This window comes from Pinus tabuliformis, chromosome 2_2 (genome assembly GCF_031772625.1).
Source record: "Pinus tabuliformis cultivar Carrire ecotype Pingquan chromosome 2_2, CPIR1, whole genome shotgun sequence".
NCBI classification, from domain to species: domain Eukaryota; kingdom Viridiplantae; phylum Streptophyta; class Pinopsida; order Pinales; family Pinaceae; genus Pinus; species Pinus tabuliformis.
Window position 1 is genome coordinate 438,896,605 of NC_142300.1, and position 51,444 is coordinate 438,948,048.

At 36.4% G+C, this 51,444-nt stretch overlaps 2 protein-coding genes and 2 pseudogenes across 2 annotated transcripts; 3 read left to right on the forward strand and 1 right to left on the reverse strand.

Annotated features, from left to right (window-relative positions):
• Window positions 1–1,091: 1,091 nt before the first annotated feature.
• Window positions 1,092–4,997, forward strand: LOC149193149 (1-aminocyclopropane-1-carboxylate oxidase homolog; annotated as a pseudogene).
• Window positions 4,998–12,072: 7,075 nt separating this feature from the next.
• Window positions 12,073–13,150, forward strand: LOC149193150 (uncharacterized; annotated as a pseudogene).
• On the forward strand, window positions 13,047–17,573 carry LOC149193151 (flavonol synthase/flavanone 3-hydroxylase-like). The gene is made up of 2 exons (XM_089406550.1): window positions 13,047–13,173; window positions 17,191–17,573. The coding sequence occupies exons 1-2, from the start codon at window positions 13,159–13,161 to the stop codon at window positions 17,419–17,421; spliced, it is 246 nt and encodes an 81-aa protein (XP_089262676.1). The 5' UTR covers window positions 13,047–13,158; the 3' UTR covers window positions 17,422–17,573.
• A 4,303-nt stretch (window positions 17,574–21,876) lies between these two features.
• On the reverse strand, window positions 21,877–47,836 carry LOC149193152 (uncharacterized). The gene is made up of 4 exons (XM_089407226.1): window positions 47,172–47,836; window positions 45,390–47,003; window positions 44,808–45,225; window positions 21,877–22,212 (listed from the first exon to the last, which is right to left on the reverse strand). Exons 1-4 carry the CDS (start codon window positions 47,834–47,836, stop codon window positions 21,877–21,879), a joined length of 3,033 nt encoding a protein of 1,010 aa, XP_089263352.1.
• Between the last annotated feature and the right edge of the window lie 3,608 nt (window positions 47,837–51,444).

Genomic DNA, 51,444 nt, shown 5'->3' on the forward strand with positions numbered 1-51,444 from the left:
TGGAAACTCCAATTTAGACTCTATTCTTTGTTGTTGCTTCAATCTTCTGAACCTGCAAATAAAATTGCTTGTGCACTGATTACAAATCCCTGAGCTCTGATACCATGTAAGATTTTTGAGATACACAGATCTAGATCTGCAAAACAATAAACAAGCTTGCAAGAGAAGGAAGGAAGTGAGCAAGAATTGAGAAAAGAATGAAAATTGATTCTACAATATTAGTTTTAGAATAAATACATAAAAGCAACTAAGTTAAGCTTAGTTGTACATGCAATAACTAAAGCTAACTGTGCTTTATCTTATGTTAATATGTACATGTGCCACATGCAACCAATAAGTTAACTGGAGCTAATTTAGGTGCATGTAGACCAACACAGTTAGTCTAAGTGCATGTACACCAACAGTAGGGTACCGGGGTTTGTGCGAATGAGGTTCTGGAACATCAATATAACACCAGAGTGGCCATGCATGATGACGCATGTCCGTCCACACGCGCGCCATCTTTCTCAAGGATTTCTTATGCGAGTCCTTCGCAGGAGTCACCATGGGGACGGGGGTAGGGTATTCTCGCTGCTGCTTCCGCGGTTTTTTTTGTAGGGTTTGAAGGTGGGAATTTTTTTTCAGCGGGTTTTGTTTCCCTTGGACATAGATTTCTTCTTCGGCTGGGTCTGCTCTTCAGCAGCCTCATTATCTTGCACGATTTCTTCTACAGCGGCTTTTTTTCCCTTGGAGAATGGTTTCTTCTTCTTTGGCGCGGGCTGCTCTGCATCAATTTCATCATCTTTCCCGACTTCTTCAGCGGGTTTCTTTCCCTTGGACGCCGATTTCAGCGGTTTTTTTTCCCTTGGAGAATGGTTTCTTCTTCTTTGGCGCAGGCTGCTCTCCATCAATTTCATCATCTTTCCCGACTTCTTCAGCGGGTTTCTTTTCCTTGGACGCTGATTTCTTCTTCTGCTCGGGCTGGCCTTCAGCAAAGTCATCATGTTTCACGACCACTTCTTCAGCGGGTTTATTTCCGTTGGACACGGACTTCTTCTTCGGCCTCTGCTGCTCTTCAACATAGTCATCATCTTTGGTTCTTTTTGCGGCTACGGCCTTCTTGGGCTTTGAACTTTAGCTCTTCAACATAGTCATCATCTTTGGTTCTTTTTGCGGCTACGGCCTTCTTGGGCTTTGAACTTTCATTATTTAAGTAACAAAGTTCTCGTGAGATTGTTATCAGTCTGTGTAGATATGTCTTCTATGAATGTCCAGCAGCAGGGAAATACTGTGTGGCTCTCGGACGGCCCCTCCGTCGCCAAGTCAGGGAGGCAACAACTCCTCCTCAGTCACTGCAGTTAATAACGACAATCTCTCGGATTTTCTTGAGAACTCACTCGGCATTTCGAGTCTGGTTTTGCCCGAATCCCCTGTGAAGGCAGTGTGAGGGAGTGCGATCTTCCTATCACTGATTTATATTCGGGCGAGGGATGATTTGGTGCGCAGGGTCGTCGACTCTGCTGGGAAGTTCGGGTGCTCTCAGGTGATAAGACATGGCGCTTCTTGCGATGTGGCGGAGAGGACCGACAAGGAATGCGGTGGATTGTTCGAGCCGGCTGTAGAGAAATAGAGAAAAAGGAAGTGATGTCAAGGTAGAGAAAAATAGGCGAAGCTGATGAAGACTTTGTCAGAAATATCTGGCCCCAGGTATGTGGCAACGTCAGGTATGTTTAGTTTGGTTTTTAATGCTGTGCTTCGTTTTTGTTTGTTTTTAATTTAAATTTTTTGTTCTTATTATTTTATTTTAAAATTTCTGCTATTAGTAAGAATCGATTGCCAATCAAAATCAAGGAAGATTCAAAGTGGTTAAGATAATCAGCACAAAGGTCGTTAGAGGATAATTGTACAGGAGACTTGAACTTTGTAGTTTGTAATGGAGACTTGAACTTGAATAAAGAGGTTATTTGAACATTTTCCTAATGTTGGGATATCTTTATTTTACTCTATATCTAAAAATAAAATTTAATGTAAGTTAAACATTTTAACTCAGTAAAAAAAACTAAATAAAAATAATTTTATAAAATAATAATAAAAAAGATCTCGTATGATATTGGTTCAAGTATTGAGAACCTATGATATTTATGTGGAATGTAGTTTATTTAAAGAGAATTAAACCAGTTTAAATTCATTTTAAATTTGGATCTACCAATCTTGATATGCAAGTCTCTTTTAGAGTGAAAATAAATTTGATTTTTTTAATAAATATAGATTTGATTTTTTTAATAAATCTATATTTAAAATAAATTTAAGCTAATATAATTTAAATAAAATTTTCATTACATAGAAAAAGTCAACTACACTTTTATATATAAAACACCAATATCTATTCTGATTTGATATAGACCTGGAGATTGAGAGCATGCCGTGACCTCTTATTTCTTCCTTGACATTGAATGACGATGAGTGCAATGTTTACATTAAATATTAACACAACAGTGATATGATGGAAAACTCACACTTGTAAATTCTCTTTTTACTATCTCATAGTGTAACTCAACGGAAAAAACCTAATGCACGATGAGTGCAGTGTTTACATTAAATATTAACACAGTGATATGATGGAAAACTCAATACTCATTCTGACACTTGTAAATTCTCTTTTTACTATCTCATAGTGTAACTCAATGGAAAAAACCTAATGCTTCAGAACATTATGCCAGAGCATTTATGAAGTTTTATTGTATTTTCAAAAGTATTTGTATTTAGGGATATCTCATGTTCTCATTTCTAGAAGCCTGTCTTTTAAATACATTAAAACAGAATTTGTTTGAAATTTTAAATTGTATATTAAATTTCTTTTCACATTATGCCAGAGCATTTTTGAAGTTTTATTGTATTTTCAAAGATATTTTTATTTAATAATATCTCATGTTCTCATTTATACAAACCTCGCTTCTAAATACTTTAGTGGAGTTTGCGTGAAATCTTAAATTGCATATTAAATTCCTTTTCACATTATGCCAGAGCATTTCTGAAGTTTTATTGTATTTTAAAAAATATTTGTATTTAATGATATCTCATGTTTTCATCTCATTACTAGAAACCTGACTTTAAAAATATTAGGACGGAGTTTTTTTGAAAAATTAAATTGTATATTTTTACATTATCCTAGAGCATTTCTGAAGTTTTATTGTATTTTCAAAAGTATTTGTATTTAGTCATATCTTATATTTTCATTTCTAAAAGCTTTTCTTTTAAGTACATTACGCCAGAGTTGGTTTGAAATCTTAGTGTTACCATGATCTTTGTATTTAGTGATATATTGTACTGAGAAAAAAAAAATATATATATATATATATATATTATCTGTATTTATATTTATTATTTTTTTGGGTGTAAAATCTGTTCAAATTTTTAATCCAGAAACATGAAATGTAGTAGTAAATAATGAGGGCTAGCTTTTTATTTAGGGTTAATATTCATTTTTTAAAACGTTTGGTACAAAATATGTTACAACTTTTAATCCAATCCAAGGTCTACAGAACTAAGTTAATAACTAAAGACAACTATATCTCAAAATTTTCACAATTCTCTCTTGTGGCTTTTATAAAGTCGTCTTTGCAGATATTAACTGTGAATTAAATTTTGAATTTATATTTGATATATTAAATATAGTTATTGACCCAGATTAATCTAAATCTGGGATTAATATGTCTTTGCAAATTGTAAAGCTTAAAAGTACATATCATCCTTTCAAATTGAGTTTAAAATATATATTTATGTTTTTAAATATTTAGTCGCCAAATTCTAGGCATGTCTTTACAAGTCACACACAGATGTAAAACAAACTAAATTGATTAGATGATAGGAAAGGCTCATGGCCAAATTCTGAGCCTGGCTTTAAAAGTCACACACTGATGCAGGTTAGTTCATACAGTGTAAGTATCTAAACACAGAGAGCATGCTTAGTTCATACAGTGTAAGTATCTAAACACACAGAGAGCATGCTGGCTTAGAGACACCAGTAAGTTTTGAATCTCAATTGAGGATAGCACAGATCCATTCTCCAAATATGTTCTGGTTAACAAAAACCAGAGCATTTTGGTGACTATCTGGACACACTGTCCTGGTTATGAGCTGCAAATCCATGGTAATTTATGCTTAATTGTAATATTGATAGTGGTTCAATCCTCACCGGTTTTGAACTCTGGTATCCAGCTGTGCATTGGGAGATTATTCAAGCGCTATGGAGAAAGTTGCAGGCGAGATCCTAGATCATTTACTAGAGGGTTGGTGACTGGGACCGATCATGTTTCATGGCAGATATTGTTAGCGAATAAAGCATCTGTGATATGTTCATCGAATCAGAAAGGGCCTGCAAAATTTAAGTCAGCCCGTCTGAAGCATTCATATCTATTTATTCTAACCTTGCAATCCCAAAACACCTCTGATAGCTTCGAGGTGTACGTGGATCAGAGTTGGGTTCGGGTCTCCTCACGGGCTGGCACTCTCTTGGTCACCCTCGGCTACATAACGAAGCGAATCAATAGTCCTTGAAAAAAATTCAATACTGTTGGGATTGGATTACCATGTTATGAAATTGGAAAAAAATAGATATAGTAGCCACTGATTTTTTGTTTGTTTGTTATACTTGCAGTTTTGGAGTGATGGAGAGTACGAGAGTAGGGTAGGGAGGCCGACTGTGATAAGTGACCAGGCTAGCACTTCCATGGCCCTGATCTACTCACCATCCACAGAGTATCATCTACCCAATGCCAGATTGAATTCTGATAAGAGGCCTCGCTATAGCACTTTCTCCTTCAAGGAATATGCGGCTCTCCTGCAAAAGCAAAGGCTTTTGTTTAATGATCCAGTGGAACGATACAGGATTTTATAATTAAGTCAGTGCCAAAAATTTGGATCAATTTGAATTCAGTCTGATTCGTTATCTTCGTTTTCGTAGTGTTTCTTAATTCAAATCTCGTAAACCACATTCCAATGTTTAAAGAAATTGCTTATCGTTGATTTAATCATGTTTGGTCTTCTTGAATAATTTCTGAGATATTAAAATTTCATTCTCCTTTTTGAATTTAAGTATGGGGGATTTACCCCTGTGAGCATCACCCGATGCAATGAGTGCTAAGTGAACTATTCAAAAATCATGAGAAATTAGTCAGTTACGACTACCTCTCATGGAAATGGTCATACGTTTGAATGACTTACTTAACGCAGTTGAATCCCAAAAATGATATCTAATATAATGCACTGCGTAAATCCCCCATACTTAAATTCAAAAAGAGTCAAGGGATCTCTACTTGAATGGTTCATGAGGCACAATACTTGCTAAGGTTTTGCAAATGGGGTAGCAAGCTAAGTGGGCTTGATTGTGGGGAAAAACTCCACAGTTAAGCACGCTTGAGCCAGAGGAGTTCTGGGATGGGTGACCTCCTGGGAAGTCCTGGTTACCGGGTGCAAGCCCTGGAAGTGATGATTGATGCTATGTGATTCGTTCTCCACATTTCACTAGTTTCAATCCCACTTCTTCACCCCTGTGAGCATCACCCGATGCAATGAGTGCTAAGTGAACTATTCAAAAATCATACTACCTCTCATGGAAATGGTCATACGTTTGAATGACTTAACGCAGTTGAATCCCAAAAATGATATCTAATCTCATTCTCCATTATTTCCTGATCGCGAATACAATGATATCTCGCACCAAATTAGAAGTGTGCGCAATAACGAAACAATTTGGACATGGTATTAAAGTTAAGGCTTTATTCAAAACAACGACAATAGTTCATTGGATTCATGTTAAAGAAAACAATTTGACATGAGCAAGTAAAAATATTATAATAGTTTATGAAATAAGTATAAATTTGAACCAAGCTGTATATATTGCTTTAATATAATATATTGCTTTTTTTTTTCTGAAAAAGAAATAAGTATAAATTTATGTTTGTATCATTAGTAATTAAGTTGGTTAGGTTTATAGTATATGATCAAATTAGTAATTAAGATTTTCAAAATATATGATCAGATTAGTAATTAAGATTTTCAAAATATTTGATCAGATTAGTAATTAAGATTTTCAAAATATAGAATAATTTGTATTTATAGAAATGGAAAGCTTTTAAAATTATATGAAATTATTTATAATAATATTGTTTTGTAAACCTTAAAAGTTAGTTCTATTTCATTTTTACTAGTGATTGGTGTACTTGTTGCACTTGCTCTCTCAATGGTTGGCCAAGTAGCAAAAATGCTGTTGGAAGTAGCAAAAATGTTGTTAGATGTAGCCGTCACCTAGTGGTGTTTGTGAAACAACATGTTTTTTTTGATATCGCAATTTTCATGTATAAATATTTGTTTTTATAGAGATGCTTGTATAAGTGATTTTGAATTAAATGAAATTTCTAATTTCAATAAGATGTGTAAGAAATCATTTTAGGTTTTTTAACACAGAATTTTTAAGGAATCATTTTATCCTTATTTAAGAAAGTTTTATATGACTATAAAAATCTATTTATTTAAAAGTGGTCTATAACATTAATACATATCTTAAAATTAATTTAAGATTTTTATCCGTGTAATTGCAAAAAGGAGAACAATTTATCTTTTATAATAATATATATATATTTTAAATTTGTTCATGTTAATTTAATATTTTGTAAAAAAACATAATATGATCTTAAAAATGGAATTACAAGATTTTTTTTTGTTTATTTATAGTCTTGGAGGTTAATATAATGAAAATAAATTAATCTTTAAATGTATAAGTGAAGAGCTTTATATTTTAAAATTATATATCATAACAAAAATAAATAAATAAAATAATTTTTTCTATAATTGGATCTATATTTATATGTATTTTATTAGTAATAAATTTTTAGAATTTGTTGAAGGAGTGTAGCTCAAGTGGTATGGCACGTTTGTGTTCCCAGCGGTTGTAGGTTAAAATCTCCAAAGACATGATATAATTTGGAATATTGTGTTATGTTGTTTTTCCACAATACTAGTGTCTATGATAGAATCTTAAATCATTGATGCTACAAACCAAGTATCACAAGAAGTTTACTTCGCACAATGTAATATAAACAATAGTAAATCTATTAGTGCACAAAATATACACCTTTTTAAAAAATATGTACAATAACTTGACTTTGTTATATTAATTCAACTGGATAATACAATAGTTTATGGCTCTTGTACCAAGGATAATGGCCCTCAAGCATCCGTTAGTATATAATACAACATAAAGATACAATGATGATCACGCTGATGTAGCGTGCAATCACAACTGCGTTGTCGTATTTTGTACATTGCAGGTCCTTCAGTTCTGTTATTCAACACATGCCTGTATCAATGTACAGATCCTTTAGGCCATTGAACTCAACTCTCCAATTTGCCTCCTTGTTGATAGTCCATCTATAATCAACACATAGGGTCTTCATGTTCACTAATTGCTCCTTCGTCCTTCCAGGCAACAACAATCTGAGACTTTTGACCACTGCTGCTCCTTGGCTCTTTTGGGAATTTTTTTCCCACTGCAGTCTTCTTGTGCTGCTCTAAAGAAGACTAACATAAGGTAGGGAGGGTTGCCACCTATCATCATCGAATGTCGCTTCTACAACAATGAACATGGGCTATACTAAACTGCTCTTGGCTGGCTCAAACCTTGAGCTCCTCATTACTTACCTCCTCTAGCAACCACCTTACTCCATCAAGGTCCTACTCTAGGCTAATTGTTCCACTCTCACGCTGCCCTCCAATAGACCTCAAGTGACCAATACAAGTCCTGTCTTAGGACTTCTCATCCACTAGCATCCAATCTCAACACAAATACATCAACAACACATACTTGCATTCATGAAAGGGTTGGTGCTCCTTATTGCAACTTTGGTCATTGGTTAGGGCTTGCTAGCACGTTGCTACAACACCCTTTTCACACCTACCAAACCTTCTTAACTACTGCGGCCTCCCTCCAAACAATGTTGCTCCAATTCGTTGTTGTCCAAGGCTTGTTTCTAGCCAACAAGCATGAGCTATATTCAGATTGCTAGGTGTGATCATGCTCGGGTGTAAAACGTGAAATTCTTAAAATAAAAACTCAGGTCTGCATCCTACTTGAGTTGCTCCTCAACTATTCGGCCTCCTGTCCAAGGATCTTTAGGGTTGCGACCCACCTGTAACATACAACAAGAGTTGTGCCCTGCTTTTTGGAGAGATATACCACCACAACATGCCCAAAACCCCACCCAAACTACCCTCAACAAATGTGACAACCACTTGTAGCTCCTCGACCCTTCAAGAGACAAATAACCACATACAAAACAATACCAATCACTTTTTCTAGCTTTCTTCTCTAACTCTGCTTCCTTAGAGATGTATTATACATGTTAGGATGCACTTGGATGTGAGGAAATGACCTCACACTCTCCTCAATTTATATCTAACTCATGTGGCTCCATCACCCTCTAAATTGGCACACTTAATACTCAATCCAACCTGACTTGTATGCCAAATTAACCTACAACCACATAGAAAAATTCATATCTCCACTTCTAGAGCTCGGATTTTGATGATTTTTGCTGCCCCTTTCTCCTCTAAGAGTCCTCTACACTTCCATGTGTCAAATCATAGAAATGCCTCGTGGTTCCACACCCACCAACGTGGGTGAAAATCCCACATGTTTGGGTTCCAAGCCCACTATGCCATTTTTGGCACTCCAACCTCCAAACCTTGAACCCTAGGGCTTGGAGTACCTCCCAAGCTAAATATCTTAGTACTCCCTCTTAGCAAGGGAGGTACTTCCAAGACTAGGAAGTAGCTCATCATCATCATTGTTACTGCTCGTAACACTCCCCCAATTTATAGCGCCCGAAATTGTAGTAATCCTTGTAGCGTGGACTCTACCTCTCTCGGAAGTGTCACTGTCACTGGAAGCTCGTTGCTTCTTCTTCTCCTGAAATGTTTTCCACTCTCTCCATGATTCCTTCTTGGCAGTGGTAGAAGCACCCTTTCTCTCCACTGACCACATGCTCTTCTTGCTCTGTAAAGTCTTCCTCTGAACCTGGAAACTCTCTCTAGAACTTGACTCCGTCTAAGCCTCTCGAACCTAGATCTTCTCTTGTATCTGTACCTGCTCCTCTACAACTTGCTTCTCTGGAACTTGTACCTAGTTCTCCTTCTTCTTCCCATGATCTATGGGCTTGTCGGTTAGTCTATATAGACCAGGCTCTCTAACTCCAATCATGCCACTTGCAGAGCTAGAGCCTTTGGGCTTGAGTCTAGCCTTCCCATCTTGGAACAAGACCTCAAACCCCTACTCGATCATTGAGATAGATATCACACTATATTTGAGTCTTGGTACAAATAAGACATCCTAAAATTGCATCACTTGTCTTGAACCCATCTTGAATGGCATGACCCTTGATCTTCTTATCTCTTTTTGACTCTTGTTGACCAACACCATGTGCAACTTTGAGTCCCACTCAGCTAGAGTCTTGAACACCTCTTGTGACTCTGTCATATGTTTCGACGCTCCACTATCCACGTACCATGCAACTTTGTCGATGATACTTCGTGAGAAATGAGAGATCAAAACAAAGTTCTCCTCCTCCAACCTCGTGGAGAAACCATCTGTCTCGACAGAAGTGGCGACACCTGCGACCTACTTCCCTTTCTTCTTCTCATCATATCCCTTCTTCTTCATTGAACATCTTGTCAAAAAATAATCCATCTCGCCACAGTTGAAACACAATCTTGGTTAATGTTGAAGAGTTGAGGAAGGAACACCATTCTTGCCATTATTTGTTATCTAGCCCATATAGGTGGGGTAAGATATGCTTATCTTTTTCAGGACAATGTATTCACACCTATTATGGAATTTTATGCAAGCAGTGGGAATGTATTCACACCTATTATGGAAGTTTAAGCAAGCAGTCAAGAAAAAGAAACATAAAAATCATTTTGCACTGGAGTGTCCCTTAATGATGTTAGGAGTATTTGTGTAGGTGGTATTTTATACATATAAGATGCATACTACTTTCCTTTTGAATGTAATCTAGGTGAGAGATCAATTGCAATTGAACTAAGGGTAGTTTACCTTTTCATGCTCCTAGCCTTTTTGGAGATGGGTGTTTAGGATCTATATTTTATAGTGATTCAAAATTAGTTATTTCATGGTTGGACATGTCCATGGATCATAGGACCTGGAACTTCATGTAGTGGTCACAGGGACTAAAAAAATTATACCATCTTTTTAGCATTTCTCTTGCCTATAAACAATGAGGGAGAACAATAAAGAGGTCAACTGTTTATCCAAATTGGCTTGTGGTAGACCAAATAGATTTGTTTGAAATGAATCCATGACAACATGATAGATTTTTATTCAGTGATGAAGTAATCTTGCAAAGTTCTTGTAACTCTTTTATTAAAGTTCTCTTATATAATACCACATTAAAGTATTAAAAGTCTTGGCATTAAGCCCCAAAACCTTGATAAAAGGATGGTGTTAACATCTTGGATAAATTCTGAGTGAAAATGACTTATATAGGAGACCAAGGACCGCACAACCAACTCAACCAAGGAATCACCTTGCTAGAAATGAACTTGATAGTAGAGTGACGACTGTGTGACTGCATGAATAATTGACCTTGTAATTTTCAGAAGGCAAGAGATCCCAATGAACTAGCTCAGAGAAATCAATTCAAATTGCAAGAGAGTGGTTCAACTTATAAAACCACCTACTAAAAGAATGAGGAAGGTGAAACAAATATCAAGACCCAATAAATCTATATGTATTATATTAGTGACAATAAATAGTTAGTATCATGTGACTTAGTAAGGTAAAGGGATTTTGGGTAGTTAAATCACCACAATCAGTTCATTTCTATCATGTATCAAGCTCTGATGGGAGAGGTTGAGTATACATGTCTTCTTAATATAAACCTCCCCTAGCCCAGTCACAAATGTAATGTCCATCTTCTTAATATATACCTACCCTGGACCAATCACAAATGTAATGTTTCGTAGATCAATATAGCTTATTTGTTCTCTATCATTTCTTAGTGTATGCTTGTGTTTTCTATCTACTCTTGTATTCAGACCTTTAAATTTCAACCACACCACATAACAAGATTTCTCACGCTATAATCTAGATTATAAATCCAAAATATATTTCTTGAAGCAAATTGTCTTCGACTCAACATTACCAAAATAAAGTCTACAACATACAAAAACTTGGAAAGGGAAACAAACAATAAACTACAATTATCCTCACATACATCTTAAATTTTTATCATATACCAAAAAATACTCTATAATTACAAAACTATCATGATACAAATATGATGCCCTAAATCATTTTCACTCCAAATTTCAATTCCTAAACTCAAAACCCACCCTTTGCAATTCCAAAAATATACAACTACCCTAAACCAATCACAAATGTAATATATTACAAATTATTTCTTAATGTGTGCTTGTCTTTCGAGCTTTAAAGTTCAACCATACCCATTTTTGCTCTCAAAAATAAGAAAAGTGCATGCTATACATCATTATAGTACCAAATGTAAAATAAAAAATGCATGCTATATATCATTGTAGTATTTAAAGTTCCTGCCATACACCTACATCTTCTTCGATATTCCCTTGATCCATCTTGTTCTTAATGGATTCATACCTCCTCTACATCCTCAGTTTTTTATACAACTGGGGTTTACTTGCATCTTGGGCCAATGAATAAGAAACTGCGGAAGCAGCAGTGAGAATCCCTGCTCTAAGCAGTAGCAAGAATGGGCAGGATTCTTACTGCTGCTTCCGTGGTCTCTTTTTCGTAAGGTTCGAAGCCGGGCTGCTTCCGCGGTTTCTTTTTCGTAGGGTTCGACGCCAGGATTACTTCTTCAGCGGGTTTCTTTCCCTTGGACACCGATTTCATTTTCGACTCGGGGTAAAGTCATCATCACACCAGACCCTCTTTGCACACACCAGCGTAGCTATATTGATACTGCAAACCCTCGTTAGGGTAGGGTACCCTGGTTTGTGCGAATGAGGGTCTGGAACATCAATATAAAACCAGGGTAGCCATGCATGATGACGCATGTCCGTCCACACGCGCGCCATCTTTCTCAAGGATTTCTTATGCGAGTCCTTCGCACAGGAGTCACCATGGGGACGGGGGTAGGGTATTCTCGCTGCTGCTTCCGCGGTTTCTTTTTCGGGAATTTTTTTTCAGCGGGTTTTGTTTCCCTTGGACATAGATTTCTTCTTCTGCTGGGTCTGCTCTTCAGCAGCCTCATTATCTTGCACGACTTCTTCTACAGCGGCCTTTTTTTCCCTTGGAGAATGGTTTCTTCTTCTCTGGCGCGGGCTGCTCTGCATCCATTTCATCATCTTTCCCGACTTCTTCAGCGGGTTTCTTTCCCTTGGACGCCAATTTCAGCGGTTTTTTCCCCTTGGAGAATGGTTTCTTCTTCTTTGGTGCAGCCTGCTCTCCATCAATTTCATCATCTTTCCCGACTTCTTCACCGGGTTTCTTTCCGTTGGTCACGGACTTCTTCTTCGGCCTTTGCTGCTCTTCGGCATAGTCACCATCTTTGGCTCTTTTTGCGGTTACGGTCTTCTTGGGCTTTGAACTTTCGTTATTTAAGTAACAAAGTTCTCGTGAGATTGTTATCAGTCTGTGTAGATATGTCTTCTATGAATGTCCAGCAGCAGGGAAATACTCTGTGTGGCTCTCGGGTGGCTCCTCCATCGCCAAGTCAGGGAGGCAACTAGTCCTCCTCAGTCACTGCAGTTAATAACGACGCTCCCTCGGATTTTCTTAAGAACTCACTCGGCATTTCGAGTCTGGTTTTGCCTGAAGCCCCTCTGAAGGCAGTGTGAGGGAGTGCGATCTTCCTATCAATGATTTATATACGGGCGAGGGATGATTTGGTGCGCAGGGTCGTCGACTCTGCTGGGAAGTTCGGGTGCTCTCAGATGATAAGACAGGGCGCTTCTTGCGATGTGGCGCAGAGGGGTGACAAGGAATGCGGTGGATTGTTCGAGCCTGCTCTAGAGAAATAGAGAAAAAGGGAGGGCTGTAGAGAAATAGAGAAAAAGGGAGTGATGTCAAGGTAGAGGAAAATAGGCGAACCAGATTGAAGACTTGGTCAGAAATATCTGGCCCCAGTTATGTGGCAACGTCAGGTATGTTTAGTTTGGTTTTTAATGCTGTGCTTCGTTTTTTTGTTTTAAATTAAATGTTTTTGTTATTATTATTTTATTTAAAATTTCTGTTATGAGTAAGAATCGATTACTCCTCAAATCAAGGAAGTTTCAAAGTGGTTAAGATAATCAGCACAAAGGTCGTTAGAGGATAATCAGTATAAAGGTAGGCAGTTTGAGGATAATCAGTATAAAGGTAGGCAGTTTGTATTTGTAATGGAGACTTGAACTTGGGTAAAGAGGTTATTTGAACATTTTCCTAATGTTTAGATATCTTTATTTTAAATTTACTTTAAGAACTATATTTAAATAAAAATAATTTTATAAAATAATAATAATAATAAAATAAAAATTGTTTATAGTATTGACTCATAGTATTGAGAATCTATAGTATTCATGTGGAATGTAGCCTATTTAAAAGGGAATTAAACCAGTCTAGATCCATTTTAAATTTGGATCCACCAATCTTGACATGTAAATCTCTTTTAGAGTAAAAATAGATTTGATCCCTCTTTGTAGATCTAAATTTAAAATGGATCTAGGCTAGTATAGTTTAAGTAAAATTTTCATTACATAGAGAAAGTCAACCACACTGTTATATGTAAAACACCAATATCTATTCTGATTTGATATAGACCTGGAGATTGAGAGCATCCTATTACATCTTATTTTTTCCTGACATTGAATGATGATGAGTGTAGTGTTTACATTAAATATTAACACAGTGATATGATGGAAAACTCAATACTCATTCTGATACTTGTAAATTCTCTTTTTATTATCTCATAGTGTAACTCAATGGAAAAAAACCTAATGCTTCAGAACATTAAATTGCATATTAAATTTTTTTTTTTTTTTTCGCATTATGCCAGAGCATTTCTGAAGTTTTATTGTATTTTCAAAGATATTTGTATTTAGCTCTGTTGTACGGGCCTGCGTTCCCGGGAGCTTTGGAACTGTATGGGAACGTTACCTTTTCAGCAGGAACTTCAATGGGAGCTTTGAAGACTGTTTTTTTTTGGAGTTCTGGTGTTCCCTAGAGGCGGGGAATACAAAACCTGTAGAGAAATATGCTGAACTGCCCACAAAACATGAGCCTATGTTGAAACCTTCGCAGGAAGAAAGGCCAAAGACATGTTTAACACCAATATCATTAATTGAGAAAATGGAGCAATCCCTTGATGGGTTAAGGAAGCCTGTGGCACCTCAACGTAAGTGCGATCTCTGGGATGTCAAGCTGATGAATATTTCTTTTGTTGTTTATGTATATATATCACAAAAGATTGTGTGTGCATATTGTATATGGCAATCAATGCTTAAACATTGGAGTTGTTTTTTCTCGTAAGAATAACTTGAGAAACGTGTCAAGAATAACTAGAGAAACGTGTCAGAGAACTGATAATAAATTTGACATTTTATATATATAAAGGGGAGAGACTTTGGGAGAAAGACACCCAGAGAATATATTTATATATAAGAGAGATTATATGTTATATATTTAAACTGATTTTAATATTTGAGTATTTTGAATCAATATTAATTTTGATAATTATATAATTAAAAAAATATTTTAAATATTTTAATTTTTTTATTATATAATATTACTGCTTCTGATTAGTTGTTTTCTGTAAATTTTGAGGAAACCTCTAGTCGTTCTAGAAAACCTGTACCCAAGTTCCCAATGTTCCTGCCTTCCAGAAACTCATGCAACATAGGTATTTAAAAATATCTTAAAACAAAATTGTTTGAAATTTTAAATTGTATATTAAATCTCTTCACACATTATGCCAAAGCATTTTTGAAATTTTATTGTATTTTCAAAGATATTTTTATTTGATAATATCTCATGTTCTCGTTTCTAAAAACCTCGCTTTTAAATACTTTAGTACAGAATTTGCCTGAAATCTTAAATTGCATATTAAATTCCTTTTCACATTATCTTAAATTGCATATTAAATTCCTTTTCACATTATGCCACGGCATTTCTGAAATGAAATTTTATTGTATTTTAAAAATATTTGTATTTAATGATATCTCATACACCTGACTTTTAAATACATTAGGACGGAGTTTTTCTGAAATATTAAATTCCTTTTCACATTATGCCACAGCATTTCTGAAATTTTATTGTATTCTAAAAAATATTTGTATTTAATGATATCTCATGTTCGCATTACTAGAAACCTGACTTTTAAATACACAAGGACCGAGTTTTTCTGAAATTTTAAATTGCATCATTTTTACATTATGCCATAGCATTCCTGAAGTTTTATTGTATTTTCAAAAGTATTTGTACTTGTATTCTTATTTCTAAAAGCTTTCCTTTTGAGTACATTAGGATAGAGTTGGTTTGAAATCTTGGTGTTACAATGATTTTTGTATTTAGTGATATATTGTGTTGAGAAAATATATATATATATATATTCATATTCACTGATTTTTTTGGGTATTTAGTGATATATTGTGTTGGTTTATATTTACTGATTTTTTTTTGGTGCAAAATCTTTTCAAATTTTTAATTCAAAAACATAAAATGTAATAATAAATAATAAGAACTCATTTTTTTGGGGGTGAATATTCATTTTTTAAACCTTTTGATACAAAATATGCTACAAACTTTTAATCCAATTCAAGGTTTACAGAACTGGGTTAATAACTAATGACAACTATATCTCAAAATTTTCACAATTCTATCTTACGGGTTTTATAAAGTAGTCTTTGCAGATTTGCAACATTTAATCCATCCAAGGTTTACAGAACTGAGTTAATAACTAAGGACAACTATATCTCAAAATTTTCACAATTCTATCTTACAGGTTATATAAAGTAGTCTATGCAGATTTTTAAAATATTTTGAAAATTTAAATGACAAAATGAAATAGCTTCATTTTTGTAACCTAAATTATCCAAATATTTCAAATTCCACAATCAAATTAAACACTTTTATAACGGTGAAAATATTCACTGTGGATAAAATTTTGAATTTGTATTTGATATATTAAATATAGCTATTAACCCAGATTAATCTAAATCTGGGATTAATATGTCTTTGCAAATTGTAAAGCTTAAAGCACTTATCGTCCTTTCAAATTGAGTTTAAAATATATATTTATGTTTTCAAATATTTAGTCGAACGCCAAATTCTAGGCATGTCTTTACAAGTCACACACGAATGTAAAAAAAACTAAATTGATTAGATGATAGGAAAGGCTCTTGGCCAAATTCTAAGCATGGATTTAAAAGTCACACACTGATGCAGGTTAGTTCATACAGTGTAAGTATCTAAACACACAGAGCATGCTTAGTTCATACAATGTAAGTATCTAAACACACAGAGAGAGCATGCTGGCTTAGAGACACCAGTAAGTTTTGAATCTCAATTGAGGATAGCACAGATCCATTCTCCAATATGTTCTGGTTAGCAAAAACCAGAGCATTTTGGTGACTATCTGGACACACTGTCCTCGTTATGAGCTGCAAATCCATGGTAATTTATGCTTAATTGTAATATTGATAATCGTTCAATCCTCACCGGTTTTGAACTCTGGTATCCAGCTGTGCTGTGCATTGGGAGATTATTCGAGCGCTATGGAGAAAGTTGCAGGCGAGATCCTAGATCATTTACTAGAGGGTTGGTGATTGGGACCGATCATGTTTCATGGCAGATATTGTTAGCGAATAAAGCATCTGTGATATGTTCATCGAATCAGAAAGGGCCTGCAAAATTTCAATCAGCCCGTCTGAAGCATTCATATCTATTTATTCTAACATTACAATCCCAAAACATCTCTGATAGCTTCGAGGTGTACGTGGATCAGAGTTGGGTTCGGGTCTCCCCACGGGCTGGCACTCTCTTGGTCACCCTCGGCGACATAACGAAGCGAATCAATAGTCCTTGAAAAAAATTCAATACTGTTGGGATTGGATTACCATGTTATGAAATTGGAAAAAAATAGATATAGTAGCCACTGATTTTTTGTTTGTTTGTTATACTTGCAGTTTTGGAGTGATGGAGAGTACGAGAGTAGGGTAGGGAGGCCGACTGTGATAAGTGACCAGGCTAGCACTTCCATGGCCCTAATCTACTCACCATCCACAGAGAGCATCATCCACCCAATGCCAGATGTCTTGAATTCTGATAAGAGGCCTCGCTATAGCTTTTTCTCCTTCAAGGATTATGCGGCTCTCCTGCAAAAGCAAAGGCTTTTGTTTAATGATCCAGTGGAATGATACAGGATTTTATAATTATGTCAGTGCCAAACATTTTGGATCAATTTGAATTCAGTGTGATTCGTTATCTTCGTTTTCGGAGTGTTTCTTAACTCAAATCTCGTAAACCACATTCCAATGTTTAAAGAAATTGCTTAGCGTTGATTTAGTCATGTTTGCTCTTGAATAATTTCTGAGATATTAAAAGCTCATTCTTCATTATTTCCTGATCGCGAATACAATGATATCTCCCACCAGATTAGAAGTGTGCGCAATAACGAAACAATTTGGACATGGTGTTAAAGTTAAGGCTTTAATTCAAAACAACAACAATAGTTCATTGGATTCATGTTAAAGAAAACAATTTGACATGAGCAAGTAAAAATATCATTATAGGTTATGAAACAAGTATAAATTGATGTTTGTATTTCATTAGTAATTAAGTTTGTTAGGTTTATGGTATATGATCAAATCAGTAATTAAGATTTTGCAAAATATATGATTAGATTAGTAATTAAGATTTTCAAAATATTTGATCAGATTAGTAATTAAGATTTTCAAAATATAGAATAATTTGTATTTATAGAAATGGAAAGTTTTTAAAATTATATATGAAATTATTTATAATAATATCGTTTTGTAAAATTTAAGAGTTAGTTAAATTGGTGAGTTTTTGTTGTTGCTAAGTACCTTACTAATTAGGAGGTCATAGGGTCAATTCCCCTGGATGCCCTTAGGGTTAGGCCTGATTGAGATATCATAGGGTCAATTCTCCGCATGTTTGGTGGGTTAGGCCCTGCTAGTTTGACTAATGAGATTCCATTTAGGGTTTGATCTAACTGGATTTTCTGTGGATGTAGCGGTCACGTAGTGTTTGTGAACTATGAAAAAATATTTTTGTTTTTGCAATTTTTATGTATAAATATTTGTTTTTTTGGACATCATGACTATTGCTTTACAATTGGTTGTGTTTACATTAATTGCTATTTCATTTTTACTAGTGATTGGTGTACTTGTTGCACTTGCTCTCTCAATGGTTGGTCAAGTAGCAAAAATGTTGTGGATGTAGCGGTCACCGTGTTTGTGATGTCCGTGTTTGTGAAACATCACGAAAAAAACATTTTTTTGGCTGTTGCAATTTTTTTTGTATAAATATTTGTTTTTATGGAGATGCTTGTATAAGTGATTTTGACTTAAATAAAATTTATAATTTCAACAAGATGTGTAAGGAATCATTTTAGGTTATTTAACATACTTTATTTACGAAAGTTTTATATGATTATAAAAATCTATTTATTTAAAAGTGGCCTATGACATTAATACATATCTTAAAATTAATTTAAGATTTTTTATCCGTGTAATTGCAAAGAGAACAATTTATCTTTTATAATAATTTTTTTTAAAATTTGTTCATGTTAATTTAATATTTTGTAAAAAAAACATAATATAATCTTAAAAATGAAATTACAAGATAATTTTTTTTGTCTTGAAGCTTAACATGGTGAAAATAAAATAATTTTTAAATGTATAAGTGAAGAGCTTTATATTTTAAAATTATATATCATAACAAAAATAAATAAATAAAATAATTTTTTTTCTTTCTATAATTGGATCTATATTTATATATAATTTTATCAGTAATAAATTCAAAGAATTTGTCGAAGGAGCGTGATATGGCATGTTTGTGTTCCCAGCGGTGGTAGGTTAAAATCTCTAAAGACATTGTATAATTTGGAATATTGTGTTTTGTTGTTTTTCCAAATACAAGTGTGTATGATAGAATCTTAAATCATTGATGCTACAAACCAAGTATCACAAGAAGTCTACTTCGCACAACGTAATATAAACAATAGTAAATCTATTAGTGCACAAAATATACACGTTTTTAAAAAATATGTACAATAGCCCGACTTTGTTATATTAATTCAACTGAGTAATACAATAGTCTATGGCTCTTGTACCAAGGATAATGGCCCTCAAGCATCTACTAGTATAGAATACAACATACAAGATACAATGACGATCACGTTGATGTAGCGTGCAATCACAACTGCTTTGTCGTATTTTGTACATTGCGGGTCTTTCAGTTTTGTTATTCAACACCTCCCTGTTTTAATGCCCTAGATCCTTTAGGCCATTGAACTCAACTCTCCAATTTGCCTTCTTATTGATAGTCCATTTATAATCAACACACAGGGTCTTTCACTAATTGCTCCTTCGTCCTTTAAGGCAACAACACTTTGAGACTTTTGCCCATCGTTGCTCCTCGTCTCTTTTGGGCCTTTTCTTCCCACTATAGTCTTCTTGCGCTGCTCTAAAGAAGACTAACATAGGGCAGGAAGGGTTGCCACCTATCATCATCGAATGTCGCTTCTACAACAATGAACATGGGCTATATCAAACTGCTCTTGGTTGGCTCAAACCTGCAGCTCCTCATTACTTACCTCTTTTAGCAACCACCATACTCCATCAAGGTCCTACTCTAGGCTACATGGTCCACTCTCACGCTGCCCTCCCATAGACCTCAAGTGACTAATACAAGTCCTCTCTTAGGACTTCTCATCCACTAGCATCCAATCTCAACACAAATACATCAACAACACATACTTGCATTCATGAAAGGGTTGGTGCTCCTTATTGCAAGTTTGGTCATTGGTTAGGGCTTGCTAGCACGTTGCTACAACACCCTTTTCATGCCTACCAAACCTTCTCAACTACTGCGACGTCCCTCCAAACAATGTAGCTCTAATTTGTTGTTGTCCAAGGCTTGTTTCTAGCCCACAAGCAAGAGATACAACCCACTTGCTCCAAGGAACTCAAGTCTGTAGCCTACCTGAGTTGTTCCTCAACTAGTCGACCCCCTGTCCAAGGATCTTTAGGGTTGCGGCCCACCTGTAACATACAACAAGAGTTGTGCCTTGCTTCTTGGATACATATACCACCACAACATGCCCAAAGCCCCACCCAAATTGCCCTCAACAAATGTGACAACCACCTATAGCTCCTCGACCCTTCAAAAGACAAATAACCACATACAAAACAATACCAATCACTTTTTCTATCTTTCTTCTCTAACTCGGTGTCCTTAGAGATGTATTATACATGAGAGGATGCACTTGGATGTGAGGAAATGACCTCACACTCTCCTCAATCTATATCTAACTCCTGTGGCTCCATCACCGTCTAATTTGGCACACTTAATACTCAAGCCAACTTGACTTGTATGCCAAATTAACCTACAACCACATATAAAAATTCATATCTCCACTTCTAGAGCTCAAATTTTGATGATTTTTGCTGCCCCTTTCTCTTTTAAGAGTCCTCTAACAACTCCATGTATCATCGAAATGCCTCATGGTTCCACACCCACCAACGTTGGTAAAATCCCCACATGTTTGGGTTCCAAGCCCACAAAGCCATTTGTGGCACTCCAACCTCCAAACCCTGAACCCTAGGGCTTGGAGTACCTCTCAAGCTAAATATCTTAGTACTCCCTCTTAGCAAGGGAGGTACTTCCAAGACTAGGAAGTAGCTCATCATCATCATTGTTACTGCTCGTAACACTCCCCCAATTCATGGCGCCCGAAATTGTAGTGTGGACTTTGCCTCTCTCGGAAGTGTCACTGTCACTAGAACCCTGTTACTTTTTTTTCTCCTGAAATGCTTTCCACTCTCTCCATGATTCCTTCTTGGCAATTGTAGAAGCACCCTTTCTCTCCACTGACCACACTCTTTTTAGGTTGTAAAGTCTTCCTCTGAATTTGCAAACTCTCTCTAGATCTTGACTCTTTCTAAGCCTCTAGAACTTATTAGATCTTCTCTTGTACCCTCCTCTACAACTTGCTTCTCTGGAACTTGTACCTAGTTCTCCTTTTTCCCATGATCTATGGGCTTGTCAGTTAGCCTGTATAGACCATGCTCTCTAACTCCAATCATGCCACTTGCGGAGCTAGAGCCTTTGGGCTTGAGTCTAGCCTTCCCATCTTGAAACAAGACTTCAAACTCCTACTCGATCATTGAGATATATATCACACTATATTTGAGTCTTGGTACAAATATTACATCCTAAAATTGCATCACTTGTCTTGAATCCATCCTGAATGGCACGACCCTTGATCTTCTTATCTCTTTCTGACTCCTGTTGACCAGCACCATGTGCAACTTTGAGTCCCACTCAGCTAGAGTCTCGAACACCTCTTATGACTCTGTCATATGTTTTGATGCTCCACTATCCACATAACATGCAACCTCGTCGATGGTACTTTGTGAGAAATTAGAGATCAAAGCAAAATTCTCCTCCTCCAACCTCTTGGAGAAAGTATCTGTCTCGACAGAAGTGGCGACACTTGCGACCTACTTCCCTTTCTTCTTCTCATTATCTCCCTTCTTCTTCATTGAACATCTTATCAAAAAATAATCCATCTCGCCACAGTTGAAACACTTAATCTTACTCAAGCCATTTTGCTTACCCTTTATTCATGTTGCAAGTGCCACATCATCACCTGAAGCCCTCATTTTCAGATGAAGACCCTTATTTCGCAACTCTTCTTGAACGAAGTCGTCCCATAACTTGTTCCAATATGCCAGCTTCTCTCTGGCAACGATCCCCTTGATGAAGGGATTCCATTCCTTGGTGAACCCTTTCAAAGCAATCCTTACCATCTTAAAATCTGAAACAGTCTCTGCAACAATGACAAGCTCATCTTTGACTTGACACAACTTCATTAGATATGAAGTCACACCTTCACCTAGTATCATCTTGGTGGCCTTCAACTTATCTTGTAATACTAAAACCCGATTCTTGTTCTTACTCTGGAACAAAATTTGAAGACTGTGTTCTCCCTGGATAAATGAGGTATTAAAGAGTCCTTTACACCATTTAAGATGATCAATTTCACCTTCGTATCCAACTCCTTGTATACTTCCAGCGCCTTAGGTTCAGTTGGCTTCTTGATTGCTTTCTCGGAAAATTCCTAGATCTTGTTGACATGTTTGACCAACTTGAGCCTTTCCTTCCATGGACTATAGTTGGACAACCCTAAGTTCCAACTTGTCCTCATACTGGAGACCAACCTGCAACTTCGACATTGTTGTGAGCCCTTCACCAACAATGCGACCAAATCCCTCTTATGTTGTACTTCGTTGTGTACACTCTGATTCATTGGCCCTTCAAAGTAGCTCTGATATCGTGTTGTTTCTCCATGATACTGGTGTCTAGGATAGAATCTTAAATCACTGACGCTACCAAACCAAGTATCACAACAAGTTTACTTTGCACATCAAAATATAAATAACTGTAAATCTACTAGTGCAAAAAAGATACACAATTTTTTTTTTTTTTTTTTTTTTAATATATACAATAACCCAACTTCATTATATTAATTCAACTGAATAATGCAACAATCTAGGGTTCCCATACCAGGGATAATGGCCCTCATGCATCCACTAGTACAAGAATACAAAATACAAGATACACTAACGACCTAGTTGATGTAGCATGCAATCACAACTGCTATGTTGTATATTGTACATTGTGGGTCCTTCACTTCCATTCTGCAATACTTGCCTCTATTAATGCACCAGGTCCTCTAGGCCATTGAACTCGGCTCTCCAATCTTCCCTTTAGCTTATCATAAGTCCATATACAATCAACACACAAGGTCTTCACGCTCACTAGCTGCTCCTTCGTCCTTCAAGGCAACAACACTTTGAGACTTCTGCACACTTCTACTCCTCGATTATTTTGGGACTTTTCTTTCCACTATAGTCTTCTTGCATTGCTCTAATGAAGACTAACATAGGGCAAGAGGGCTGCCACCTATTATCATCGAATGTCACTTCTCCAACAATGAACATGGGCTATACCAAACTGCTCCTGGCGGGCCAAACGTTGAGCTCCTCAATCCCTACCTCCTCTAGCAGCCACCTTAGTTCGTCAAGGTCCTACTTTAGGCTACTTGGTCCACTCTCATGCTGCCCTCCAATAGACCTCAAGTGACAAACACAAATTCTCTCCTAGGACTTCTCATCCACTAGCATGCAATCTCAACATAAATACATCAACAACACATACTTGCATTCATGAAAGTGTTTTTGCTCCTCACTGCAAGTTTGATCACTCAGTAGGGCTTGCTGGCATGCTGCCACAACACCCTTTTCACACTTATCGAACCTTCTCAACTATTGTGGCCTCCCTCCAAATAATGCTACTCTAATTCACTGTTGTGCAAGGCTTGTTTCTAGCCCACAATCATGAGTTACAACCCACCTGCTTCAAGGAACTCAGGCCTGCAACCTACCTGAGTTGTTCCTCAACCATTCGCCCCCTTGTCCAAGGATATTTAGGGTTGTGGCCCACCTGTAACCTACTTCTAGGAGAGATATACCACCACAAACAAGCTGAAAACACCACCCAAACTTCCCTCAAAAAATGTGGCAACCACCTATAGCTCCTTGGCATTTCAAGAGACAAATAACCACATACAAAACAATCTCAATCACTTCTTCTAGCCTCCTATAACTCGATTGCATCAGAGATGTATTACACGTGAGAGGATACACTTGGATGCGATGAAATAACCTCACACTCTCCTCAATTTATATTTAACTCATGTGGCTCCATCACACCCTAATTTGGTACACCTAATACTCAAGTCGACTTGATTTGTATGCTAAAGTAACCTACAACCACAGAGAAAAATTCATATCTCCACTTCTAGAACTCAAATTTCGATGATTTTCGCTGCCCCTTTCTCCTCTAAGGGCCTCTAACACCTCCATGTGTCAAATCATCAAAATGTATTATGGTTCCACATCCACCTTCTTGGTTCCAAGCCCACAAAGCCATTTGTGGCACTGCAACCTCCAAACCCTGAATCTTAGGGCTTGGAGTGCCTCCCAAGCTACAAACCTCAACATGTTCTACTTGGTGAAACAAAGTCAGCAATATTGTGAAGTTACCGATTCCACTGGGTGGACCAGCTAACCGTGATAAAAAAAAATTAAAAAAAATTCACACAATTTATTTTAAAATAAGACGAAAAATTAAGAATTGAAAAAAATAAAAGCTCATTATTTTTTGCAATGTGTATCATCATTACTATGGTTGTTTTGAAGACCCTATGTATATTCAAGTATACTTAAATAGAGTATTAAAGTTAAAACTATATTCAAAACAACAACAAAAACCTAATTTAATATTTCATTAGATTTATATCCAAAATCTCAAACAATTTAATAAAAACAAATAAAAAAGTATGTTATGAAAATGTGTAAATTTATGTTTTTACTTGATTATTATATAGAATAGAATAGGAAGAGTTGTATTTATGTAAATGAAGATCTTTTTATATTATATAGAATTAAGAATAATACTAAAATTTACTTATAACTTCCATGTATGGATGTTTTTTATTGAAAATATACTTGTGTAAGTATTTATCAAGTTAATTTTAAGTAACTATATAGAAGTAAGTGTAATATGCAGTGTTGCTACTTAGTACCTACTTCTTATAAAAAAAAGTAATTGTTAGCAAAAGTTATTGTATTTAAGATAAAAATTCCCCTCATGCCCATGCATAAAGATATTAATTTTTTCTAATTACTAAAACTTGTGATTTGCAAAGGTTCCATTTTGTATGTGAGATTATAATAGTTTAGATCTTTTTCAACTTTTGAATTTAAGCTTTACTTCAGAATATTAAAACAAAATTTCAAAATATTAAAACAAATAAAATTGTTGAAGTTTTTAAGTAGGAAGAATTTTATAGTTGAATTCACGAAGTTAAGATTCAATAAGTGTTTAGTTAAAAAATGAAATTTTTGTTTTGCATTAAAATCATTTATAAAAAAAATTTCCATAGAAAATGACATTGATTGGCTTTTGTTTGTTGTCTATATTCTCAAATAACTAATGCATCTACAAATGCTTATAAATATTTACCTTGCATTATTTGAGAACTTAATATTTCAAGGCCTTATATGACTCATGTTGAAGAGTCTAGGGCAAGTGAAGTTAATGATATTCTTCTTTCATGATAACTATTTGTGAGGTATGTTAACTTTTCTTCTTACCACAATCTTCATTTTTTATTATTAGAGTGTGCCTTCTTAGTTCATCAAATAGCTACCAAAAACAAAGAGACAAGAACACATGATGTTGTCTTTCTGCCAGGGCCAAAACCTCTCCCTCTAGGAGAGGAAAATCTGTACAAAATTTTTCTTATAGAGATTCCAATTGATGAATACCAAGACCATGACCCTTGACCTATCAAGCCACTCCAAGACCAAGACACCAATCCTCTTCTTTGTCACTGTTGAGATCATCATCATTGAGGCCATCACTACTGCACCACCGAGATCTTCATTACTGTTGCAACATCATTGCACTTTCACCGAGGTCTTCACCATACCACCGAGATCTTCATGAGGTTTGCACCTAGATCCACCGAGATCATGACTGTTTCACCATAGTTGCACCTTCATTGAGATCATAACCTTGTGACAGTGTCTCCATTAAGATTGAGATCATATCTATGCTTAAGATCATGACTGCAGAGTGTGTTACTATGGGACCTTCTCCATCCAAATTCTGTCGAGATTGTGTATGCTACTGTGGGATCCTTGAGATCCTTGTCATCACTGCTATGCCGATATTTGTGACTGTGTTTTCTTCCTACACCGAGACCTTCATGATACTGCCTAGTATGTTGAGACAAAGTGTTCCCTTCTTGCGACGAGACCCTTCTCATTATACCTATGCCGAGACTGTAACTATTTCAGTGACACCCATTTGAAATTACAGTGACGTTGTCCATCCGAAGTCTGAACCTTACTTTCATGTGAAGAAACTCAGTCCTATACCCATCTGAACTTACAAAGGAATCTGAGTTCCTGCACCTCCGAAGTTGCAGAGATACTTGTCTGAATTTCTATCCTTCTTTGGTGACACTAGCTGGGTATATATAGTGGTTAGTTTCCCATATTTAGTTAATGTGTCAGTGAACCGTTGTGTCTCTTTTTTGAGCCGACATGATTGTGTTTTATCTTGCTTGAAGGCCGACTTCATTAAGGGTGATTGTGCTTGTCTTCGGAGGGCTTCTAGACTTTTCTATAGACTTGTGTACATTACACATAAGCTCAAAAAGACCATGGCATTGAATCTTTAAAGCAAATCCTAAGGCTCTTAATGGGAGCCACTAAATAAATAAACCTCTTTCTCATGAAACCGATGCAACAAGACATACTAATAAATTCATTTTCTTGTTTACAAAAATCATAATTACAATGTCATGAAGATCAAACCTAATTACACTTTTTTGAACACTCTCTCTTAACTAGGGAGGTATTCATAATGGTACTTGGTCATTTTCAATCTGAACAATTTCTCATAAGAAGAATCGGATCGGTAACCCATCTGTATAGCATCATAGTAACCAACATTGTTTCAACAACAAGGCCTTGATTGAAAACTCTATCTCTCATCAGATCATAGCACAATGTTGGCGAGACCAGTGACTATAAACACCACCATCATTGTCTCTCAAGGTACATACCCACCCGAGTGTTCACTGAGTATGACCTTCTAGGACTATTTTGATCTTGGGATCTTAGCCCTCAAAGAATATCGATCCTCTTGCCTACTCTTGCCTTGGATGCCTTACACATCCTCAAAGAGTATCAGATGCCATATGTTTATCCAATCCTCCATTCTTTCTTCCAAAGTGAAGACAATAATGTTGTGTCTATCTCTCCCTCTCAACTGAGGAAGATATTCCCAAGCTCCCTCTGATTAGGAACTTGCCCTAGCTCCCTTTTAATCAGGAACTTATCAGAGCTCCCTCTTAGCTAGGGACTCTTTTATACATCAACAACTCCTTCATGGGTCCTTCAGCTGTTTGATCAACGTTTCTCCTTGATGTCATGAAATTCAATTGAGATTCTTCCTTGTAGGGAAAAAACCATCGATCACTTTCCTCCTTAGTTCGTCATGCCATTCCTTTCTTCATGGAAAGTGGCTTTGTTCATATTTGGAACTTTCATTATATTACTACTTCTTTATCATCATGCTTCTTCCATCCACCACATGAATTCTAGTTGTACTTGCATTTACAACTCTTGTTTGAGTAGCCCTGCATGAACTTATCTAGATATTATTCAAGAAATTAAGACATTATATTAAATCAAATCATACCTTACGAGATGGATCTTCATCATGACATCTTTATGTAGGTTTCAGCATCCTACATACTTGTTGACACATCTCCCAAAGATATCCATTGTCAAGAGTCTCCATCTTTTTCCATTAGAGTCTTCATATATTTCCGGGAGATTTCCTAGTAAAGTCTTCTTGGTCTTTTGGATGTTGATAACCTTTATTAGAGTTGCATATCTCACGATTTCTTCCTTCTTCACACATTCTATTCCTAGGTGCGTTCAATCGGACTTTCTTAATTGTGGTCAACCACCTCATACTTCATATGAGGACATATTATGTTGATTTCATCTAGTATTTCTTATGCCTTCCTACATCCTTTCAAAGGAGGAGATCCTGTTCTTCTTGGTCATGCTTCTTAAGATAGAAGTAATGATCCATGTTACCTGCAACCATATGACATGACATTATAATATTAAACACAAGTATAATAACTTTAGGTCATCTAGGCTTATTTCAACAACTTCCTTGATTGAAGTGTCTTCAACCCCTTGATCTATTTCTTCTCTTACGTCACCATAACATCATCCATGAAATACACAAGTTGGAGTTCTTGATGAAACACTTGCTTCCTCTCTAGATTAGTGAACCCTTCGATGATAATTCCATCAGAGAATCTTGAGGATCTTGTATATCTTCATCTGACAGATGTTTCCTTTTGGTCTTGATGTATGATGAACCTTGTCCTGGATGACTTCTTCCTTTCCTGCAATGTTCACTTAGGTTCCCAAGAGTTACGTCCTTCATGTTTGATTGTCATAGATTTTGTCCTTCATGATTCCCATGGTGACGTCATGTGTTATAATGATTCCATGATGCTACAATGCATCTTATTATCTTGGTCATTTATATAACACAATATTTAGGAGCTTATGATAGGACTCTTTTGCGAGGGATACCATCTTACTCATAGTAGAGATTTGTTACTCCCTCTTTCCTTGGCCTCTTTTCTTCAGCGTCTTCCATCTTTCCAATGATATGAGCTTCTTTCTATAGCATTGAATCTTAGCTATACTTGTTTTGTCTTGCTTTAGGACCAAACTTGCATTTCCTTTCTGCAGATGTTTGAGTTCTTTTAACCTTCAATACTTTTGCCATTGACTTGTATTTCTCTATTTAGCATAGAGACCATAAGTTGTCGAATGAGGTAACTTTCTTGATTATTTGTTAGTGCATTATGAATCAATGATGGTTATCTTCCTCCTAGATCTTGTAGACAGGAACTTATGAAGATATCCTACATCCTTTGATACCCTTTACTTTCATGTAGATCATATTTCATGTGACCTTCCTCATTGCATCTTCAGAGAGTAAGTTTTTCTTTTATGTCTCCAATATTGCTATATGACGGCATCTTTCATAAGTATCCCTTTCCATGAATTCAGAGGAGACTTGTGGATGTGTTCAATGACTTCAACTACTTAGAGAACTATGTCTACCCTTCTTCTTCATGCAAGGAATCTTGATGACCCATCCAACCTATAGATGTCCTTTCAATCATGAAGTCATTTAACCAACCTTGATTGTAGAATGAAAAGATACTTACTTGTCATGTGAAGATGAAATCTTCACCTTGATTTCTTTGATGATGGTTGAAGAATATATATTAGAGCTTCTTCTTGGATGACTTTCTTACAAATGAGAGAGCCTTTCCTCAATAGAAAAGGTTGCTCCTTTTGATGAGGATGATTTGTTGTTTCCTTGGATGATCTTCTTCTAAGACAAGGAGATGATCCCTTGAAGATGTTCCATGCCTTATTACCTTCAATTTGCCTTCTTTTGTAGTTTAGATCAAGACTGCTTCTAGGATTTTCACCTTCTTACAGATGATGTAGTCTTCGATTTTGAGATCCTTTGAGCTTCATTGCTTTGTAGACATCTTGATGAGAGCCTTGGTGGCATTTTGATGGTGACTGTAGAGACAAAATATATTGTTGTTGTAGATTGTCTCCTTGATTGCATAGAAAAAAACCCTTGTTGATGTACACTGTTGTTGTGGACTTAATCCTTCAATTTTTTCAAAGCCTTTCAACTTGCTTTGATGCCGTTCTTGAAGCTGATCCTTGAATGTCTCTTTTTTCTGCCCTTCCTTTGACTTCAACACCTTAGCTTTGATTCTGCGTTGAAGAATCTAGGGCAAGTGAAGTTAATGAGATTTTTATTGCATGATAACTATTTGTGAGGTATGTTAACTTTTTTTCTTAGCACAATCTTCATTTGTTATTATTAGAGTGTGTCTTCTTAGTTCATCAAATAGCTATCAAAAACAAAGAGACAAGAAATCACGATGTTGGCTTTTTGCCAGGGCCAAAACTCTCCCTCTTGGAGAGGAAAACCCACACCAAATTCTTCTTATAGAGATTCCAATTGACGAATACCAAGACCATAGTGACCCTTGACCTATCAAGCCACTCCAAGACCAAGACACCAATCCTCTTCCTTGTCATTGCTAAGATCATCATCATTGAGACCATCACTATTGCACCATGAGATCTTCATTACTGCTGCAACATCATTGCACTTTCACTGAGGTCTTCACCATACTACTGAGATCTCCATGAGGTATGCACCTAGATCCACTGAGATCATGATTCTTTCACCATAGTTGCACCTTCATTGATATCATAACCTTGTGACAATGTCTCCATTAAGATTGAGATCATATCTATGCTTAAGATCATGACTGCATAGTGTGTTACTATGGGACCTTCTCCATCTAAATTATGTCGAGACTGTGTATGCTACTGTGGGATCCATGAGATCCTTGTCATCACTGTTATATCGAGATTTGTGATTGTGTTTTCTTCCTACACCAAGACCTTCATGATATTGTCTAGTATGTTGAGACAGAGTGTTCCCTTCTTGCACCGAGACCCTTATCATTATACCTATGCCGAGACTGTAACCATTTCAGTGGCACCCATCCGAAATTACAGTGATGTTGTCCATCCGAAGTCTAAACCTTACTGTCATGCGAAGAAACTCAGTCTTGTACCCATCCGAAATTATAGAGGAATCCGAGTTCCTGCACCTCCGAAGTTGCAGAGATACTTGTTCGAATTTATGTCCTTTTGTGGTGACCCTAGCTGGGTATATATAGTGGTTAGTCTCCCATATTTAGCCGATGTGTCAGTGAACCGTTGTGTCTCCTTTTTGAGTCGATATGATTGTGTTTTATCTTTCTTGAAGGCCAACTTCATTAAGGGTGATTGTGCTTGTCTTTGGAGGGATTCTAGACTTTTCTATAGACTTGTATACATTACACATAGGCTCAAGAAGAGCATGACATTGACTCTTTAAAATAAATCCTAAGGCTCTCAATGGGAGCCACTAAATAAATAAACCTCTTGCTCATGAAACCCATGCAGCAAGGCATAATAATAAATTCATTTTCTTGTTTACAAAAATCATAATTACAATGTCATGAAGACCAAACCTATTTACACTTTCTTCAACAACTCATACACAAGTTGCCTATTAAATCTAGCTAGCTATTAAAGGTAGGTAAAAATGTTAAAAAGAAAAACATTAAATAATATTAAAGGAACACATAATTAATTATGAAAATGCATGTTGACTTAGGGGCATACCAAAGAGCTATAAAGATTTATAATGGAGGGGACATTATTTTTTCTTATCAATATATTATATTATTTGGACATATGTTGTTAGTAAAGGAATAATTAAGTTTTAGGTATTTTATATTTTTATGAAAAAACAATGGAAAAATATTTATAGGTATTGGAAGACTTTAAGTTATTAATAGATTAGATAGACAATAAATGTAAAATTGAGACTATATCAATTTATAAAAGTAAAAAACAATTTCAATGAGTTTTTTCATATATATATATATATATATATATATATATCAACTCAAATGTTGATCATTTATCTAATGAAGTTGTATTAACGTAGGAAGAGACTCAAATGCGGTAAGAGTTTAGAGGGAGAACTTAGATTTCATTTTCAAAAATATCTCTATATTGATATAGGAAGTGATAGAATATGAAAAATGTGTTTGCTGGATTTTTTTATAGTTGCTACAATAGTATTGCAGTCCTAGTAGTAAGGCTTAAAAAATATTTTGTTAAAGATTCCCATTATAACTTAGGAATATTCTATTTAAGTAGTGATATAATAATTTTAGATGTTTCTATTTTTTTCCCAAGGAAAAAACACAACTTTATTCATAATGAACAAAATTACATATTGAAGATGCTAAATAACATATGCATAATAAGCAAATCTTGACTTCTAGGATCTATAGAATCTCATTAAAGAGCTAAAACTAAACCACTCTTTTCTACGTTTTTATTTTTCCACTTTTCACCAACCACCAGTGTTGGGTGTGGATGATACAATAGTCATTTGATTCTCTTTTACATTTACTAGGATTTCTTTATCAGAATCCAAACCTTCTGACGCATGGATTCGTTTGGTACCACTTACTTCTTTTTCAGGTGTAATCTTCTCACTCTGTTACTGTGGAACGAAAGACATTGGAACTAAAGCAGAATTATGCTCGACCTCATCCTTTTGCGAGGTGTTATAGAATTTATGATCATTGATGTTTGAGGTGTTTTCTGGGGTGTCTGCGTCTTCTGCTTCTGCTTCCTGAGGTTTTGAAAATTGCCAACCTTTTGGCTTTTGTGGTTGTCTCTTTTTTCTTTTGGGGTATTTTTTAACTTGTGGACATGCACTTTGAAGATGTCTTGTTTGAAGACATGTACGACAACAAAATGTCGTATTCTCATAATCGAGAGGTTGTGTCCACTGTAGATTATTGTGGAACAACAAGATGCGATCAGGTAAACCTTTGCTAAGGTCTACTTCAACACAGATTCTGGCAAATGTAAAAATGCCTTTTGAGACTCGATCTGCATCAACCTTTAAAAATTTCCCCAAGGAATTCCCAATTCCTTCTAATACTTTGTGGTGCCAAAAATGCAATGGTATATTATGTATCCTGACCCATACAGGCATTTTGGATACCACCATGGTGGTTGTGTTAAATCCCAGAAACCAAGGTATCATGAAGAGCCTACATTGCCCCAAAACCATGGTCCCTTGTTTAATACATAATCCTTATCTTTTACTGTATCAAACTTGACAATAAAAAAACCTTTAGAACATAGATGGATATCACAGTTTGGTGTCCAAGTAGAGAAAATCCATTGATGAAGAGCCTCCGATTTGGGCTAGAATCCATTAAATCTACATATAACTACTCTTGTATGGAAATCTGCATAAAGCTCGTTTACCTCAGCCAAAGTGACTGTCAAAGTTGGCACCTGGGACTTTTGCTCCACGATATAGGGCTCAGGTAGATTTGGGATTTGTTTTGGGTTGGTTTGGGGCTCCACCTTCCCTTTCACTGCGTCCTTGAATGAAGCTGGTCCTTTTGAGCTAGATCCATAGCACCCTCCAAGAAGTCTTGTGTTGAGGATGATGGTCGCATCGGGATCAATGACATAGTCCTGCGGTGTGAGGTCCTCCCTCAGTGATTTCCTTACATAAATCAAAATTTGAAAACTTGTTGGTATACCTAGTTGTTCTTGAATCTCTTGCTTGAGAGTTTGTATCCGCATCCCATTCTAGATCCTCATACAAATAGATTTCCCTCTCAATGTTCTAATAAATATTTGGATCGGGGCTCCTTCACGTGGTTCTGGGTATCGTGTTTCACGATCCGACTTTTTGAAGATCATTGCCAGTTTGTCATCTGAAGTCTTTGCACAAGCTTGATAGATGTCCTCTACTTCCATATCTGCAGTATGATTATTATTTGTGCACCTCTATGACAGACTTGGGCTTATACCAAGCAGATCTATAATAATTGAAATTTCAGAGATTTAAATCTTAGCCCGATCTAGATATACATAGGGAAATAACCTTGCAGGAATAAGATTGAGAACTCCAAATTTAAGATATCTTGCGATCCATTGATTCTGATATATAGATCTGTGTGCTCATACATTTGTTTGTGCACCCCATGATCACGTTCTAGGGGGACTGATTCAGATCTACGAAAACCAGTCAACGCGTGGGGAGGGAGATCTAGTGTTATGTTGTACCAAAATGCCTCTTGTAACTTACCCGCGTTTGTCAACCTTCTGCATTTCCATATATACTCGTCCGCTACTCTGTTGCAAAAGGGCATCCAGATCCCTTCAACGACGACCCATATCCAATCATCCCCATACCGAGCCATCTATGGATGCCCATTGCTTCACCAGATCTTCAATACGCAGATCAATCCGCTCCCTTAAGGTGATCATGCACATCATGGTTGTCCCTTTGGTTTCGTAGTTGAGGGCGGGAGTCCTGTTGATTCTGGCCATCACTCTTCCTACCTTCCACATAAAGGATTCACTACCCCCATATGATACAATAATCGTGATCATATAATTTAGATCTTAAATGTTTTTTTTATATTAAGTAGATTATATATGTTAATATTATATGTAAAGTAATTTCACATTTATATATAGATATTAAACCACCAAAAAATTATCATAAAATAAAAATGTAATTGTTAAATTTTTTCAAAAAACTTGAGTAAACTTTGTGAATTATTTTCAAAAGTTACATATTAATTAAAAGTCAAACATGAGTTTGAGACACTTACCTAGAAATGATTTTTCCATAAATATTGAGATTTGATGTGTGTACTATTATAACACTCAGTGACATATAATTTATTATTATTATTATTATTTTAAATAATAAAATTTTCATAAATATTGAGATTTGATATTTGTACTGTTTTTCATAAATATTGAAATTTGATGTGTGTATTATTGTGACACTTGGTGACATAGATTTTTATTTTGATTTTTGATTTTTAAAATAAATTCTATTTATGACAAATTCTATTTATAACCCCATTAAATTCACAACAAATAACCAACCTGCCATTAGGCATTAAATGCACAATGACGGCCCTTCCACCATACATCTCCATTCTATGTGCATAGTGACGCAACCTCCCTCATGGATATTTCAGGGACCTCTAGTAACTGACATTTCAACGACCTCTATTAACTGACAGGTCTATTTTCCTGCAATTGTACGACTCCAGAGGTTTCTTCACAGATATGCCTTCAATGCTATCTCCCTGCCCAAAAATTCAAATGCTCGTTCCCCACCAAGAATTTCATAACAAAAGGGTTGGTTAGGACAATCTTGAAATGAGCCCATGGCGCACAACAGACTACGCCTATTGCAAATGCTAAACACACGACATAAACTCCATGGCATCAAGCTACCTTCCATTGATGTTGTGTGCTCTGCTCTCTAGACGTTTAACACTTCTCAGCACCACAGTTGCGTGATACTATTGTTACTTCAGACGACTCCTACACACCAACGAGACTACAATAATTTGCAACACACTCTCGTCTTGAGTTCGCGTTAATGCGAGGCAGATTGCAATGTCTTTAGAACTATAATATCAGCGACGACTTCAATGAATTGAGCTTGTGGCAACAACTTTATATTCTCCTATTGTGATGGAAGAGGGGGTCACTAGTTATTTATTCCATGGGAGTAGCTGGTTGTGCACTGGATTCCAATTAATAGATGTATAGTGTAGTATTTATATTTTGAAAATTTCATTATGTAGCGATATGTGTATAATAAGTGTTAGAGCTATAGAGTGTAAGAGTTGTATCTGTTTAGGGTTAGGGAAATTGAGTTTGTTATCTCGACTTGTAAGTAAATGCATTGTTCTCACTCAGACCATTTGCTGAAATTGAAATGACATTTTACAATGACTAGAGATAAAATAATACATACAAAAATGAAGAAAGCTGCAAGAACTTGCATCTTTCCAAGTCCATTGTCATTTTATCCCTAGGGTTAGATCCTTGTGTACTTGAAACTGTCACAACTATTTGTAAAAGATATAAACTTCTGATTTGATACTTGGAGAATGGAATAATGGCATTGTAGCATTCACTATGTTAATGTTAATTTGATGTGGCTATAACTATAGTCTCTATGTTAACTTTATGTTTATTTGATGTGATAAATAATATGAATGACTATGGTTTGGTTTATAATTTTGTTTTTACTAAAATGAATATTGTCAAGCTAAAAAAATTAGTTATATCGATGGGCAGTAATTTTTGTTGATATTTTAAATGATATTTCAACTGTGGAATATAAATATGTTTTTGTTACTAATGCACTTGCTTATTGTCTGCATGATAAGTATCAAAACTTTTATTCTATTATATATGTTACATTGTCCAATTTAAAAAAAAATCATAAAATATAAGTAAATTATATATATATATAGTTTATGTTACCATGTTAGGGATAATTATTATAACTTATCAATATCATATAACTTATTATAACTTATTAGATATGTTGATATTACATTTTTTAAATTAATTAATTTCTATGTATAATATTATGAATATTTGAGGATAGTTAATGGAGATGAAATCTCTACCACCTACTTAATAATTAATGAAAAGTAAATTAAAATGATTAAAAAACTTATTTTAAGATATGTTCATAAATAAACTGTGATTATTATTATTTTGTCTTTTACTCAATATTAAATATTTTGTATTAGCAATTATGTATTTTTGGATTTGAAGTTTAAATTTTATTGTTATTATTATTATTATCCATATCCATTTTTAAGGTCACGAACCAAATTGGTGTATGATACCCCCTTGTTTCGGATAAGGGACCTACGAAGGCATACATACTCTACCTCCTCTGATTTTGACCCTGTGACCTCTTAGGTGGAAACGCATGCTCTTAACCATTAGACCCACTCAAAATGTATAACCATTGTGCATTCATATTATTAGTGGACATTTAAGACTATCCAATGCATTGTTGCTCCATTCAAAATCAACTATTAATAAAAGAGTCAAAATGTAAAATAATAGTACTTGAAATGTTATAACAATAAGAATTTTTTAATTACTTTATGTAATATATAAACATTTTATTATTAATTTTATTTTAAACCAATGGTTGACATTGAAATAATTTAGTTAAAATGAGCATTGAGATATTTTGTTTATGGTTTACATTCTTGAGATTAAAGTTTTTTTTAATATATATTTTCAATTTATTTGAATATTATTTTCAATTATTTCTTCTCTTTACACATTGAAAAATGTTTCAGCGTTTTGTAAAGTTGATATTAAAATAAACTAGTTAATATGAATACTAAAATTATTTATTTAGGTATCCCATTGAAATATGAAAAAATAAATAATATCAACTTTATTTGTTTTTTGTTTTAAAAGTTAATATAAATTTATCTTATGTCATATGGACATGAAAATATTTTATTTATAATTTAGAGTGAGAGTAAAATATTTTTAGCATATCTCCTTTGTATAGGGTTGTAATATCAACAACAAATAAAGTAAGCATAGTTAGAATAGGAATACCTTTTATAATATTTTCAATTAAAACTAAATAAATGTGTTTTATTATTATTATTATAGATGACATTATTTTTTAACTTAAGGAATATTTTATTTTTTATTTTAAAATGAATATGTATCAATTCCAGATTGAACACAGACCACATTACACATCGTCATACTAGGTTATAGAATGAGTCTCTAGGCTCAATATATTACTATACAATATAAAGAAGTATTTTTCATCTTCTACTCTTTATGAAATATAGACAACTTAATTGCTTATCTTTGGTAGATACATGTTAAGAATAGAAGCCATGTCTAGAACATAAAGAATTGTATCATAAAATTTATCGAAATTTTACATGTTTAAATTATAAAAGTAACCACTTTCATATATATATATATATAGAAAAATTACATGTTTAAATTATAAAAATGACAACTTATATATATATATATATATATATATATATATAGAGAGAGAGAGAGAGAGAGAGAGAGAGAGAGAGATACACGATGAAAAAAAAATATAAAAATAAAGGTATTTTAATACTTTAATTTTATATGATGTTCAAGACATGAGGGTTCAAAACTAGGGTTTTGAAGATGGCTTTTGAGGTGACCACACTATGATGGACCAATAGATTGGCGCTCTGTTGTGTAGCGTTCCCTACAACTCCCCATTTGATAGGTTCTTTCGATAAAGATGTGAGTGTCTTTGGGTTTGATTTGCATTTCAAAGAAAATACATATTTTTTTAGAGGGTGAGATCTAGGGTTTTGAAGATAGGGTTTAAGGAAGTCAAGCCTATTAGGGAAGAAGGGATCTGTGTCTTGTTGTTTAGCATCCCCCACAACTCTCCATTCGATAGCTTCTTCCAGTAAGGATGGGAGTGTCTTTTGGTTCACTTTGCATTGAGTTAAAGATATTATCATGAAAACAATTGCTTCTTTTTGCTTAGGTATATGTTTTTCTTATGAACTTGTGATGGATCTATTTGCTTGAGGCGTCAGAGGATCTAATAGTTCCATTAGCCTCCTAGTTCCACTAACCGTAGCTCTCTATCATTTAAATCCTTAGGCGAGAGCGAAGGTTGAGTCAAGTGGAAGAGCAAAAAAGGTTGGTGGGTTTGATGTTGGGAACATGGCGGTTTCATGTTTCTTTGGTTGCCCAATTTTTGGGGAGACATCCTTATCTATTCATTACAAAACCCTCATTTCAGATTTGTTATAGAATGGATGGAAAGAGGGTGGAAAATACATTCAATTTAGAGTGAATGGGTTTCAAATATCCGTCAAAACTCTCAGGGGGCATTCCATCTAGATCTAGGTGTATGAGGAACAAAATCACAAAGCAAATTCTTGAACAACATCTAGGAATCCTGATAGCTCTACAATGCCTCATCTACAAAGGAAAACAACTACATGATAATCTACAATTGAATTTTTATGGCATATCCTAGGACTCTACATTGTTTCTAGTGTTGAGATTGCATGGTGGCATCGTAGGTTCTAAAGCCCTAGTTGCTACAACATCATATAAGGATGCAACAAATGGAAAGGGGCCAATTCAAATGGAAAAACCATCCTCCATCCCAGGGTCATACATTGTGGATAAGGTCAAAGATATGTCATCCTTGGATATCAAAAACCAACAAGAAAATCATCTCTTTTATTTCCTTCATTCAAGGGATATTGTTTATAGATTTAATGGGTTTTGGCCAAAAAAAATGTATTGCATTAATGGATTTTCACAACCTAGACAAGAAACTATGACATCCATCTCTACTCCAAGGGATTTTTCATTGTCTAGTTAATACCTAGGAGTACCTTGACAAATTTTTGAACGAAGGACTCTAGTTCTAAAGAAGAACAAGTATTTTCATAACCCCATGGTTTCCAGAATTTGGCCCCACAACAATGGTGGTCACAAGGATGCCAATATGGGTGTTACTTCCAAAGTTGTCTCTCCCTTTTCGGCATCACAATGTTTTGGAAGATGTAGGAAATACTCTGGGCATTTTTAGAAAAAAAAAGGTAATGAGAAAATCTAGTAAGGATTAGTTGCTTTTGCTCAAATATATGTTGAAATAGGATTAATAAAAGGCCTTCCCGATCGCATAATGCTTAAACTTGGAACATTTTAATGTATCCAAATTATAAAATATGAAAACACAGTGTTTAGATGTAGCACATGCTTTCAAACATGACACCTGCAGGATTCTTGTACATATGCCAAGAAACCCCCAAGGAAGAAAAATGGGCAAGCCCACAATATAAAAAGTTGGAAACACTTTGATCCTGCATGTTCAGAGGACGAAGAATAGGAGGCCACTCCTACTCAAGACAATAAGAATACCTAGAATATTGAAGGCTCCTCTCAGCCAACACAAATAAATAATATTTTGAGATGAAATACGAATTTGGTTTTACTAGTCTATTGGTTTTCCCAAAATATGGGATAGGGGGCACAAAGAGAGCACATGAACCCGAAATTTATAATTCTAAAAAAGAATAACCCCTTGAGGTGACTAGGATGAAATTAGTAGTAGTGCTTGTTGACTCATCCATAGGGAGTTAGAAGAAGGTTCAAAAAGAGAAGGAGAAAGAAAGAGAAAAATAATGATCATTATAATTATTGATGTAGATATTCATGTTCATTCTCCTGAGATTGATGAAGTAATACAACAGGTTTGTTCTCTTGAGCTTGATGAACATATTTAGCAGTTTTCAAATGACCAAGAAAGGGAGGAAGATAGTAGATCAATTTGTTCTTCATGTCATTCATTTTCTCAGTTTTTGTCTCATGAAGAAACTTATGAAAATTATATCTATGAAATTGCATGCAGTGAAATCATTCATGATGATAATCGTCCAAATTTGCAAGAAAACAATGAAGAAGAACATATTGTTTTAGACCCCTTGAATGATGCAAAAAGTATTCATGATTTTTCATATTTGGAATTGACAAGTTCATAAATTTTTAAAGGTCAAGATAATACTCTTGTTGAAATATATGAAGACTTATTTATGAATATTCCTGTCATACAAGATGTGTCTATTTCAATTGAAGATTCTCAGATCCATACAAATCTTGTTTCTAATAAGGATGAGAGGAGGAGTGAACAGGCTATTATTTCTTCATTTGAGAATGGTGTTGAATTTCAGAACATAAAACAAGAAGTAGTTGGAAATGAAGAATGTCCTTTTCTTTTGGGTTATCAAGAAAATATAGTTCTTTATGTTCTTGAAGCTTCTTTTGCTAGTTTATTGGAAACATCAGTGCAAGCAGATTTTGTGTTGTCTATGAACCATGGGATTTGGCTTCAATTGGATTTTGAGTTGCCATTTCTTAAATCTTATTGCCTGCTCAAGGAAAGTGTGAGAAAAATTTAGTCAGTAGCCTTGTGCTTCACTGGCTACATTGGAAAGAGGTGATTACCTAGTGTACATTGTTTCAACATATGCAAGATTCCATTGTACATACCGTGTTACTTTCAACATTGCAAGTGTGGGTCATTGGCATTGAGATTTGAAGCCCGAGGTGAAGGCCATAAGATTTCAGTGATTTGCTGCCATAAATAAGCCAATTTGTCCAGTAAGAGTCTGTCAGTCATCAATTATTTTCAGTCAGTCCAGTCAGTAAATTTTTCCAGTTTGATAGTCTGTATATCGGTTTTATACATGGTTTCCATTGCCTAATGGATAGGCATATGGTCTACGATGTCATTCTTGGCACCTCACATGGAGGCTTCCATCCCCAATGGAGCCAATGTTAGAGTAGATTAATTTATTAGTTGAAGGTCTTTGAACTATTATTTTTCTACCTTGGAGGGGGTTAAATTCATAAATGTTTTCACTATCATAAATTTGACCTGTTACTGTCTAGAGAGTCATGATGAGTTTGATCATCACCTTGATCCTTAAAGTCATTCATGGGAAGGGGTGTCTCAGCATTGCAAGTTGCTATAACAAACTTCTGAGTCAGGATATTGAGTGTTGATAGGGTGTCTACAGTTAAAGGAATGGTGTCAAAGCAGTGTAGTCATTAATGTTCCAATTTGTTCCTTATTTAGACATCATATTTTTCCCTTCTTCCCATCCCCTTATTCCCTTGTCATCTCAAGATTCCCCTATTCCTAAACATTCATATTATCCTTATTCCTTATTTCAAGCCTAAACTCCCCACCCCCATTTTATCCTAAGTATAAATCCCTAGGCCTAAATTCCTTCAACATCATTTCCATGATAAGTGAACATCATTCAAATATTCCCTACACCCTAATCATTTCCCATACTCCCTACACTCATGCCAAGCATGGAGGGCTTCTACACTCTGCAACACAATTTCCTCTGAAATTTATTGTTTTAGCCACCATTTTGCAGAACGGTTTATGACCAAATGGAGCCAAATTTAAAGAAATTGAAAGAGGTTTTTCGCAAGAACAGGTCAAAAAACAATAATGTCTTCTAGTTTATACACAGGTATCACAGATTGAGAGATTTGATTGCATCTTCAAAGCCAATTTTTCGAACTGCGCAAATACTTTGTTTTAAGCCATTGTTTTGTAGAATATTTGTTGGGAAGCTGGTAAAGAATTTAGAGAAATGGAGAGAGGTTTATCTTCAAAAAACTATCATCTATAATAACCTCCTTCATTTTTTACACAGTTATTAATTTTTGGGAGATATGTCCCATTGAAAATCCACAACGTAGGCACTACGCACTCCATGCCCACACTACTATACTCATGCTGGAGAGAAGCCACTTGTCAGGTTTTCAAGAGGATGACATGGAGTATATGTGGCAACCATCTCACTTCCTCGACAACCCACCACGTGCAAGTTTGAGAAGCCCAAAGTTTTGGATGTTGTGTAGCTACTACATGGCCTTTTGCATACTTAGAAAGCAACTTTGTGCTTTTTACTATTTTACTTCATGTTGATCATGTTCAGAGATATGTTGATTTTCTATTAAAAAAAAAAAAACAAAACAAAACAAAACAAACTTAAAAAAACTTTCATGTTTTATGCTTTTGAGGAAAAGTATTTGCAAAAACAACTGTCTTCCTCCTTTCAGTTTTGAGATCGATCTTCTGTTGGATCAAATGTGCATTGAATTTAGACTTGATGTTATCCTATGTATGAACTATATATTTGGTTAATGAATATGGAAAAGGTTGTTGATGGTTTCATTATTGTTGGGGAAACTATTGTAGTTTGTTGTTTTGATTTGTGTTAATGTACATGCTTGAATGTTGAAGAGATTCCAGTGGAGTTGCAAAGATACTTAGGGTATCGATGTTTCAGATATTGTTTCTTCTTAGTTATATATTATCCTTGTTGTGTAATCTTCTTAAACTGATTTGAAGGTGTATGGAATCGTTACATTTGAATTCATTTCATATGCTCATGTCTAGTTGTGCCAAATATTTCAATTTGCAAATGGAATATGTATGCCCTTGATAATTTTGTGTTTTCTTTCTTGATAGTCATTTATCTAAGTTGCAATAATGAACTGTTAGTTATTCTGCTATTTCTGACGAATGTTTTGATATCCCCATCTTCACTATACTACAATTTGTCGTTCAATCCGAAAGCCATATTAATTGAGCCTCTGTGTTAGGCCCTATACTACTAGTGTAACCCCTTATTGTTATTAGTACAACCCCCTTATTATATTGTTGTACCCATGTAGTCCCCATATTGTTACTATTGTGTTGTCCCAACCAAACTCCCCACCTGACAATGTCTTCCGCCTGGATCGACCCGTTGAAACGTGCCTTAAGGCCAAAAACAGGGGCAATGCCCCATCTCCGCCCCACAGAATAAGTAAAATAACATTGTGAGACGTGGCACGTCGTACAATTTTGCTATAACTATTTCTCTACGAAGTTTCAAAAGCTAAAAAGAAACCCATTTGAGAAGAAAAATGTAAGAGTGTTGATTGGTTTGGGTAGTACCCATAATTTTATTGATTGTAAGATAGCAAAGGAATTTAATTGCTTCCTATATCCAGCACTGGAGTGTCAAGTGATGGTTGCAAGTGGAGGAACCATAAATTGCTCTGGAAAGTGCCATAATATCAAGCTATCCATGGGAGAATATGTATTGAATAGCCCAATGCTTTCCATTCCAATGGGTGGTGCTGATGTTTTACTAGGAGTCCAATGGCTACAATCTTTGGGTACGATAACTTTTAATTTTCAAGAACTTTTCTTGAAATTTTTTTGGGAAGGAAAGGAAGTTGAATTGAGGGGTATCGAAGGAAAACCTGGAAAGATAATCAACTCTAACAGCATGACAAAGCTTCTAAATAAAGAACAACGAGGTGTAATTGCACAATTATGTTCACTAGAGGATCCCACATCGAAATCATGTATTTCTCCAAATCTCCAAAATGTTTTGGACAATCATTCCAAGGTATTTGAGACTCCCAAAGGCCTCCCACCTATTTGTGATCATGATCATGATATTCATTTGATTCCACAAAGTGTTCCTCCAAACATCAGGCCTTACATATATCCATATGCCCAAAGGACTGGGAAGTCATTCAAAAGTTGCAGAAGATCCCGGTTCAAACAGTATTGCAAAAACTTGACAAGGAAGGAAAAATCATATTAGAGCCTGAAACAGTCACAGAATCGAGAAATTGAAAGCTACGAAATAGATCAATTTTAGAGTATCTCATCAAGTGGAAGAACTTACCGGATGAAGATTCCACATGGGAGGACAAGAATTTATACAGAAGCATCAAGAACTACTCACGCGTTGAGGACAACACTTTTTGAAGAAGAGGGGCATGTTAGGCCCCTATACTACTAGTGTAACCCATTATTGTTTTTTTTTGACATTAACGGGTATTGATTTTATTTATGGCGGCAAACTGCCTGCCGCTAGCATTACATTTCAGCTTGTCATAAGAAGAGAATTCAGAAACTGTTCTGTCAAACTAACGCCGAGAACAGGAAAAACACAACAGGCGATTCATTACAGAAGCAATGGATGTTTCGTTAAGAGAAGAATCCGCATTGATGAAGGAGCTGCCCGGCTTTGATCGCTGTATCGCCCGAGGTCGACGGATTTCTTTGGACAAACCCTGAACCAGCTAGCAGAGGTGAATCGAACTTAAGTGAATCCTCGTTTTCTTTGGAGGATATACAGGTGACATGAGGATCTTCTTCGCACAGTAATGCATTTCTTGAAACTACAGAACGAGTGCCTCCATTAGGGATTGAAAAGCTTTGAGGGTGTTCAGATATGAGAGGAAATCAAAGTTCGGGTAAGAGAGCAGGGTAGGTTCCGGTCAGGATCTGAGATAACTATAGAGGAGTTTTGAATCCGCAAGAGAAGATTTGACAGGAGATAGGTGTATTGAAAAGAGGGTTGTCTGACCTGAAATCGATACTTTATAAAGCTTTGAAATTACCCTGAGGGAGGGATCCGAGAAACAGAGGAGGGTGGAGCAACGAAATAACCATTGGATCAGAAACAGCAGATCGAACAGCATAAAGCTTATGGAATAGGACAGAAGGATTCCCTCGAATTAACCACCAGTGCTCTTCGGTTGCAGAGGGAGCCAAGATTGGCCTCCAAATCTGCTTGAGAGTTGAGCCCCCTTAATATGTGATAGAAGGATATTTTCCTGAACTTGGGCAGTAAGAGTTGAATTTTTTTGAAAACAGTGGCTAAATGGATCTGATGAGGAGTCTTCTGAGAGGATATTGCCTGGATGATGAGCCTAGAGTCTCCAAAAACACAGAGAGAGAGGATGTTTCGATTAATTGCCAGGTTCAGCCCTTGCCACAGTGCTAGAGCTTCTGCTCTATTGTTGGTTTCGATGCCTAGGCCCCAATGGAATCGCAACTCTGTTGAACCTCCAGGTTTCAAAAGAACCCCACCACTGCCTGCCACCCCAGGGTTTCCTTTAGAAGCCCCATCAAAGAACAAACAGTATTCATCTAAGGATGATCTCCACTTTATAAACTCCTGTTCCTCAAGTCTGATCTCCCAGTTGGCATGGAAAGGAGCAGAAGGTGTGGATCTTTCGTTCAGATTCGGTACCAGTTCTTGGAGCCATTGCTCCTCTTCTTTGACCAACTTCAATTCATTCCTGGAAGTAGAATTGACATCCAAAGCCTCGCCTAGCAGAGCTTTGATTTTGGAAACTACCCGTGTAGGATTGCAGCTTTCTCCTCTGAAAATCCTATTATTTATCTCCAACCACAGCTTCCAGCATATAAACTTAGGGATCCACATCCAGCTTATTTTGAGAAGACTTTTTTTTTAAGGCAAAAGGGAGGAAGAATGATCCAGGTTCGGAATAGATTAGAGATGATTTCTGGAAGAACAAAATTTGCGTGGTTTAACCTCAGAACTCCCTTCCATACTACCTGGGCAAAAGGGCAGAGCAACAGCAGATGATTGACATTTTCTTCAGCAGCCAAGCAAAGGGGGCATCTAGAGGGCCCTTCCATCCCTCTTCTTCTCAAATTGTCTCTGGTGAGAATGCTATTGTGCGCAACAATCCAACAGAAAAAGTCAATTTTGGGGAGAGAGGGGAAATCCCATATGAATTTCCATATAGCTGGGTTAGGAGGAGCATAAGGGACAGCCAGAATACTTTTGTAACCTTCGGCAGCTGTGTAAGAGCCTGAGAGGGAGCCCCAGCCTCTTTTGTCTTTAGAGTTGGCCTTTGAGGGAGACTTGCCTTGAAGCAGATCCAGAAGAAGTGAAGCTTCCCCTTGCAACATATGAGGAATCTCTCCTAAATTCCAACAATCCCAGAGCCTATCCGGATCGTTCTTCCAGGTGGAAATGTCCCACAAGGTGTGCAAGTTGGAGGACTGAAGCCAAGCCCTGATATTTGCAAGCCCCTCCACTTGAATCAAAGGTTGGTCTCCCATTATTAAATCTTCCCAGATTTTAATTTTTCTCCCATTACCTGGGATCCAGTAAAGTTGCTGGCTGAACTGCTCCATAGCATGACTGCAGAGATTGAAGATCGGAGATCCTTTTAAGGTTCTTGGAGGCTTATCCAAGCATCTCAAGCGTTTCCCTTGGTAGTATTTCTTCCAGATGACTCTTTTGCTCCAACTAGATTTACCGGAAACTAAATTCCACAAGATCTTGGTTCCCAAAGCAAGGTTTTGAGCAGCCAAGTTACGCAGATGGAGGCCGCCTTCCAGAAGAGGTTTCTTGATGGTCTCCCAGTTCACTAAATGGATCCTTCTGTCGTTGTTGTTCCCACCTTCCCATAAAAATCTTCTCAACAAACTGTCCATTTTGCTGAGAAAGGATTTGGGGGCGAGGAGAACTGAGTTTTGATAAAGCGGCATACTTATAAGGACTGACTTCATCAGGATGACTTTCCCTGCATTATTCAACCATGAGGCACCCCAAGCTTGGATTCTGTTCTTTAACTTGTCGAGCAGCGGCATCCAATGGGCCAGTTTGGGTTTGGTTTTGAAGATTGGAATCCCGAGATATTTAAAAGACTCCCAATTACGATTTCCATCCATTTCTAAAAGCCTTGCAATGTCAGACAGCTCCTTAATCGTGCAGTTCCAGCCATAGATTGAGCATTTCCGATAGTTAATTTTGCTTCCTGAGATCGATTTGTAAATGTCCAGCTCCTTCTTGAAGGATCTGGCAGAGATAAGGCTGGCTCCTCCAAGCAGCAAAGTGTCATCTGCGAACTGTGCATGATTGATATCCTTCACCCTCTGAGTCGTTCTAAGGCCAGGAAGAATTTGAATCTTCTGATTGTGATCAAGCTGGAAACTGAGGACCGAGGCCTGAATAGCATAAAGGAGAGGAGACAAGGGACAGCCTTGTCTGAGGCCTCTAGAGGCTTGGAAGAAGTCAGTTGAGCGGCCATTGACCAGAGGTGCGATCCATGGAATACAGGCATTTACCCAGTTTATGAAGGCGGATGAGAAACCTAGATTCTTCATTACATTGATCAAAAAATCATGTCTTACCCTATCGAAAGCATTAGCCAGATCGAGCTTAATAACCATACCTTTCTCTTTTCTTTGGCAACTTGAATGGACAACTTCTTGCACCAGCACAATGTTGTCCAAAATCTTTCTTCCTTTTATGAATCCGCCTTGATTTTCAGGGATGATGGAAGGCAAGATATTCTTTAACCTGTTGGCAATTATTTTGGAGACCAGCTTGTAGCTAGAGTTGCACAATGAGATGGGCCTAAATCTGCTAAAGTCGGAAGCGCCTTTCTCCTTTGGGATCAATGCTAGAAATGCCAAATTGATGCCACCACCCAGCTTTGCACAATTCTGGGATTTTCTAACCATTCTCAGTAAATCTTTTTTGATTGTCGGCCAGCAGGCCAAGAAAAACCTGACAGTGAACCCATCAGGACCTGGGGCTTTATCAGGCTCCATAGAATCCAGAATATGCTTAATTTCGTCCAAGCTGATCGGAGCAGTCAGCATGTCGTTGTCCGAATCCTTAACGCTAATGGGAATTAAATCCATCGGATAGGCCTGGGGATCTATAGGGTTTTCTTCAGGAGCCGAATAAAGATCTTTGAAGAAAGAATAAGCAACTCTCTTGATGCCATCAAAATCCTTTATAACTGTGTTTTGGTATTGTATCTCAGAAACTGTTTTGAAGTGTTTTCTGGCTTCGGCTTGCTTGTGAAAGAAGCTGGTGTTCCTATCTCCGGCCTTTAACCATAAATTTCTAGATTTCTGTCTCCAAAATTCTTCCTCCTCCCTGCTAGATTTGTGAACCTTTTTTTGCAGCTCAACTTCTTTTTGAAGGAGATTTTGAGTTACAGGACTATTCTCCATTGCTGTTTGATGGGCAGCAAGGTTGTTGAGAGATTCTTTTCTTTTGGCAGAGGGTGTTTCCAATCTTTTTGCCCACTCCTTAAGACTTCTTTTTAAAACTCTAATTTTCTCTTCCCACACATAGAAAGGGGACCCATGGACAGGCCTATTCCAGGCATCTGAAACTACATCTTGAAATCCTTCTTGCTAAATCCACAGAGGGCTGAACCTGAATGGAATGGGGCCTAAATTACCATCCATTGAAAGCTCAAGGAGGATGGGCTTGTGATCAGAAATGAGATTTGGAAGAATTTTAGAAGTGGCCATTAGACCGCAAGTCAGGAAGGATGAATGGACAAGGAATCTGTCCAAACGGGCAGCTATATGATTTGGGGCTAATCTTTTGTTAGACCAGGTGAATTTGCCTGAAGTAGGTTTTATATCCTCCAGGTCCCAGCCCAGCATAATATCTTCAACCCATTCTCTAGCAGGGTCCCTGACAATGGAGCCTCCCTTTTTCTCATCAAGAGCAAGGGTGACATTCAGATCCCGTGCGATGATAATATTTCCTGGATTTTGTTCTGAAAGAAAAGATTGAAGCGAGTTCCAACAAATTTTTTTTTCCCCTGGCAAAACAGGAGCATATAAATTAAACATACTTACTTGTTGACCAGAATCTTTGTGAAGGAGCTGAGTGAAAAGCCAATGGGGACTGCTTTTTTCTTGAATGAGATCATAAATGGAGCTGTTCCAGAAGGTGGCTATTCCACCAGAAGCACCTCTTGCACTAACCGCTCTTCCTTGACCTTTTTGCCAAAATACTTTACTGGATTGGAGGAGAAGGGGTTCCTCCAGCTTAGTCTCCTGGATGAGAAGGATTTCAGGCGAATATATTCTCACTATGTCTTTGACGGCTTCCTCTTTCAACCTGCTGCCTAATCCTCTACAGTTCCAGGAGACGTATTTCATTATTTACTGATTTGGGGGATTGAGGCTCCTTTTGGAGCCCTGTTACTCTTGCGCCCAGATCTCGTATTCATCATTCCTTTGAGGGTTTTTTGAGAACCTTGTAGGACATCTAGATAAGTTTTTTCCTCACGCTGTTTCTTCTTGGATTTCCGGCCCTTTGTCGATTTAATAGGAGTGACTTGCGAGTTATCTGTTTCAGAATCTCTCTCTTCCGAGTCCTCCTGTAACCCATTATTGTTATTAGTACAACCTCCTTATTATATTGTTGTTGTTAGGATATTCCGACACATAGGAAATAGTTAAGTACAACTTGGTCTAGTATAGAGTTAGGTATAGAGTTAGATAAAGTGTGTTTCTTTACCTTGTACATTTTGTAACTTACAATCCGACGGTCACGATATGTAGTGATCCGACGGTTCATTCTCTCCTCGGTATTACCGACACTTGATCCGTGGCTTGACACCCGATTGGTCCATGATTTCTATTTAAAGTGCATGGAGGGTCATTTGTAGGGTAATCCGTCTATGAGAGAAGCTTATGTAAATTTTCATTATTTTATTAATAAATTGCCTGAAGTGGCCGCGTTGGCTCAGGCCGTGGACTGTTTCCCTCTTTGAGGGTTTTAACCACGTCAAAAATACTGGTGTATTGATCTGCGATCTGGTTGTGAGCGGTGTCCTTTGGTGTTCTGTCTGAGGAACTTACCTTGTAAATTCCTACATGGTATCAGAGCTATTTGAGGGCCGCGTCCGATGGTGATCCAAATCTGAAGCCGGTAGAACTGCATCCGACTGCTGTTTCCTAGATCTACTATTTCTGACTGCTTTCAGGCCGAGAGGACTGCTCTGTTGTGTTGGGAGCATCTGTTCCAGTGAGGAACCCCTTTCGTTTCACGCGAAAAGGTTTCCGGTAGCCCTAGCTGCGTCATTTTAAAATCTAGAGGTATACAGTGTTTATTTGCAGTTTACAATTATTTTCTCTCTGTTTATTTCGGTTTCGGTTTATTTAGCCTTTTTTATTACTGGATCTATACCTTTCATTTATGCGTATGCTCTTTGCCCTGCGAGTCTGTGCGATCTGGGCAAATCAGAAACAGAAAGGAAGGATTTTTCTCATGTGTATGCTCTTTTCCCTGCGCCTTAGTGTGATCTCGGAAAATATTTAGTTTCCGGCTAAAGCAAAGTTTGAGCCGCAAGGTTCATTTTTGAAAATATTTAGTTTTTCGGCTAAAGCTAACTTCGAGCTGCAAGGTTTGTTTTTTTTGTATGTCCGTGTTGGGTTTTGTGTTTTTTGTTTTGTAGGGAAAAAGAGCCTTCTCAAAGCAAGCACGCAACCCAAAGCATCAACCCCCCCCCCCCCCCTCTCTCTCTCAAATTTTTTGTATAGCTCAATTGGTTCAAAGCTATTTTAAGAGAGTAGAGGTCTTGGGTTCAAGTCTGCATTCTTTGGGGGCGGATTTTTTCATTTCCGCACATTCCCGCACTTCGTCGGCGACTTCATCAACTTTTTTTTCAAAAAGCCATAACTTCTTCATCCGAAAGTCATTTTCAGAGCCGTTTTTTTAAACCAGCCTAATTTTTCGAGATGTATCCATTGGAACACTTAGTTTCAGCATCTTTAACTTCAGTTTCCATTGAAATGGAAAGTCAATACCAAGTTACCCTTGACAGCACCAACTACTTCCAATGGTTGTCCTACATTGAGGATTTACTTAGAAGTAAAGGTCTCTACAGAATAGCCTCAGGCCAAGAAAAGAAACCGAAGGATGAAGATAAGGCTGCTAAATGGAAAAATAGGCAAGATCAAGCACGTGGATTGATAGGGATGTCTATTTCTCCAGATCTTAGATTCCATATTGCAGAATTTGATACTCCTGATGAAGCAATGAAACAAATCAATAAAGTTTTTGGGATTAAAATGAACTTAGAGCCCATCAACTTGAAAATGAGTTGCTTACATTGGACCCTAATAATTTTTCTTGCATTGAAGATTTCTTGTCCAAGTTCAAGACCCTTAGATATCTCTTGGAAGGTGTTAAGGTTAAGAAAGAAGATAGTAACCTTATCTATTCCATTCTTACTAAGTTGGGACCAGCCTACTCTGTGTTTGTTTCCACCTTCCATTCTACAAGAGAAACCTTCATTTCTCAAGGAACAGACTACAAGTCCCCTTCCTTTGACTCTTTTTGTGATTCTTTAATAAGAGAACAAGAAAAACTCTTACACCTTGGTCTTCTTAATCTTGGAAACTCTTCCAAGAAAGTGTTAGCCGCCCAGCAGCAACCAAATTCAAAGAATCCTAAGAAGTCATATCCTAAAAAGAATGGTCCTAAACCAAACAAGGGTCCTAAGCAATCTCAGCCTCAAAATGAAAAATCATTTCAACAAAATGATAAGACAAATAAAAACAAATGGAAGAAGAATGATAGACATTGCAACTTTTGTAATCGAGATGGCCACTTAGAATCCAAATGCTTTAAGAAGATGGAAGCCTTGGAAGTAGCGATGAAGAAACATAATATCCATTTGGAACAATCTTCAACTTCGACTTCATCTTCAGGAATGGCACTTTCTGCATGTGGTTGTCAAGCATCTCGGTCTGGCTATGCACTAAATGTATCTTCTTCTTCTCATTCTCATGAGTGGCTCATTGATTCTGGA

Coding starts and splice junctions, on each gene's coding strand:
- LOC149193152 (XM_089407226.1), bottom strand. CDS start 47,836: ATGGAGAATAGTCCTGTAACTCAAAATCTCCTTCAAAAAGAAGTTGAG. Junction 45,226..45,389: donor GTATGGAAGGGAGTTCTGAG/GTTAAACCACGC, acceptor GATAAATAATAG/GATTTTCAGAGGAGAAAGCT. Junction 22,213..44,807: donor TGTGGCAAGGGCTGAACCTG/GCAATTAATCGA, acceptor ATTTTGTTCCAG/AGTAAGAACAAGAATCGGGT.